Source organism: Cetorhinus maximus, chromosome 7 (assembly GCF_964194155.1).
Source record: "Cetorhinus maximus chromosome 7, sCetMax3.hap1.1, whole genome shotgun sequence".
NCBI classification, from domain to species: Eukaryota; Metazoa; Chordata; class Chondrichthyes; order Lamniformes; family Cetorhinidae; genus Cetorhinus; species Cetorhinus maximus.
Genome location: NC_135885.1, coordinates 95,185,254 through 95,257,342, shown reverse-complemented (window position 1 = coordinate 95,257,342; position 72,089 = coordinate 95,185,254).

Here is a 72,089-nt window from a genome sequence, read left to right as displayed (position 1 = left end):
CACTGAGAAGAAGGTGAAAGGTATTTACGCTTGAGAAAATGACATCAGTCTCTGCTATTGAAATGAGTAGACTCCGAGGGCAGAATCATCCAGTCTCATTGGCAGCAGGCATCATGGCGGGTGTGAGTGAACAATATGGCAAGAAAGCCAAAAATCGGTTTTACGCCATCATGAAACCAAGTTGTGGTTGTCCGCTTGACCTGTCAATGGCAAGACCCTTTTCCCACCCACTGGAGAAATCCTGGGCTGCAAGCACTGAGAACTGTGTGCATGGCTGCAGCTTAGATATGGCACCCGGAGTGAGGAAACAGTGAGGTAACGGTGTGGCAGGTGATTCAGAGGTTGGCCACCAGCAGGATGTCGTGTTACCTGTGGCTGCATAATTAATGAGCCAGGAAGTGGATGTTACAGTGTGAAAACCCACCCACTAGCGCACTTAGTGCAAATCTGGGATGATTCCGCCCTGAGACTCCCAAAGTCCCAGAAAGGTGTTGTTGGTATCGGGTTGTAAACAGTTGTGGTGTAAACTGTGCCCTTACTTCTAAGATGAAATGGAGTCGGGATCAAGAGCAGCTAATTAGCACTTCTACCTAGATACAAGGACAATGTGTTTCCCATTGCCATGGGGAAGAGGGCAGAGGAAGCCATTTTTGCTTCCCTACAAATCAGTGATATTCGCAGACAGATAGCAGTTCTATGTGGTCAGCAGAGAGGAAAAGTTGCTGGACTTTGTGAGCTTCTACAGCTGGATAAATGAGGGAAATGGTCTCCAGTCAAAGAGACTCATTCTGCAGCCCTCAACGATTCCAGGAATTGTTTTCTGGCCTGGCCAAGGGGGTAGAAGAATAATTGGAACAGTCTTTACCACTGTCATTGGTTTAAGAGACTCTCCAAAAACTGAGGAAAGCACCTAGAGGCGGCCACTCAAATTCACTACTTGGCAAAACAGGGATACAGGAACCCATTAAAAGCTGGGAGAAACTGAACTGTTTGTTCAAAGGACTATAATTCCATGGAGAGTGTGATGGGGATAAACTTACAAGAGGGAAGTCACTTTCTGTAGTTTAATGTATAAATTTCCTACAAAAAGGAAATAGCATTTAGACAGTAGTTTTTTTTTAGTCATTTGTTTACAGTAAGTTTTAAAATGTGAAATCTTGCCGTGCCACTCTTTCAGCTCATAACTGAAAGTTTGAACACCTTTTTAAAAGTTACCGATCTCAAATTCGTGACAGATGATGGAAAATAACGATCCATTAACTTCCTCCAACGTCAGTAACATGGTTGCCAGCTCCAGTGGGGACCCCTTGCCAATGCAAAAGGTATGGACACCTGGAATCATCTATTTTTCATTTGCTTTGAGCCTTAGAACTGAGCATTTTCCAGGGACATAGTAGGTTGAGAATTAGCCCCAAACTGCCTTACACTGTAGACATATGGAAGCAATGTTAATTGTAGTAGTCTTAAAGGAATGCTCTTTCAGTCACCATTGGTGATAGGAATATAGGAATCACTGGACAAAAAAGGTTTCACCTTTTACTATTCCGATAGTGGCATGATACAATATAATTGAGTTGTTGACTAATTGTAACAATCAATCTCTATCAATTAGTCAACATCAAATCCAAGGTCACAGGAAAACCCCAATGCTAGAGAGCTTTGGGAACCATAGATTCAAAGTCGCCTGACAAACATGCTGCGCTTTTCATGTTGGTGCTAAATTACTACCTCTGGTAAGTTTGTGGTATGCCTGAACCAAAAGGTTTGTTGTTAGATAATTAAGATTAAATGGTCCCCTAAGTTTCTGATGAATTTTCCTACGCAAAATCGAGGTTGCCAAAACAATAGTTTTCCCTCATCTGCGTCTGCATCCCACTGAAGAAGGCAAACTCAATTACAGCAGAGATATCTGAGCTCTTGTAAAAGACCCTGACAACAGAGGATAGTCGCACATGAGAGATGGACACTTTTATCTTCTACAGCTGCCAAGCTTTCTTTTGGAGGCAATGCTATTTATTTTTTGCAACACCTATATTAAATGGTGAATCACAGACACTTTGAATTCAGTCTGCAATCCCTCAGGATATGGTTGAAGAAGAAATCTTTTAAAAAAACAAAATCACAATAAAACATCTACCTGGCTCATTCAAATTCCTCAAGGAATCCTGTAGTTTTTTTCTTATTCATTCATTTATGGGATGTGGGCACTGCTGGCTGGGCCAGTATTTATTGCCCAACTCTAATTACCCTTGAGAAGGTGGTGGTGAGCTGCCTTGTGAAATGCTGCAGTCCATGTGGTGTAGGTACACCCACAGTGCTATTCGGGAGGAAGTTCCAGGATTATTCCCACTGATTCCAGTTTTGCCAGGGCTCCTTGATGTCACACCCGGTCAAATGCTGCCTTGATATCAAGGTCAGTTACTCTCACCTCACCTTGGGAGTTCAGCTCTTTACGCCATGTTTGAACCAAGGCTGTAATGAGGTCAGGAGCTGAGTGGTCCTGGTGGAACCCAAACTGAGCATCAGTGAGCAGGTTATTGCTAAGCAAGTGCCGCTTAATAGCAATGTTGACAACTCCTTCGGTCACTTTACTGATGATCACAAGTAGACTGATGAGCCCAGATGTTCCCAGATATCCCCTTTAATTCAATAAGAATAGTATTAATTCGCTCATTGATTAGTATAGATTTCCTAGGTTATGGGACTGTGTATACCTCTGATCACATTGCAGAACGTTTCACACTGGAGAGGATACAAAGCAGATTTATGAGGATTGTTACGATCCCCCTAGAGGCCAATAATTTTTCAAAAAGAAAGGATTCCCCAACTGTGTCAATGGAAAGAAAACTACTGGACAAGATTTTACTTCTTAAAACTTCTATGGTAACTAAACAACTAAAGTCAACATAATTCAAGCATTAATTAATAGGAGAAGAATATTTTAAACAGAGAAGTAAATTCCACTTTAAACAGTTGATACAACAAAGATATACCTCATGGAGTTACAGCACTTGCATTACTTCCCACACAAATGTGGCACCATTTGCAAATACTAAAGACTTGTGCTCCAGAACTTGCCGCGCCCCTAGCCAAGCTGTTCCAATACAGCAACAACACTGGCATCTATCAAGCAATGTGGAAAATTGCCCAGGTATGTCCTGTCCTCAAAAAGCAGGATAAATCAAACCAGCCAATTCCCACCCATCAGTCTACTCTCAATCATCAGCATAGTTAAAGCAGGTTTCATCAACTGTGCTATCACGTGGCACTTACTCAGCAATAACCTGCTCACTGATGCCCAGTTTAGGGTCCGTTAGGCCCACTCAGCTCCTGACATCATTACAGCCTTGGTTCAAACATGGACAAAAGCCCTGAACTCGAAAGGTGAGATGAAAGTGACTGCCCTTGATATCAAGGCAGCATTTGACTGACAATGGCATTAAGGGGCCCTAGCAAAACTGGAGAAGGGAGAAAATCTCCACTGGTTAGAGTCATACCTAGCACAAAGGAAGATGGTTGTGGTTATTTGCGGTCAATCTTCTCAGTCCCAGGACATTACTGCAGGAGTTCCTCAGGGTAGTGTCTTAGGACCAGCCATCTTCAACTGCTTCATCAATGACCTTCCTTCCATCATATGGTCAGAAGTGGAGATGTTTGTGCAATGTTCAGCACCGTTCATGACTCCTCAGATGCCGAAGCAGTCTGTATCAATATGCAGCAAGACCCGGACAACATTCAGGCTAGGGTTGATAAATGACAAGTAACTTTCATGCCACACATGTGCCAGGCAATGCTATCTCAAACAAAAGACAATCCAACCATATTACCTTGACATTAAATGACTTCGCCATCACTAAATCCCCCACCATCATCATCCTGTGGGTTACCATTGACTAGGAAGTGAACTGGAGCAGCCATATAAACATTATGGCTACAAGAACAGGTCAGAGGTTGGAAATTCTGTGGTGAGTAACTCACCTCCTGACTCCCTAAGGCCTGTCCACCATCTACAAGGAGCAAGTTTGAAATGTTGTGAAATAATCCTTACTTGCCTGGATACGTGCAGCTCCAACAACACTCAAGAAGCTTGCAAGCAGCCCATTTGATTGGCACCCATTCCACCACCTTCACCATTCATTCCCTCCACCACCAATACACAGTAGCAGCAGTGTGTACAATTTACAAGACACACTGCAGCAACTCACCAAGGCTCCTTCAACAGCACCTTCCATACCTGTGACCTTTACCACCTAGAAGGACAAGGGTATCAGATGCATGGGAACATCACCACTTGCAAGTTCCCCACCAAGCCAAACACCAGCCTGACTTGGAACTATATCGCCATTCCTTCACTGTCGCTGGGTTAAAATCCTGGACCTTCTCTCCTAACAGCACTGTGGGTGTACCTACACCACATGGATTGCAGAGGTTCAAGAAGACAGCTTGCCACCACCTTCTCAAGAGCAATTAGGCATGGGCAATAATTCTGGCCTAGTCAGTGATATCTATATCCCCTGGAAGAATAAAAAAAACTCACAGTTTTTCCAACTTGACCTCCTCAATGTATGATCTCAATCCTGATCCAATCATTTCTGCCCTTGAGTCATATTCACCAACGGTAGTATTCCATCCAAAGTTCCCTGACATGGTTACCACTGACAAGGAAAGACGCACCCTCTCTCACACAGCTCACAACAGTCCTGATAGCTCAGAATCCACAAAGACCCCCTTCGCCGATGCCTTTAAAAGGTCTTATGGGCTCTGGTAAAATTGAAACAGCAGTAATGAATCTTGTCCAAACCACAATTGCTTGACCTTCCAGTCTTCAGCTCTCTGTCCTTTCTAACACAGAGAGTAACACAGTTTCTGCTCTATTCTCAGAGACCTGCTTCACCACAAAGATTTGTTGAATTCTGCCAAACAGAAAACTGTTTCATTCAGAGAGAACCTTGCTTGTATTTCTCACACAAAATTTCACTGTGTTCTCAACTGCCAAACAGAAAGCAAACCCCACTGTAATTAGCTTTTTCTTCACTTTTTCCTTCTTAGCTGTTCATCCCCATGGTAACCTCAGTTCACATGGCCATTTCTTGGAACCTAATGATATCATAGTCAGGAAACCAATTGTCCATCTTTCAGAATACTCTCCAGTTCACCCTGGTCTTAAAGGGGACAATGCATAAACAGAAAATACATGCTTTTTCCAAAGCACATGGGTCATCACCGGATGTTGTCAGGGTGAGAATATTTTAGCTATGAGGAAAGATTGGATGGGCTGTTTTCTTTTGATTGGAGATGTCATTGAGGTATATAAAATTATGAGGAGCCTATAGAGTGAATAGAATGTACCTATTTCCTTTAGCAACAGGGGGAATAATTTTAATAACCGGGGGAATAATTTTAAAGTAATTCATAAAAGTATTAGAGTGGAACTGTGGAGAACTGTTTTCATCCAGAGGTTAATTGGGGGTTGGAAATCACTGCCTGAAAAGGTTATAGAGGCAGAAATCCTCATTGCATTTAAAAAAAACTTGAAAATACACTTGAAATGCATAACCCATAAGGCTATGGACCAAGAGTTGGAAAGTGAAATTAGGCTGGATAGCTATATTTCGGTCAGCACAGACATGATGGGCTGAATGGCCTCTTCCTGTGATGTACATTTCTATGATGCCTCATAAGGTAATTTAAAATGCTGTTTAAACTATGTCATTTATTTATAAGCAATAAGTATCCGCTGCACTGCTTCTTTGAAGCCTTCTGCTTTGTAGCTGGCTGACAAGCTGACTTCACAATTCAAGCATTGTTTATATCTCATTCTCCACCTGCAGTAGTTTCTCTCCAACTGAAGAGTTTGTTATTATTGGCCTTTAACAAGATCATAACACACCCTTAACAGCTGATTTTACTTCCTCACTAGTTTGCAGTGAAGCTCTGAACAGATTTCAAAGAAAGGGTTCAAATGGACAAAAAGTCAGTCATGTTTTCAACTTATCTTATTGCTTTGTTGGCACCCATAAACTTATTTCTCAAAGGGGGATATGTCTCTAAAGGACAGATTCAGTGAGACTGCTCTCCTGAGTGTAACTCATAGTTTATTCCTGGTGAAGTTCCAATTTTGCTTCAATGAATTTGCCAGTAAATCTTTTCTAAAACATCCATATTCTGTCACAATCAATGGAAGCTATTCTGTAATAGCAGTGTTTGAATAGATTTAATGTTGTTGCATTATAATATATATAATGTTATGCATTTCATCTGGTAATTGTCACACATTAGTAAAATACTTCTAAAGAAATCATTCTTTCACAACGTGGCACAGTCAAGTCTAGATAAGCCCATACCTAATCCGATTATAATACAGAGCCAGGCGGAGAATTCAATTGTACCACTTCTTGCACATTTCCACTTTATCAGCATCCTAACCCATGGATAATATGTGCATATAGAAATCTCAAGACAAGTACAAAATGTTTCACAGACATCAGTTTGTATGGCACTCATCACATCCAATATGGCCAATCTGACGCAACTATTTTCAGAGACAAATTTAACAATCTGAACACTTTAGATTCAAAATAACTGCAAATGCAAAATAAAAACAAAAAATATTGAACATACAGAACTGACCTGCTAATAATTGGGAAGGGAAATGTTAGGTTAATATTTCAGGTTTATGAAAGCAGGAACCTGATGATAGGGGGTGGTGTGGTGGTATTGTCACTGGACTGGTAATCCAGAGACCCAAGGTAATGCTCTGGGGACCAGGGTTCAAATCCCACAACAGTGGATGGTGAAATTTGAATTCAATAAAAATCTGGAATTAAAAGTCTAAAACCATTGTCAATTGTTGTAAAAACCCATCTGGTTCACTAATGCCCCTCTAGGGAAGGAAATCTGTCATCCTTGTCTGGCCTGGCCTATGTGTGAATCCAGACCCACAGCAATGTGGCAAGCCATTCAGATATTTTTAAAAAACTGCTACAAAGGAACCAGACAGGCCACCTGTCATTGACTGAGGCACAAAGGCAATTGCAGCCATGTCAACCCTGCAAAGCCCTCCATACTAACATCTGGGGGCTAGTGCCAAAATTAGGAGAGCTGTCTCACAGACTAGTCAAGCAAAAGCCTGATCATAGTCATCCTCACAGAATCATATCTTGCAGATAACATCCCAGACATCACCATCCCTGGGTATGTCCTGTCCCACTGGCAGGACAAACCCAGCAGAGGTGGTGGCACAATGGTATACAGCCGGGAGAGAGTTTTGCTAGTAGTCCTCAACATTGACTCTGGACCCCATGCAGTTACATGTCATCAGATCAAACAGAGGCAAGGGAACCTCCTGCTGATTACCATGTACTGCCCTCCCTCAGCTGATGAATCTGTTTTCCTCCATGTTGACCATTGCTTGGAGGAAGCACTGAGTGTGCCAAGGGTGCAGAATGTACTCTGGGTGGGGGACTTAAATGCCTATCACCAAGAGTGGCTCGGTAGCACCACGACTGACTGAGTTGGCCAAGTCCTAAATGACATAGCTGCTAGGCTGGGTCTGCAGCAGGTGGTGAGGGAAAAACCTACTTGACCTCATCCTCACCAACCTGCCTGTTGTAGATGCTTCTGTCCATGACAGTATTGGTAAGAGTGACCACTGCATGGTCATTGTGGGGACGAAGTGCTGCCTTCACATTGAGGACATCCTCCATCATGATAGGTGCCAATACCACTGTGCTAAATGGGATAGGTTTCGAACAGATCTAGCAACTCAAGACTTGGCATCTGTGAAGTGCTGTGGGCCAGCAGCAGCAATGTACTTGAACACAATCTGTAACCCCATGGCCCGGCATATCCCCCCTCTACCATTACCATCAAGCCAGGGGATCAACTCTGGTTCAATGAAGACTGCAGGAGGGCATGCCAGGAGCAGCACAAGGCATACCTAAAAATGAGGTATCAACCTGGTGAAGCTATAACACAGGACTACTTGCGTGCCAAACTGCGCAAGCGATAGGGGGAGCTAAGTGATCCCATAACTGACGGATCAGATCTAAGCTCTGTAGTCCTGCCCTATCCAGTCATGAATGGTGGTGGACAATTAAACAACTCACTGGAGGAGGAGGCTCCACAAATATCCCCATCCTCAATGATGGAGGAGCCCAGCACAGCAGTGCAAAAGGTAAAGCTAAAGCATTCGCAACAATATTCAGCCAGAAGTGCCGAGTGGATGATCCATCTCTGCCTCCTCTGGAGGTCCCCAGCATCACAGATGCCAGTCTTCAGCCAATTCAATTCGCTCCATCTGATATCAAGAAATTGCTGAAGGCACTGGATACCGCAAAGGCTATGGGCCCTGACAATATTCCGACAATAGTACTGAAGTCTTGTGCTCCAGAACTTGCCATGCCTCTAGCTAAGCAGTTCCAGTACAGCTACAACACTGGCATCTACCCGGCTATGTGGAAAATTGCCCAGGTATGTTCTGTACACAAAAAGCAGGACAAATCCAACCCGGCCAATTATTGCCCCATCGGTCTACTCTCCATCATCAGTAAAGTATTGGAGGGGGCCATCAACAGTGCTATCAAGTGGCATTACTTAGCAATAACCTGCATACTGATGCCCAGTTTGGGTTCCGCCAGGGCCACTCAGCTCCTGACCTCAATACAGCCTTGGTCCAAACATGGACAAAAGAGTTGAACTCCCGAAGTGAGGTAAGAGTGACTGCCCTTGACATCAAGGCAGCATTTGACCGAGTGTGGCATCAATGAGCCCTAGCAAAAGTGGAGGCAATGGGAACCGGGGGAAAACTCTCCACTGGTTGGAGTCGTACCTAGCGCAAAGGAAGATGGTTGTGGTTGTTGGAGGTCAGTCATCTCAACTCCAGGACATCACTGCAGGAGTTCCTCAGGGTAGTGTCCTCGACACAACCATCTTCAGCTGCTTCATCAATGACTATCCTTCCATCATAAGGTCAGAAATGGAGATGTTCGCTGATGATTGCACAATGGTTATCACCATTCAGACTCCTTAGATACTGAAGCAGTCCATGTCCAAATGTAGCAAAACCTGGACAGGCTTGGGGTGACAAGTGGCAAGTAACATTCGCGCCACACAAGTGTCAGGCAATGACCATCTCCAACAAGAGAGAATCAAACCATTGCCCCTTGTTGTTCAATGGTATTACCATCAATGATTCCCCCACTATCAACATCCTGGGGGTTACCATTGACCAGAAAATGAACTGGGCTAACCATATAAATACTGTGGCTACAAGACCTGGTCAGAGGCTAGGAATCATGAGATGAGTAACTCACCTCCTGACTCTCCAAAGCCTGTCCACCATCTACAAGGCACAAGACAGGAGTGTGATGGAATACTCCCCATTGTCTGGATGAGTGCAGCTCCCACAACACTGAAGAACCTGGACACCATCCAGGACAAAACGGCCTGCTCGATTGGCACCACATCCACAAACATTCCCTCCCTCCACCACCGATGCATAGTAGCAGTAGTGTGTACCATCTACAAGACGCACTGTAGGAATTCACCAAGGTTCCTTAGACAGCACCTTTCAAACCCTTTGATCTACCATCTAGAAGGACAAGGGCTGTAGATAGATGGGAACACCACCACCTAGAAGTTCCCCTCTAAGTCACTCACCATCCTGACTTGGAAATATATTGCCGATCCTTCACTGTTGCTGGGTCAAAATCCTGGAACCCCCTTCCTAAGCACTGTGGGTCCACATGGACTGCAGCAATTCAAGAAGGCAGATCACCACCACCTTCTCAAGGGCAACTAGGGATGAGCAATAAATGCTGGTCCAGCCAGTGAAGCCCACATCCCGTGACTGAATAAAAAATAAGGTCCCTCCATTGATCTAATGAAAAGGAAGAGAGAAGGGAAAGAACAGTAGGCAAAGGAGACCAGACAAGTACTTAAATACCAGAGAGCAATGGAGATGCTGCATTTGCAGGGATTGTCATGGAAGAAGTCTTGGAAGGTACAGCCGGGATTGAAGTTAATGGAAGAATGAATGAGAGTTGCAAAGGAAACACATGTCCACATGTTCTACACCCTTATGCAGAGTTGGAGTCAGTCTTTTGGTGTGAGACAGGGCCTTTACTATGACTGCAGGAACCCAATGCATTGAAGTGCATCAATTTTTTAGAGGCCTACAAAATTACCATCTCACTGTGGATGGTGACTTCGTACAGGGGAGGACTGGTGCTCTCATATTATTTATTATTATGCAGAGAGAGTAGCCATCTTCAAGAAGAAATGTAAATGTGAGAACAAAGGAATTGGAAGAAGATATGCTCATGCTCTGTGCTTATCATTTGCAACAGGATGACTTAACATATGAATCATATCTTTGATGTTAGACAAGGGCCATTTGGTGGCCCTAATTAGAAAGGAAGCTCTTCTCACAGATAACCCTAGAGGAAAAGAAGCAAGAATCACTAAAGCACTGCAAATTTAATTAAATAAACCTTGATGCAGGTAACTATAGAACATCTAAGCTGAACAAAATTCCATTGTTCAGCAATGTGAGAATTGGAACTTAGGCATCTTCCCTACAGAAGACAAGACCTTGCCTGACTAGGGTGGCAGATCATAGTCAGCAACAAATGAAGCATTAAAGGGCAGTCTCATCTGCAGATGTTAGTCAAACAAAGGTGAAATCAAAGGAAGAGTGACTCAAACATAGTGGGCATTAATTGGATAGTCACCAAAAATATGTGCGGATTCACATGGTGCATTGAGAAATCATCTACTGCTTCCAAAGCCGCATGACTGCTGTATGCTGCCCATGCTAATCGCATCAGCAGAGGGCCCATGTTTGTGCAAGATGAGCACCACTTACAGCTCATGTAAAAAACAAAAGTGCTGGAAATACCTAGTGGTTCTGGCAGCATTTGTGGTGAGAAAAACAGAGCTAATGGGCTGGATTTTCGCAGAGTCGGGGAAATTCCACAGACTTTTAAAAATGGCAGCGATTACCCGATTCCAGGATTCCCAACCCCATTCCCGGTGTTTCCAATTTTCACCAGGGCCTTTTAAGCATGCAGACTTGTTCAGGTGGTGAGCCACACCCTGTATTCCCATACTGGCTGGCACCATTGTGGGGATAGGAATGTCCTAGTCCTTCACAATTTTCATGGAGTCGGGCAGCTTTTCAAAGAGACATAGTTCACATCACCTCGGAGGTTTCATTAACCATAGCCTGCATGAGAAAACCTTTTCAAAGGTAAGTTCAAAAGTCCCTCCTCATGCCCCCATGCCAAGGAATACTCTCATCCACCCCATTTGGCCTTCAGGGCCTCCATGCCAAGGTATGCTCCCATCTGCCCACACCCCATTCCACACCCCACTCCCATGCCCACTCACCTATTATATATTGTATAGAGCCAATGGACACTAAAGTGACAGTAGGATGTGTAAAAAAAGTTTTTTAAAATAATCATTAATTGATAACTTTCCACTTTCTGAAAAAAGCTCCTTTTTACTATAGGTGAACAAAAGTGTCAATCATCCAGGCCCTTTAAAGTATCAGTAGCAGAAGCTCCAAGTACTTGAATCCTCTTTATCTTGTGCAAATAAACATTAACAACATAGATCAGAGAGCCAGAGCTGTCAGTCTAAGGGGAGGCATAGTGGTATTGTCACTGGACTAGTATTCCAGAGACCCAGGGTAATTCTCTGGGGATCTGGGTTCAAATCCCATCATAGCAGATGGTGAAATTTGAATTCAATAAAATCTGGAATTGAGAGTTTGTAATTACCACTTTAGAGAAGGAAATCTCTGCTGTCCTTACCCGGTCTGGCTTACATGTGACTCCAGACCCACCAGCAATGTGGTGGACTCTTAAATGCCCTCTGAACAAGTCAGAGACTGAACAAGCCCTTGCCAGTGATGCCCACATTCAATGATTAAAAGAAAGTCAAGCTCAAACTAATGGGCTTCTGAGCTCTCAGATGTATTACCTGGCTTCATTATGTATTCTTGGCCGAGACTGAGCTCAGGCATCCATGAGAGTACTCCACTACTTAAAACCAGCACCAGCCTACATCCCTTAAAAGGGAAATACATTCTGATTGTAGATGGTGCTGGAACTGTTTCTGGAAGAATTTCTTAGCAGGAAGAAGAGTGGATTATGACACAACTGGGGAGAGTACATGCCCCAAAGTTACATTGGGCACCTTACTGTAAGCAGTGAAGATGGAAGAGGAGATATGGGATCTATCCAAAAGTTCAACATACACCAGCTAAAATTTGTGAAAGCAAAGGAACCAGATGGGCATGGAAGAAAATGCCAGGAGGAAAATGCCCAAGGACCTGGATGCACTGCCTCAAAAGGTTGAATGACCTGTCATGTGTGGCCAAGTTCAATGGATTCATTTTCAAATGCCATATCTCACCACCCGCACCACTAACCTCAGACAATATTCAACGCATTACACCACCTTCACTCACCTACCGATAATCTCTAACAATCACAACTCATATCTAATATTGTTTCACCCCACCCTCTTCTGCAAGCCTCACACCCACATCTCACAAGTTGCACAGCTGCCAACAATTCACCATGACAGCCACGTCACCAAAGCACATTGCACAACGCTCACTGACACACTTCTGTCTCTCTTGCAGGACAAATTTGTGCATAAACAGAGGCAGCAGGGGCTAACTGTCAGGGGGCAGGCATGGGTGCATGGAGGAGATGGTGCTCACCAACTTTGGAGTGGCCGTCGCTGTGGTCTGCAGTGGGGCTAAAAACATCAAAAATGACAGTATGCTCAAACTTCTCACATCCCACTAACCTCTTATCGTACAATCTCATCTTATTTACAAACTGCAGATGGTGTAAGTCTATCCCACTTTTCCCCCTCTTTCATCTCCACGGACCCTACCACTGTGGCTTTCTCCTTTCAGACAGCAAAGAACTAAAACCTGGTCAGGCAGTGCTAGAAGGAAAGGGGATGGAAGACAGGAAGGCAGTGATGAAGAAAAAACACCATCACTCACTCTCGCACTTGCAGCCACCAGCTCAGATACTGACACTGTGCATATTTTAGAGGACAGCATAGTGGCAGAAGCTGCATTGGGGAGATACCGGCAACAAGCAAGTTGCAGCTGTGGCAGGGTGCAATGGTTAGTCCAGGTGCCAGCTTGCTGAAGGGCTAGGTCATACATGAGTTCTGCTGCAGAGGACTCAGATGAGGACTTTAATGAGGCGGCCTGCAGAAGAAAGCTGATGGAAATGAACAATGAAGTGTTTGGTGCAGTGGCAGGCCTGAGAGAAAGCCTGCGGTCACTGTCAAAGAACAAAGGGATGGCTGGCACCAGCTTGGTTTTATGCTAAATTTGGAGCCCACCCTTTTTAGTGCGGAAGTGGTGGCCAACTCCAGTAGCACACTTGTGGACATAACCATGATGTAGCATGTGGTGGCCGCTGTCCCAGCTCTCACTATAGCACAAGCCAAAGCCATTCAACATATGGGTGCTGCTGTGGAAACTCAGGCTTCTGTAATGCAAGGTAACCTTGCCTCCTTGGAAGCTCTCTCATTCAAAGCTTTCATAATAGCTTTGGATACCAGTGTTCATGGGGGCTTCGGGGCCATCACTGTAGCCTAGCCCTCTGTCCTCCAGCAGATTACTCAGATTGATGAGATACCACCCTGGGCAATGGTGCCGTGAAGCATGAATCTAATCTCCTTTCGCAGGATGAAAGCAAGCGTCCTCTCAACGCTGCTACACCAACCTTACTGTTGCCTGTCAGCCATCCCACCCAAACTGCTGCTGCCTGTGCCAAGGTGCTGTAGCCTGAAGCCAGGCTGTTAAACACCATAGTTGGACACCATAGTCCATATCACCCTCCAAGGCCAAATGCAGTCTCCCCACTGAAAGTCAGCAACTTTCCACTAGCCATTCAACAGCCACTTGGATAGCGCTGTTTAGGAGGACTGAGACGGGAAAAGAGATACAAATGACAGGCACTAAGGGAACGCACAACAGTGATTAGTTGAATTTTGTTTGGAATATTGGATGGTTTGATTTATAAATTGGGTTTGGAATAAATGTTTTGTGATGGCTTTTATTTCAGCATTGTGGCCAACAGGATGCTGTGATGCTCAGTAACAGAGGGAATGTAAGCTGTGCGACTGTTGGTGAATGGGGAATTGGGGTTGTGCTTACTGGTATCAAATTCAGTTGAGTCAATCATAAACACCCCAGCAGAAAGGGGCTGTTAGGTTTGCCTCCTCTCTTCCCCTGACATCTCCTTTTTGTTCCTGTTGCTCAGCTGGTTGTCGTTTAGTTGGCAGCAAGGACTGTAGCTCTTGATGGCGAGGCTGTGCAGCATGCAGCAGACCAGGTGTTATGAGGCTCCTCCAGAGCAGACCATGCATCAAAGTTTGTTTACGCACCTCAATGGTCTGGTCTTCTCTATCACATTTCATTCGGCAGCGTGACTTTCATTATAAGCATGCTGCTTACATACGTGTGGGTTGTCTACCTGAGTCATGAATCAAACGGTTGCCAGAAAGCTCTTGTTCCCTAGCAGCTGCTCTTTGGTTTGTCGTGGTGGTTCAAATGCTGATGGTGTATGTGCAAAATGAAAGCATCATGGCTACTGCATCATTGACCTGCATGATACGCCGGAAGGAATTCCTTTTGATTGTGGAATATCTCAGGCTTTACTTGCAAGACTGATGAACTGATGTGCATGCAATCCCCACAACCCACAAAACCACATGCTCACTCCAGCTGCTTCTCTCTGGCAAGAGAGAATGAAATTTATTTAGCTCTCTTGGAATCCAAAGCCTCAGTGACCTTATGTAACAGGAGAAGGCAAACTAGGAGACATTACAAATATCACTAGATCCAGTCTCTAAAGCTTCTGGTCATGGTCATCTTCACAGTCACTGACAATTATGTTGTGGTTTGTCTTGTGGCCTAATTTATACTGGGGAGATTCCCCTCTACTCATAAGTAAGTCTGGTCAGACGCAGGTAGGTTACTTCAAAGCTACTTTATGAACACCATATACATGATAAGCTACATCTCTCTTGAGTACAGACTATTGCATCTGCTTTACCAAGTCTCTAGCACATGACTGCTGATGTTACTGTAATGTCATGATACAAATCGCTATCTCATTACCATAATTATTACGCCATTATACTACACTTCCTCCAAATACAATGTCAACTTCTTTAATAACAATGTTAAACTATTTCTTAAACTATTTACATCACTTGTTCCAGCTTCTGTAACTTCCCCTACTGTTACAGATTCTATCTAACTCCTACTCCTAGCTCTTCCTCTGCCCCCCACCAAGTCATTGTAATAAAGGATTCAGCCTCCCACAGTGTTTTCGGCCCTCTGGGAGGACGCCGCTGATACATATGGGCACTTGTTTTTTCCCTGGAAAACAACAACATCTGCAAAGTGGGACAGCAGCTTTCCAGGACTCCTGGCAATTAGACTGTGATCTCCATGATAGCTGAACTGTAAGGATTATAGAACCATTTTGACGAAAGATTAATCCAAGAGAGAAGACCGAAGGACATCAATCGATACTTGCACTCTCTTGAGCAGAAGAATTGACTAGCATTCGCTCAGGAAACTTTTGCTCCCTCTCAGCACACTGGGGAAAGACCTGAGAAGATGAAGTATCTTCAGCTCTAATGAAGAATTCCGCAGCTGTATCATTCACTGCTGCATTGAGGATGGAAAAGGTATTCAATATCTGAGATTCAAACACATTCGGATGACGAGAAGAAGAACAACAAAATTCCTGCAGACATTGCAGCAACTGAAGAAGATATGACTTCCCGACAACTTGTATTGTAGACTCTGGAAACTAATTTCACTTTCTGGAAGTAGTGGTAACATTGCCACATTTTCTTCAGGGCTGCTTGGTTGTAGGCAATGGGGTGACTGTGTGAGCATAAGAAGATAAGACAACACCATTTTCAGTTACTGCCTAGTGCCCACCTTCCATCTCAGTGCCCCATCTCCTTGAGCAAGGTTTACCAGCAGACATTCTTTGGATCAGGGAATGGGAAACACTGGAAGTCACTAATAAGCCTCTTGTGACAAACCCCACCTGTCAAATGACAGGCTTTGATCTACCAAGACAGGAGTGGTCCTTGCTAAACAGGTTCAGTCAGGGTCCCTGTGTGGCCAGCTTCCACCACTGGGGTCCCAATACAAACCCTTTGTGGAGAGATATAAACAATGCTGTACATTACCAAAGAGTGATCCCTCAACAGAGTGAGTGGTGGACTAATCACCTTAAATTCAACTAATGAGGAGGCGATCGCTTGGCTCCGGGGATTTGCATTCGCTAAATAAAATAAAACCATTTTCAGCAACGGAATAAATCTCCAGAACTAAATCTAGGCAGAATTCTTGTATAGGACTGTTCAGCCATGGAAGCGCTGAAGATTTGGCTTCTACTTCTGTGCTGAAGGACAACTTTAATGGAAAGAAGATTTTCTGATGAGATTGAAGTATGAACGTCAACCAGCTTTCAGCCAAGCTAAAAGGCTTTACCAATGCCCTGGCAGAGCGATCCTCTATGGAATCAAACACTTTATTCTTCCTGGGCAACTTTCTTTGATCAACCAGATATATAATGCATCTCATTGGTGGGTTCAGTGGGACAATGGTATGAATTCTGCTTTTCGACAGCAAGCACAGCTGACTCCTCAAAAAAAAAACAACAGAGTTCATATGCTTCAGCGGTAGGTTGAAATATTATAACCATCTCTAGGACCTCATCTTCCAACAGGTGACTCAGTCCTACGGTGGCTTCTTTCTCATAGCTTTCTTCAGGAAAGAGCAAACCTAGATTCAGAAGGTCTTCTTGCGGCTGATCACTGTTTGCTGCAGTGCCATCTGTGCCCTCACCTTCCGGCTTATCTTCAACAAGACCCAAGAGATCCATAATCTCAATCACCTCCTGGGGTCTAGTGGATGGTGTCTCTATGAGGGAGGATGAAACACCACTCAATGAATAAATCTCATCAGCAGCTGTTGAATGAAAAGTCATCTGTTTCACACTCAACTCTGGAAATTCATCCATGAAAGGCATCCAGTCATCCTGCTGTGAGTCATCATCAGCCTTTTCCAGAATGCCCAGTTGCACACATATATCTCCACTTATTAAAGATATGCTTTTACTGTAGGCTGTGTAGAAGGTCTGAACAATCGGTTACCCCTTGTGCCGAAGAGTGCTAACTAACTGACCTTTTACTGGATGATTTATACCACCTGGTCTTAGCAATTTAATGTTTGATGGCAGGATGAATACTGTTTTAAGCCATTCCAGATGAACAGCTAGTATTGTAACACCAGATCCAGTGTCAATTTTGAAGTCAGTGTTAAAGCCTTTAGCTGCCACAGTGACTGACCAAAAGTCATGTCCAGGACTCTTTACTTCTGCTAGGAGCTCTGTAATTTCATGGCTTTCATTACTTCCAATTTCTTGAATTTCCTGCATTTCATAGATGTTCTCTTGCCTTCTCCCTTTATTGAAGTTGCCAGATTTACAGAGCTGCTTTGAAGTGTCCTGCCTTTCTGCATTGGAAACATTCTGTACCCATTGCTGGGCAATCTTGTGCTGCTTCTTTGCGCCACAGCATAAGCATCTCAAGATGGCTGCTGTAGGGTTTCCCACCCTTTCACCCATTTTAGTAGGCTTTTGAGTGGGCACGGCAGCCGCTCTTGGGTTTATTCATCTAATGGAGTCATCCAATGCCTCAGCGTCTCAGCGGATTATAGCCCAATTTAACTCCCTAAATTCAGCCTGCCTAGCATATTGAACCCACTTGATTGAGTGCGAGGTTGTCTTTTGTCTGTAAAAAATCTGACAGCTTTTTGTCTCAAACTCCTATGACAATGCAGTCATGATTCAATTCATCTTTAAATGCACCATACCCGCAAGAACCAGCTAGCCAGTAGAGGTCAGTAAGAAACAATTTGCTGGATTCCCCTAGTCTTTGGGGTCTCCGATTGAATCACAATTGCTTGACTATGAGGTTTTGTTTTGGACTCCGATATGCATCAAATGCTTTTAGGCCACTTTCAAAGTCTGCGAAAGTCTTGTTTACCGTCTATCTCAAGAGGACATGGTCGGTGACAGGTCCTACAGTGTAGAGGAATGAACTAATCTAGTGCTTCCGCTCTTTGCTGTGTAAACCTGATGCTGCTCGATTATGGAAGTGATTATTCCATAATTCCAATGTTGGCCTCTCTGTGGACACTTGAGATGTTTGAACGGCCATGGAAGGGGGACTGCTCGACTGGTGCTGACATCGCTACTGATTCTCAGTGTACCTCTCACCAAGGTAGATTTTCAAGTTTTTACTACAAACAAGTCTTCTTCCACTTTCTGGCCGCGAGTGCCCTGTCAATGGCACCAAATCATTGTTAAATTGGTGCCACCACTGCTGATACCATGCTTTGTGGTTTGTCTCATGGCCCAATCCATACTGAGAAGGTTTCACCTATTCATGAGTAACTCTGGTCTGATTCAAGTAGGTTTCTTCAAAACTACCTTATTAACACTATATACATGATAAGCTACAAGATAAGTACGTCTTGTGAGTACAGACTGTTCCATCTGCTCTTCCGAGTCTCCAGCTCATTACAACTGATGTCCCTATTACATCATGATACACACCACTATTTCAGTACGATAATTATTAACTACAGCAATGTCACCCTTGCCCTGCTCTGGGGCTGTATTGTGGCTGCAATATGTGGCAAATTTCACTGAGGACCTGCTTATGGAAGTACAAATGCACGACACACTGTTCCTCGTTGAAGTGCAAGTAGAAGGATTGCTTCTTGAACACTCTGTGTGGATATGGTCTCCTTCTGAGAGACCTTCTTCTCCTACGCCAATGTCACTAGTGACTGAATTACCAAAGGGAGCCCACATCCTAATTCGTAGAGTTCCCAATGCAGATTAACAATAGATGATATAATGCAAATTGAGCTGAGAGCACTGATTAAGTATTATGATGGTACAATGCGAAGAATTGTAACTCAGGCAAGGTAAGGGAGAGGGTGATGAGGGCGGAGGTGCGGAGAGACCTGGTAGCACATAAAAATCTGGAAGCCTGGCTTTCCCCACATGATGTGGAGTTTGTGTGAGTCATTCATCATTAACAGGCTGCCTGCCTAGTATTCAGTCCATTTGACAGTCCTGGCGTCCAGTCAGGTGGGGAACATTCTGGCAAACACCGCAAGAGCTGATAGATCCCGAAACTTGGAGGGATTATCCAATCTCAAGGATGCGGGGTCTGATTCCTGACCCCAGGAAAGTTGTCCGATTCGGGAGGGATTTCCCATTCCTCATGCTCAGTCTGGTCCACGACTCCAGGAGATGTAGGTGGCCTGATCCAAGGGAGGATACAGTTCTAGGGGGGGAGGGGGGTGGTCCCATGTTGGATTGGGTTGGGTGGGGATTTCCAATCTCTGTGAGACGGTTTATATGGGTTGGAGAAATAATATTGGGGGAGCTTGAGGGGCTGAGAGGATGCTTATTAATACATTTAAACTGCCAACTCACCCCCTGACAGCAGGTTGACTGCATGGCCCTGTCCCACGTCAGTAAAACTCAGCATTCAGTGAGTTGGAGCTGGCTTCCTGACACATTTCCATGTTTTTTGCCATTTATACCCCTTCCCGCTCACCCATGTTAAAATTTCCACTGATTTATCAGGGGCATAGTGTCATTACAGCACAGAAAGAGTCCATTTGCCCCATTGACTCCATGCTAGCTCTCCGTAGATCAAACTAGACAGTTCTATTCTCCCACTCCATCCCCATAACCCTGAAATTTTATTTCCCTCAAGTTTTTTTTTATTCATTCTCGGGATATTGGCTTCGCAGACTGGGCCAACTTTTATTGCCCATCCCTAGTTGCCCTTGAGAAGGTGGTGGTGAGCTGCCTGTTTGAACCACTGCAGTCCATATGGTATAGGTACACCCACAGTGCTGCTAGGAATGGAGTTCCAGCATTTTGACCTGGCAACAGTGAAGGAACGGCTATGTATTTCCAAGACAGGATGGTGAGTGACGTGGAAGGGAACTTTCAGGTGGTGGTGTTCCATCTATCTGCAGCCCTTGGCCTTCTAGATGGTAGTGGTCGAAGGTTTGGAAGGTGCTGTTGAAGGAGCCTTGGTGAATTCATGCAGTGCCTCTTGTAGATGGTACACACTGTTGCTACTGTGCGTCAGTGGTGGAGGGAGTGAATATTTGTGGATGTGGTGCCAAGCAAGTAGGCTGCTTTGTCCTGGATGGTGTCAAGCTTCTTGAATATTGTGGGAGCTGCACTCATCCAGGCAAGTGGGGAGTATTCCATCACACTCCTGACTTGTGCCTTGTAGATGGTGGACAGGCTTTGGGGAGTCAGGAGGTGAGTTACTCGTCACATGATTCCTAGCCTCTGACCTGCTCTTGTAACCACGGTATTTATATGGCTAGTCCAGTTCAGTTTCTGGTCAATGGTAACTTCCAGGATGTTGATAGTGGAGGATTCAGCAATGGTAAGGGGTGATGGTTAGCTTCTCTCTTGTTGGAGATGGTCATAGCCTGACATGTGTGGCATGAATGTTACTTGGCACTTGTCAGCCCAAGCCTGGATATTGTCCAGGTTTTGCCGCATTTGGACATGGACTGCTTCAGTATCTGAGGAGTTGCAAATGGTGCTGAACATTGTGCAATCATCAGTGAACATCCACACTTCTGACCTTGCGATGGAAGGAAGGTCATTGATGAAGCAGTTGAAGCTGGTTGGGCTGAGTACACTACCCTGAGGATCTCCTGCAGTGATGTCCTGGAGCTGAGACGACTGACCTCCAATAAGCACAGCCTTTTTCCTTTGTGCTAGGTATGACTTCAACCAGTGGAGAGTTTCCCCCCTGATTTCCATTGACTCCAGTTTTGCTAGGGCTCCTTGATGCTACATTTGGTCAAATGCTGCCTTGATATCAAGGGCAGTCACTCTCACCTCACCTCGGGAGTTCAGCTCTTTGGTCCATGCTTGAACCAAGGCTGTAATGAGGTCAGGAGCTGATTGGCCATGGCGGAACCCAAACTGGGCATCAGTGAGCAGGTTATTGCTAAGTAAGTGCCACTTGATAGCACTGTTGATGATCCCCTTCCATTACTGATGATTGAGAGTAGACTGATGGGGTGTTAATTGGCTGGGTTGGATTTGTGTACAGGACATACCTGGGCAGTTTTACACATTTCTGGATAGACGCCAGTGTTGTAGCTGTACTGGAACAGTTTGGCTAGGGGCAAAAGTCCTGGCGCACAAGTCTTCTGTACTATTGTCGGAATATTGTCAGGGCCCATAGCCTTTGCAGTATCTCGTGCCTTCAGCCATTTCTTGATATCACGTGGAGTGAATCGAATTGGCTGAAGACTGGTATCTGTGATGCTGAGGACCTCTGGAGGAGGCCAAGATGGATCATCCACTTGGCACTTCAACTGAAGGTTGTTGCGAATGCTTCAGCCTTATCTTTTCCACTAATGTGCTGGACTCCCCCATCATTGAGGATGGGGATATTTGTGGAGCCTCCTCCTCCATTGAGTTGTTTAATTGTCCACCACCATTCACGACTGGATGTGGCAGGACTGCAGAGCTTAGACCTGATCCATTGGTTGTGGGATCACTTAGCTCTGTCTATCACTTGCTGCCTATGCTTTTTGGCATGCAAGTAATCCTGCGTTATAGCTTCACCAGGTTGGCACCTCATTTTTTTAGGTATGCCTGGTGCTGCTCCTGGCATGCCCTCCTGCACTCTTCATTGAACCAGGATTGATCTGCTGGCTTGATGGTAATGGTAGAGTGGGGGATATGCCAGGCCATGAGGTTACAGATTGTGTTCGAGTACAATTCTGCTGCTGCTGATGGCCCACAGTGCCTCATGGATGCCGAGTCTTGAGTTGCTAGAACTGTTTGAAATCTTTCCCATTTGGCACGGTGGTAGTGCCTCACAACACGATGGAGGGTATCCTCAATGTGAAGGTGGGACTTCGCCTGAACAACAACTGTGTGGTGGTCATTTCTACCGATACTGTCATGGACAGTGCCTATCTGATTTTCTTTCATAATCATTAATCATCTCCCGTCTACCACCCCTGTAGCGACAGTGAGTTCCAAGTCATTATCACTTGCTGCGTAAAAATGTAGTTGCTCACATTTTGCGTGTATCTCTTGCCCAAAAGCTTAATCTATGTTCGTTAGTCATTAGACCATCAGCAAATGGGAATAGTTTTTCTTTGACTACCTTATCTAAACCTGTCATAATCTTGTACAACTCCATCAAATCTCCCCTCAACCTCCTTTACTCCAAGGAGAACAACCCCAGCTTCTCCAGCCCAACCGTATAGCTAAAATCCCTCATCCCTGGAACCAATCTGGTCAATTTCCTCTTCACCCTCTCAGGGACTCTCACATCCTCCCTGAAGTGTGGTGACCAGAATTGGATGTAATACCCTAGTTGTTGCCTAACCAGAGTTTTAAGAAGTTCAGCATAACTTCACTGCTTTTGTTTTATTTATTTGTCCAAAAAATGTGGGAGTCACTGGCTAGGCCAGCATTTATTGCTCATTCCTAATTGTCCTTGAGAAGGCGGTGGTGAGCCGCCTGCTTGAAGTCCATGTGGTGTAGGTACACCCACAGTGCTGTTCGGAAGGGAGTTCCATGATTTCCCAGTGAAGGAATGGCGATATAGCTCCAAGTTAGGATAGTGTGTAGCTTGAGGGAAACTTACAAGTGGTGGTGTCCCATGCAGCTGCTGCCCTTGTCCTTCTAAATGTTGCTGCAATGCACCTTGTAGATGAGTACATACTGCTGTCATTGTGCATCGGTAGAGGAGGGAGTGAATGTTTAATGTGGTGGATGGGGTGGCAATCAAGCGGGCAGCTTTGTCCTGAATGGTGCCGAGCTACTTGAGTGTTGTTGGAGCTGCATTCCTCCAGGCAATTGGAGAATATTCCATCACACTCCTGATTTGTACTTTACAGATGGTGGACAGGCTTTGGGGAATCAAGAGGTGAGTTAATTGCCGTAGAATTCCCAGCCTCTGGCCTGCTCTTGTAGCCACAGTATTTATATGGCTGGTCCAGCTCAGTTTTTGTTCAATGGTAACCCCCAGGATGTAGGTAGTTGGAATTCAGCAATGGTAATGGCATTGAATATCAAGGGGAGATAACTAGATTCTCTTGTTGAAGTTGGTCATTGCCTGGCACTTGTATGGCACAAATGTTACTTGCCACTTATCAGCCCAAGCCTGAATGTAGGTCTTGCTGCATATAGATACGGATTGCTTCAGTATCTGAAAAGTCACAAATGGCACTGAACATTGTGCAATCATCAGCAAACATCCCCACTCCTGACCTTATGATGGAGGGAAGGTCATTGATGTGGTATCTGGAGAAGATTGGGCCTAGGCTTATATACTCAATACCACTATATATGAAGCCCAAATGTTATGGCCTAAAATTATTGAACTTACCATTGAGCCCAGAAGGCTGGTGAGTGCCGAGTTGAAAAATGAGACACTGTTCATCGAGTTACCGTTGAACTTCATTGGAGCACTGTAGCAGGTCAAGGACAGAAAAATCAGAGTGGGAGCAAGGCAGAGAATTGAAATGACAAGCATCAGGAAGCTCGGGGTCATACTTATAGACAGAAAAGAGGTGTTCCACAAAGTAATCACCCAGTCTGTGTTTGGTCTTCCCAATGAAGATAAGACTACATCATGAGCAGTGAATACACGATGCTAAATTGAAAGTAGTACAAGTAAATCACTGTTTCATTTGGGAGGGATGTTTAGGGCCTTTTTCAGTGGGAAGGGAGGAGTTAAAAGGGGAGTTGTTGCATCTCATGTCCTTGCATGGAGAGGTGCCCTAGAATTTTACAATTTTAGATTATAACCTCTGTCCCCATTTTGTTTTGTGTATTTTTTTTGCTAATTCGGTACTTTCCTCTTGCTTCTTTCTTAATCCCTTTACTTTGCATTTGGATGGCTGCAATCTCACTATTCACACCCCATCAAAATGTATCATTTGTTTCTTTATTTGTCCCATTACCACTGCCTTTGCTGTTTATAGCATGAATCCTTTTGCCATTTAATCTGTCCTGCTTTCTACCCTATCATAGACATTCCCTTTCGCTCTTCTTCCCTCCACCCCACTTTCGCTTGCTCAAAACCTATTACATTTCTATCTTTCCTCACTTCTGATGAAAGTTTTCAGGCCTGAAACTAGCTGTTTTACTCCGACCAAATGCTGCCTGACCTGCTGAGTATTTTTAGCATTTTCCGTTTTCATTTTAGATTTCCAGCATTTGCGGGATTTTGCTTTTATAACAAAAACTTGCATTTATATAGCACCTTGAACATAGTAAAACATTCCAAGGCAATTCACAGGAGCCTTATTAAACAAAATTTGACATCGAGCCACATAAATATATATTAGGTTAGATGACCAAAAGTATGGCCAAAGAGGTAATATTAAGGATCATCTTAAAGGGGGAAAGAGGGGTACAGAGGGACAAAGGTTTAGGGAGGGAATGCCTGAGCTCAGGGCCCAGGTGGCTGACAATGCTCAAAATTGGGGGTGCTCAAGAGGCCAAAATTGAAAGAATACAGATATCACAGAGGGCTGTCGATCAGAAGGAGATTATAGAGGTAGGGAGGGACGAGGCCATGGAGGGATTTGAAAACAAGGATGAAAATTTAAAATTGAAGTGTTGTTTAACCTGGGGCCATTGCAAGTATAAATTAGGAGATGGGCAGCAGAGTTTTGATGACCTTAATTTTATGAAGGGCCGGAATAGGCAGAAAGACAATGTTTGAAAAATAAAAAGTTCTATTGGTTTGTTTACCTATTGGAAAGAATTTTTTCAAATGTTTCCAATGACAGAAACAGGCTCTCAACACTGCCTGAGAAAAAGCGTCAATACTTCAATATTTGGTGGTGATGGAGGAAAAGGCAACTTAGCTGGAAACAAAGGAAGAACTTGCATTTACATATCACAATCTCTGGATGTCCCAAAACACTCTACAGTCGATTAACTATTTTTGAACAATAATTACAGTTGTAATATCAGAAACATGGTAGTCAATTTGCACACAACAAGCAGCAATATGAAACTGAACAGATAATCTTTCTTAGTAATGTTGCTTGTGCAATAAATATTGGCAAGACACTGGGGAAAACTTCCATACCCTTTTCAAATTAATGGTTTGGGGTCGTCTAGAGGCACCTGAGTCTGAAGATATGGTCTCTGTTTAGAGTTATAGAACAATTATGGCAAAGAATGGGGTCATTCAGCTCATCAAGTCCATGCTGGCTCTCTTTAGAGTAAACCAGTCAGTCTAATTCCTGCACTCCATCCCCATAGCCCTACAAATTTACTTCCCACAAGCATCTATCCAATTTCCATTTGAAATTGATGATTGTCTTTGCTTCCACCACCCTCATGGGCAGAGGGTTCCAGGTCATTACCATTCACTGCGTAAAATAAGTTCTTCCTCACAACCCCCTTGTATATCTTGCCCAAAAGCTTAAATTTATGTCCCCTAGTCCTAGTATCATCAGCTAATGGAAATAGCTTTCCTTTGTCTACCTTTTCTAAACCTGTCATAATATTATATTCTTCTATAAGAACTCCCTTCAATCTCCTTTGATCCAAGGAGAACAACTCCAGCTTCTCCAAGTCAACCTTGTAGCTAAATTCCCTTATCTATGGAACCATTCTGATGTATTTCCTCTGCACCCTCGCATGGACCTTCACATTTTTCCGAAAGCGTGGCGATAAAAATTGGGTGCATTATTATATTTGTGGCCTAACCAGAGCTTTATACAGGTTCAACATAACCTCCTTGCTTTTGTACTTAATACCTTTATTTCTGAAGCCCAAAATCCCATATGCTTTTCTAACTACTTTCTTAATATGTCTTGGCCCTTCAAAGATCTATAGACAAGAACCCCCTAGGTCCCTCTGTCCCTGCACTCTCTTTAGAGTTGGTAAGTATATGTTCCCTCCAACAATCCCTTCTGCCAAAATGCATCACCTCCCACTTCTCTGTAATAAATTCCATTTGACACTTGTTTGCCCATTCTGTTAGCCTATATATGTCCTGTTGTATTCGATTGGTATCATCCTCACTGTTTGCCACACCTCCAAGTTGACAAATTCTAAAATTTTACTCTGTATTCCAATATGCAAGTCATTTGTATAGATCAAAAACAGCAGTGGTTCGAGCACTGACCCTTGGGGAACACTGCTGCCTACCATGCTCCAGTTTAAAAAAGCAGCCATTTACCATGACTCACTGTTTTATCGCAGCTTACGCTGGCTCTACTAATCAGTGAGCCTCAATTTTGGTGTCCAGCCATTTATGTGGTACTTTGTCAAATGCTTTCTTAAACATAGAAACATAGAAAATAGAAGCAGGAGTAGGCCATTCGGCCCTTCGAGCCTGCTCCGCCATTCATTATGATCCTGGCTGATCATCCAACTCAATAGCCTGCTCCTCTTTCTCCCCATATCCTTTGACTCCATTCACCCCAAGAGCTATATCTAACTCCTTCTTGAAAACATACAATGTTTTGGCCTCAACTACTTTCTGCGGTAGTGAATTCCACAGGCTCACCACTCTCTGGGTGAAGAGATTTCTCCTCATCTCAGTCCTAAATGGTCTACCCTCTATCCTCAGACTGTGACCCCTGGTTCTGGACTCCCCCACCATCGGGAACGCCCTTCCCACACCTACCCTGTCTAGTCCTGTTAGAATTTTATAGGTTTCTATGAGATACCCGCTCATTCTTCTGAACTCCAGCGAATATAATCCTAACCAACTCAATCTCTCCTCATATGTCAGTCCCGCCATCCCAGGAATCAGTCTGATAAACTTTCACTGCACTCCCTCTATAGCAAGAACATGCTTCCTCAGATAAGGAGACCAAAACTGCACACAATATTCCAGGTGTGGTCTCACCAAGGCCCTGTATAATTACAGCAAGACATCCCTGCTCCTGTACTCGAACCCTCTGGCTATGAAAGCCAACATACCATTTGTCTTCTTTACCACCTGCTACACCTGAATGCTTACCTTCAACGACTTGTGTACAAGGACGCCCAGGTCTCGTTGCACATTCCCCTCTCTCAATTTATGGCCATTCAGATAATAATCTGCCTTCCTTATTTTGCTACCAAAGTGGATAACCTCACATTTATCCACATTATATTGCATCTGCCATGCATTTTCCCACTCACTCAGCTTGTCCAAATCACACTGAAGCATCTCTGCATCCTCCTCACAGCTCACCCTCCCACCCAGCTTTGTGCCATCTGCAAATTTGGAGATATTACATTTAGCTCCCTCATCTAAATCATTAATATATATTGTGAATAGTTGGGGTCCCAGCACCAATCCCTGTGGTACCCCATGAGTCACTGACGGCCATTCGAAAAAAGACCCATTTATTCCTACACTTTGTTTCCTGTCTGCCAACCAGTTTTCTATACATCTCAATACACTACCCCCAATCCCATGAGCTTTAATTTTACATGCTAATCTCTTATGCGGGACTTTGTCGAAAACCTCCTGAAAGTCCAAATAAACCACATTCATTGGCTCCCCCTCATCAACTCTACTAGTTACATCCTCAAAAAATTCCAGTAGATTTGTCAAGCATGATATCCCTTTCATAAATCCATGCTGACTCTGTCCAATTCTGCTACTGTTTTCCATTAAATTTTATAATGGACTCTACAATTTTCCCCACAACCGACGCCAGGCTGACTGGTCTATAATTCTCTGTTTTCTCTCTACCTCCCTTTTTAAATAGTGGGGTTACATTAGCTACCCACCAATCTGTAGGAACTGTTCCAGAGTCTATAGAATCTCGGAAGATGACCACCAATGCATCCACTATTTCTAGGGCCACTTCCTCAAGTACTCTGGGATGTAGATTATCAGGCCCTGGGGATTTATTGGCCTTCAATCCCATCAATTTCTCCAACACCATTTCCCTACTAATACTGATTTCTTTCAGTTGCTCCCTCTCACTAAACCCTGTGTTCTGCAACATTTCTGGTATGTTTTTTGAGTCCTCCTTTGTGAAGACAGAACCAAAGTATATATTTAGTTGATCAGCCATTTCTTTGTTCCCCAATATAAATCCCCCTGTTTCTGACTGTAAGGGACCTATATTTGTCTTCACCAATCTTTTTCTCTTCACATACCTATAGAAACTTTTACAGTCAGTTTTTATGTTCCCCGCAAGCTGACTCTCATATTGTATTTTCCCCTTCTTAATCAATCCCTTGGTCCTCCTTTGCTGAATTCTAAACTGCTCCCAATCCTCGGGTCTGTTGTTTTTTCTGGCCAATTTGTATGCCTCTTCCTTGGATCTAATACTATCTCTAATTTCCCTTGTAAGCCATGGTCTGGCCACCTTTCCTATTGTATTTTTGCGCCAGACAGGAATAAACAATTGTTGCAGTTCACCCATGTGCTCTTGGAATGTTTGCCATTGTCTATCCACCATCATCCCTTTAAGTAACGTTTCCCAATCCATCATAGCCAACTCACGCCTCATACCAGCGTAGCTTCCTTTATTAAGATTCGGGGCCCTAGTCTCAGAATCAACTACGTCACTCTCCATCTTGATGAAGAATTTTATCATATTATGGTCGCTCATCCCTCAAGGGGCCTCGCACAACTAGATTGTCAATTATTACTTTCTCATTACACAATACCCAGTCTAGGATGGCCTGTTCCCTAGTTGGTTCCTCAACGTATTGATCCAGAAAACCATCCTGTTTACACTCCAGGAATTCCCCCTCTACGGTATTGTTACTAATTTGATTTGCCCAATCTATATGCAGATTAAAGTCACCCATAATTACAGATGTTTCTTTATTGCACGTGTCCCTAATTTCCTGTTCAATGCCATTCCCAACATCACCACTACAGTTTGGGGGTCTATATATAATCCCCACTAATATTTTTTGCCTCTTAGTGTTTCTCAGCTCTACCCATACAGGTTTCACATCGTCGGAGCTAATATCTTTCCTCACTATTGCATTAATTTCCTCTTTAACCAGCAATACAACTCCACCGCCTTTTCCTTTTTGTCTGTCCTTCCTAAATACTGAATACCCTTGGGTGTTCAGTTCCCATCCCTGGACACCCTGCAGCCATGTCTCCATAATCCCGATTATGTCATACCTGTTTACATCTATTTGCGCAGTTAATTCATCCACTTTATTGCGAATGCACCTCGCGTTAAGGCACAAAGCCTTAAGGCTTGTCTTTTTAACATTACTTGTCCAGTTCCCACTATTTTTCACTGAGGCCCTGTTTGATTCTTGCCCTTGATTTCTCTGACTATCACTTTTCTTATTCCTCCTTCTGTCTTTTGTTCTTGTCCTTGATTCCCCCTCCTCTGACTCCTTGCATAGGTTCCCATCCCCCTGCCATTTTAGTTTAAACCATCCCCAACCACTCTAGCAAATATTCCCCCTAGGACATCAGTCCCGGTCCTGCCCAGGTGTAACCCATCCAGTTTGTACTGGTACCACCTCCCCCAGAACTGGTCCCAATGTCCCAGGAATCTGAAAACCTCCCCCTCACACCATCTCTTCAGCCATGTAATCATCCGATATATCCTGCTATTTTTACTCTGACTAGCATGTGGCACTTGTAGTAATCCTGAGATCATTACCTTTGAGGTCCTACTTTTCAACTTACTTCCTAACTCCCTATATTCTGCTTTTAGGACCTCATCCCTTTTTTTACCTATGTCATTTGTATCAATGTGTACCACGACCACTGGCTGTTCACCCTCCCCCTTCAAAATGTCCTGTAGCCGCTGTGAGACATCCTTGACCCTAGCACCAGGGAGGCAATATACATCCTGGGGCCTTGTTTGCAACCACAGAAACACCTATCTATTCCTCTTACAATTGAATCCCCTATAATTAATGCATTCCCACACTTTTTACTCTTCCCCTGTGCAGCAGAGCCAACCATGGTGCAACAAATTTGGCTGTTGCTGCTTTCCCCTGAGAAGCCATTCCCCCCAACTATATCCAAAGCGGTATATCTGTTTTGCAGGGGAATAGCCACAGGAGATTCCTGCACTGTCTGCCTAGTCCTCTTGCTCTGCCTGGTGGTCACCCATTCCCTTCCTGCCTGTGGACTCTTAGCCTGGGATGTGACCACCTCTCTATATGTGCTATCCACGATACTCTCCACCTCGCGGATGTTCCACAGTGTCCCCAGCCGCCGCTCCAGCTCCAAAATCTGGGCTTCTGGGCTTCCAGGAGCTGCAGCTGGAGACACTTCCTGCACACACGCTGGTCCCGCGCACTGGGAATGTTCCCGGCTTCCCACATAGAGCAGGAGGAGCACACCATGGCTTTGAGCTCTCCTGCTATGACTTACCCCTTTAAATTACACCTTTTGGAAGATACTTAATATCAAATAAGATCAATTACTCTAGGGCCCTTCTTCCCTGCTCCTCGGAGTTACAAAATATAGCCCTTACAAATGATGAACCACAAAATAAGACCTTAAAAACTATAAGCAATAAATGTAGTAAATACTTGCCCGACCGTACTCACAGTACTCAAAGGATCACCTCATTCCCTCCTCACCAAACTCACTCAGTCACCTCTGCTCTCTCAGCTTCTCTTCAACTGCCGGCTCCTCTCGCGCTCCTTTTCAACTATTGGCTCCTCTCGCACTTCTTTTCCACATAGACAATCTCCATTGAATTCCTTTCACCAACTTTCTCTGTACTTCACCAAAAAAATTTAATTTTATTAGTCAAGCCTGATCTGCCTTTTACAAATCCATTCTGACTCTCCTTAGCTAACTCAAATCTCCCCATGTGCCTGTTAATATTTTCCCTGATTACTATTTCTAAAACCTTGCCCACCATTGATGTTAAACTGACTGGCCTGTATATGTTAGGAATGTCCTTACTCTGTTTCTTGAATAAGAGTGTCACATTTGACACTTTCCAAATCTCGGGTCGATAGGAAAATTATCGCAAGGTCTTCCGCTATCTCCACCACGATTTCCCTTAGCAATATGGGATACAAGTCATTAGGACCAGATGACTTATCCACTCTGAGCATATCCAGCCTTTCCAGTACATTATGCTTATTAATTTCCACCCCATCTATTACCTCCACTGTCCACACTTGCACCGATATTTTATCAGCATCCTCTTCCTTAGAAAGCGCTGAAACAAAGTACTCATGAAGTATTCTAGTCTTGTCCTGTGCCTCTAAGCATCTATTGCCTTCTTTGTTCCCTTGCAGACACTTGGTCCACTTGGGCCACTTCATTCCCCAGCACCAGATCCCGCAATGCCTCCTTCCTTGTTGGACTAAGAAAATACTGATCGAGGAAGTTCTCCTGAACATATTTCAGATATGCTACCCCCTCCTTTCCTTTTATTCTAACACTATCCTCCCAATATCATTACTCCATTGTTCTTGCACATCCCTGTGATTTCCCAGTAGATTTGTTCCTCTAACTCTCTCTCACTATTTGGAGGCTTTTGAACACACCCAGTAGCATGATCATCCTTTTTTTTTGGTTCTCAACTCTAACCAAATGGATTCTCTTCTTGTCCCCTCAAGGACATCCGTTATTTCCAATGCTACAATGCCTTCCCTAATCAGCAATGCCACTGCAACTCTCTTTTTTTCCTTCCTTATCTTTTCTGCACACTTTGCATCTCTAAATATTAAGCACCCAATCCTCACTATTTTTAAGCAATGTTTCCATTTTTGCCACTACATCATATACCCAGTGGGCTACTTGTGTTTGTACTTCACCTACCTTATTCACCATACTTTGTGCATTACTTATGTGCATTCTCAACCTGTTTGATGTCAGATGGTACCTTTTGCAATGCAGCATTTCCTCAGTACTGTATTGAAATATCAGCCTCAAGTCTCTGGACTTGAACTCACAACCTCTGATTCAGAGGCCAGAGTGCAACTGTTGACCAAAAGGTTTCAGCTGGATCATATGTAAGCTCTACATATGAACTTGTAAATGTGTCCAGCTCACAGCTGGCTGTAAGATAATGAAGTTCTCTTTAAAGTCCTGTAGCTGTACAGCAACACCATCTCTCCCACGCGCCACTCCTCCCCCCCACCCCTCCCCATGGTTATTGCCTTCATTCTTGCAGTTAACAAAGGGGTTGAACAGAAGGTTCGTGAAAATCTGATTTAACCCATTTCAGCTCAGTGAATCGACTGTGCAAGGGCACATATTCTCATCCATCAAACCAACTTAATGTCCATAGAGAGCATTATGCAGACATGTTCATTACAGATACAGGATAATTCATCAGTCACGTCACCTTTAATTCCACTGACTATAATTCCTATTATGTAACCTTGCTATTGCTCTGTGTATGATTAGAAATGCAGGCATTAGAGGAAATATATGTAAGAATAATGATATAAGAAAATGTATTATGTTCAGGTCAGGTTGGCTTGCTGAGTCATCAGTGATGGGAATTATCTCCCAGCTATCAAGCATGTTCCCGAAAATCCCCAATCTGCTGCTCCAGCCATAGATCTCTACTGGTGGAAAATTGTGAGTAATGGGCCCATGATTATCCACTGTGTGCTCAAGGTGTGTGAGGGACTTTGACAAGTGTGAAGACTTGGAAAATCTACCCCTCTATGTATATTTTGTGATCTTGTCCTCAGCTAAGCCACAAATTTCTCATCCTGTGAGTATGCGCCTAAAGTTGCAAACCCTGTCAAAACCTCCTAATAAATGGATCACTGATTGGGACTTCCTGATTAGTGCTTATTGTAATTTGCTTTTCTGGTGGATTTTTCTACCTTGGCTTTAAAGATATCTGCTCAATATTGTTGAAACCTTTGTTTCTTGTAAAGATCAGAAGGCTCTTTTTTGATTGCTAATGTGTTAAGCTGTAACAAGTGTCAGCCTTGGCTCAGTGGTAGCCCTCTCACATCTAAGTCAAGCGTTCAAGTCCTACTTAAGAGATATGAACAAGCCATCTAGGCTGACAAATCAGTGCAGGACTAAATGAGTGCTACATTGTCAGATGTGCTGTCTTTTGGACCAAGACCCTGCCTTCCCTCTCAGATCCCACCACAGTTTTCAAAGAAGAGTAGTGGAGTTCTATTAAAATGTAACCTACAATCAACACCTAGTTCTGATTAAAAACAAATAATTGCTGGAAATGCTCAGCAGGTCAGGTAGCACCTGTGGAGAGAGAAACTGAGTTAATGTTTCAGGTTAATGACCTTTCATCAGAAATGGGAAAAGCACAAAATGTAATAGCTTTTAAGTAGGTCATATTGAGGAGGGTGGAAAAGAACAAAAGGGAAAGTTTATGTTAGGACAGAAGGCAGGAGACATTAAATCACAAATAATTGGTTATGCAGAGCCAAAGGGAATGGGAATGGGAAAAGTAAAGAAACGAACGATGTGTCCAGAGGAGGTGTAAATGGCAGGATAATGAACAGCTGGCATATGAAAGCAAAAATCAAGAGAAAAACAAGATTAAGACTGAAAATGCAAAGAAAAGGAAAAAACATGGGGGTAGAGATTAGGGAATGAAATTGTTGAACTCAGTGCTGATTTCAGAAGGCTGTAACGTGCCTAATTGGAAGGTGAGGTGCTGTTTGTTGAGTTTGCATTGAGAACACTGCAGCAGACCAAGGACCGAGAGGTTAACATGGTAGTACAGTGGAGAATTAAAATAGCAGGCCACTAGAAGATTGGTGTCATACTTTTTTTATTCTTTCATGGGGTGTGGAAATCATTGGCAAGCACAACATTTGTCCCCTATCCTTAAATGCCCTTGAGAAGTGGTGATGAACCACCTTCTTAAACCACTGCAGTCCACCTTGTGCAGGTACATCCGCAGTGCTGTTTAGGAAGGGAGTTCCAGGATTTTGATCCATTGACAGTGAAAGAATGGCGATATAGTTCCAAGTCAGGATGATGTGTGGCTTGGAAGGGAACTTGCAGGTGGTGGATGCATCTGCTGCCATTGTCCTTCTAAATGGTAGAAGTCATGGGTTTGGAAGGTGCTGTCAAAGAAGGCTTGGTGAATTGCTATGGTGCATCATGTATATGGTACACAATGCAGCCACTGTGCGTCGGTGGTGGAGGGAGTAAATGTTTAAGGTGGTGGATTGGGTGCCGATCAAGCTTTGTCCTTTGTCCACTTCAAGCTCACCCCACTGCCAGTGCACTACATATTTTCTCCTCCAGAACCACTGTCAATAATTAAGTTAACCGAGGAAGAAATACTGGTTCACCTTCCGTGCATTTATAATTCAAGTAAAGAGTAGGCATTGCCTTAATTTAATACCAAGCAAGTCACAATAGTTCATTTCCTTTAATGGCTGCTGGTTCATTGTAAGAATAAGATAGAGAGAGTATGGTAGCCGAGCAACAGGAGTAGCTATGGGCAACAGAAGGAGTTTAAAGGAACATATTGCAAGTAGGAGATAATTCTAAAGTGGACAATGACTTGCTGGAAAAGGGGAGTTGGAGTTTAAGACATATTGAAAAAATGACAAAATTAGAGACATTGGGCACACCTATGAGAATGAAGGAAAATACTTGCATTTATATAGCATCTTTCACTACTTTTGAATACCCGAAGTGTCTTACAGATAATGAAATACATTTGAAGTGTCACCACTTTGCAAATGTAGGAAATGCAGCAGCCAATTTGTGCACAGCAATACCCGCAAACAGCAATGAGATAATGTCCAGATAATCTGTTTATTGTGATGTTAGTTGAGGGATAAATATTGATCAGGGTAACAGGAGGAATGCACCTAATCTTCACCAAAATTGTGAAATGGGATCTTTTATCTCAGTTCCAGGGATGAGGTACTTCAGTTATGAAGATGGACGGGAGAAGTTGGATTGTTTTCCCTGGAGAAAAGCAGGCTGAGAGGGGCTTTGATAGAGATATACAAAACCATGAGTGCCAGTCTGGATAGAGTAGATCGGGAGAAATTGTTCCCACTGGTGAAAGGTTCGAGAACGAGAGGACACAGATTTCAGGTAATTTGCAAAAGAAGAAAAAGTGTTATGAGAAAAAACATTTTCATGCCGTAAGTGGTTAAGGTCAGGAATGCACTGCCTCAGAGTGTTGTGCAGGCAGGTTCAATGGATGTATTCAAAAGGGAATTTGACTGTTATTTGAAAAGGAATAATGTGTAGGGCTATAGGGAGAAGGCAGGAGAACGGCACTAAGTAAATTGCTTATTTGGAGAGCCTGTGCAAACATGATGGGCTGAATGGCCTCCTTCTGTGCTATAAAAATCCTGTGAAATTCTGTGAAAATTCTGTTATGCCAACCTGTGAGGGCAGATGGGGTCTTGGTATAATATTTCATCTGAAAGACGATACATCTACTGAGTACTCTCTCATCCTAACTCAGGTTTCTGCAGTTGACCTTGAACCCACAGCTTCTGACTCAGGCATGAGAGCGCTACCACTGAGCCATGGTTGAAACCATGAAGACAAGAAGAGGAAAACTCAAAGGCTTACATGGGAGATCTCAGTGATAGAGTGAGGGCGATCCCAGAAGCATGGAATGATGGGGGATCATTTTAAATGTTGGACAGTGAGAGGACGAAATCACTATCAAAGAGTGAGGTAGAGAGGCTGGAGAATGAATAGGAGGAAATTTCAGTGAGAGAGGTAGCAATGGGGGAACTTGAAGCCATGGAGTAAACAGGAAAGGAGTTTGGAGATGGAGGAACATGGGAGAGATGGATTTAGGAAAGAGACCATGAACAAACAGGAGAACAGAGGCATAAATGGTGAAACATGTGAGGTGGGCAGAAATTAAATTGGTGGTAGTGGATCAGTTGCCCATTATACACCCTGTCCGATTTTCCTTTTCATTGACTTCATTGGAACAGGAGAGTGGTTGGGTTGATGGCCATTTTCGAACCTCCACCAAAAGTAAAACGACATAGAAAAAGGCAGAAAGTACCTGTATGGACAGCAGAGGGGATCCTAGAGACAAGATAGCTGGCTGGAGAAGCAACTGAATCGTGGGGGGTGGTGAACTAAGTGACATAGAACAGGAAAGGATAACCCTGGAAATGCAGACATCAGAAAGGCAGAGGTAGGAAGGAGAAATATTGGAGACAGAGTCGAAGGATGGGATCTTGGAGTTGGAATGGATCAGAGACTTCCAAACTGAAAGAACCAGGAAGATGAGAAGGCAGAGAAGACAGCAATGCGTGAGACATGGAGGAAGATACGTGCCATAAGCAGAGAATGGAGGTATTTTATGACCACAGGCTAATTAGTGTTTTGCAGCCTTGGATTGGGGTGAGGGAAAATGGCTTCCTTGACAGAGCCCCCAAAATATTCTAAGGTCAGCGCTTTTTATTTCCACGCAGAAAATCACAAGTTTCAGCACAAATGTTTTTTACTTTTACTATGAAAGCTTCTATTTTCTGTTCTCCAGAAATCATATTATTCCTTTTATACCAAATGGTGATGTCATACTGTTTCCTGCTGCTTACTAAAGCACTTTGGGAAGCTGTAAGTATTATCAGGAGAGAGCTTTTTCAATTAAGAGATTAATAAAAACAGCCTTCCACTGGTGATTAAACAGAAGGTGCAGTCTCTGTTCACTAATGGATCTCCTGTACTCTGATGAAAGAATAAAAGCAAACATTCACATAGAGCTAGGTTTCCATGCAATATCAGCCAGCAGCATGTTTGGTGACTGCTGACGATCGTTTCAACTGGAATCGGTAAATGGCAAACATGCTCTTCAAAACTTTGTTTTACTCTGAAGAGGAAATGATAAAAATTATAAGCAGTAGGAATTAAATAGTGGAGGTGCATTCTGTGGAGGAAACAAGTTACTTAGAGGTTGGAGTTTCCCTTTGAGTATTTATTGAAGCATTGGCTAATGACTTGGGTTGAATTAATTTCCCTTACCTCCACATGGTTGACTATAGAAGCAATTAAAATGAACATGATATCCATTATTAATTATTTACTGTCCTGGATGAGCTTAAAGATGTCATAAAATTATTTCAAGCAGAAATGAGACTCCTCCCCTGATTTTTAGGGCAGCATAAGTGTTTTGGTGTAACTCCACAAATAGTATTACTATAAGTGCAATACAATGATATTAAAAGACCAATGGGTACGGGACAGCTAATTACCTTGGGTTAAAAACATAGGCTGGAATCTTCCAGGTTCATAAAAATCTCAGACCCAACCCTACGGTGCCCCCCCCCCTCCAGTGCAGCCTTCCAGGAGGTGGACAATTAACAGACAGCCCCAGCATTCGCTGCCCAATTAGGGATGGCGGGTGGGTTCTGGAGATGGGAGCTGGAAGTCAGATGGCTCAATTAAAGGTCACCTGGCAACCTGAACTGTGCCTGCAGGCAGAATGCCTCTGTGAAATGTAATGTATGAGATAGAGGATCAGGATGGAAGGGCAGCCTCAAGATTTAATGGTGTCACCATGGGGATCATGGTGGAGACAGTGAGGGCCTGTTTTGTTTCCAGAGAGCAGGAGGAGGAGGCCAGCCCCATAAGAAAGTAGGCATGCTGGACGTGACGTAGGAGGTGTCTAGCTGCAAGTGCAGTGAAGAGGACATGTGGTGGAAGTGATTCATTGACTTGCTAAGGTCTGGGAAAGTGAGAGCTGTGAAATCCACAGTTGGCTCACTTGAAGGATTAAAAAGAGTAGCTGGTATCTGCACTGCAATGTTTCAATGCAAACAGGTCCAATCAATACAGAGCCTTGTGTGACTGGGTCCCCTCCATGTCCAATCAAAGAGTTTCTGCCACAGCCACTCATGGAAGATGTTAGAAAACACTTTCAGACAAATGTTCTGAGAAGCATTACATGGAGCAAGGTCTTCTCAGGTGCAGATGGAAGCCCCCTCATTCATGATATTCTTTGCACTTCACCTTGCAGGAGAAGAGATCACAATGCCTGGGGAAGGGTAGTCACCAAGGATGAAGTGCCTAATTCCCAGTCCTGATGCTTATGGAAGAGGAGGCTCTGGAGACCAGCAGGGTTTCACAGGGCATGCAGCGATTGAGGGTGTGATGGGGCTAGAGAAGGGGTGGAAGCCTAATATTTGCAACATACCACTGACCTGGAGCAGCTAGCTCATCTTTGTTTTTGTATCCATATGCTCTCAGTTGAAAACTAGCTAGAAGTGTGTAGAAGTAGCCATTGAGAGAGGTGAGCTTCACTAATCGATGTCTTCTCTAAACTGCAGGACAAATGTCAGAGGAAAAGCAGCAGGAGGCAGCAGAGGAGGCAGTGCACACCTCAGAAGGTGTGCTGCACTTTGAGTGCACAATGTCATAGGGGTCAAGAGCACCTTCAATCAGCCCAGATACAGGCACCTTGGCGGGTTGCAGTCACATGTAGAATGGTTGGCACAAGGCGAGGAGCATTTCATACATAAACAGTGTTATAATCCCCATGGGGAAACTGTAAACCAAAATAAATTTACTGAATGATCCCCAAATGAAGAAATGACCATAAGGTTCCACTTTTTGGAGCTTTTACTTTGAAATGGATCAGAACCAACACAAATTACACATGAATTAATAGGCAAATGATACTTAAAATAAAAAGGCAAATTTCACTTTAAATAGTTTATATAACAAAAATACATCCTACATAACTACTTGTATGCTTGTAGTTCCCCCTCAGTATATATGGTATTATGTAGCTACACAGTTCCACAGTACGGTGCTCTTAATTCATGCAGGGTAGGTCAGGAATTCTATCTCACGACACCTTTCACTCCCGAGTTTCATGGGTATGATTATCATCAGCAAGGCACACTTCTACAAACCCTTTCTCCCTCAGTTCACAACAGTCTTGATCGTGTAGCTTTCCAGAATTCCTTTCCAACTGACCAACTAATAATACCCTAGGTCACAGTTTGGCTGCTTCTGGTGGAACACCCAGCTCTTTAGCATCTTTGAGCTACTCACACAGCCTTCCAGGTTTTGGATGTTTTTAACCCGCTCACACAGTGCTTCCAAAAGTTCCTGCATCTATGTGCTGATTACCTTCTGCCTCTGGCTCTCTTTCTTTGTCTGACTACACAGCTTCTGTATCTTGACTTGCTCCTTGTTGGTACTGTTTCTAGGTCAAATGTCGCCAAGTCACATGCACCAGTATTTCTTTTTATTCAAGAAAATTACTATTGATCCCTTTACTATTGATGCAAACTTTTAAAAGTCGTTTTCAAATGTTGTTAAAAACAATTATAGATTCCCTAGACATTTTAAATAAATTATAAATTTTGCTTACTGTACTGCTTCTGGGTCAAAAGTCATTAGAAAATATACACCACTGAAGCCTGGAAGGAACTGGGATGCATAAAAATTCAGGGCAACACTCACCTTCACTGCGACAGACACTGGATATCCAGCTGCTCTTTGAGGCTGGAGATCCTCATCCAAGAAGGCTCATATGTCCAGCACAGCCAGCTGCAAGTTGTGCAGGCTTTGGTGGCACTGCTACTCTATTAGATTAAGGAAGCTGAACGTTAACCAGTGCGTATCCAATGGTGACACTGGGCCTTCTTCTGACTCCTGCCCCTTGGCCACTGCCTCTGTAGTGCTCCCCTACCTGTGGCTGGAAGTGTTGCTCACCCTGCTGTTCTCCTCTGTGGTCTGCCCGACCACTGAATAAGTCGACTCTATGTCAGGGTGCACCCTTCAAGACACTGGTCTGTGCAGCCCAGTTGCCTTGGCAGCTTATGATGGCACAATGCCAGCCAAAGTCAGCACCCCAACACTTGATATATCATCTCAGAATGAAAATGTCTCTATGCCAGGTGCCTGACTATGGAAAGGATCATCCTTGCTGCCTTTCTCCTTTATACTGCTGATTGGCATTGTCAATAGACAATGGCTTCTCACTATGCAGCTGCCTCGGCTGAGTTGCCCAGGTGCTTGCACAGTATGGGGCCTGTGTGGCATTCACTGAATTTCATTGAATTGCAAAAACAGGGGCTAATTGCCATTTTAAATAACTCAATTGGCTACCACTGCTGCCAGGCATGTAGCCATTGTCACTGGGAACTTGCCTCTGAGATAAACACAGGAAAGTGACAACACATTGGGATGTTGACCCAACAACACAGTGTTCTAAATTTCCACACCCCAATCTCCACCAACACCCAAGGGTCCAAAGCCACCTCCATGAGAAGGGAAATATACAGCCACAGAGTCAAGGCAATTCATAGAAACTGGTCATATTAGGAAAAAATCAGCAAAAATGTGTTCTCAGCAGGGACTTGACGTGAGTATGGAGCTTTGGAATCATCAATTTAGCATTGTCCATTCTCCAACAGCTGTCCTATGAGTGTGACTCCAAGCTGCGAGTGCAGATCGGTGAATTAATTCTCGATTCTCATGCCAATAGAATGATAGGTGAGAGCTTATTCTATCCAGCAATGTGGCACAGTCTACGTTCATACTTCTCAAGCAGTTACAAAGTTGCTTAATTGCCTGTTCCTCTGAGCAGACCATGGATGCAGCTGAGGAAATCAGATTGCTCAGTGAGCGACTGCTCCAAACATTCAATGCCATTCAATGGGGAGGAAGGCAAGGGTAAGAGTAAGGGAAGTTTTTGTCTAGCACCTGTCATTAGCTCTGGATGTACCAATTTGCACACAGCAAGGTTCCACAGGCAGCAATAGGATAATGACCAAATGTTCTGCTTTAGTGGTGTTGATTGAGGTGTGGATATTAAGCCAAGGCACCAGGTTCCTCTGCTCCTCTTTGAAATATTACTATAGGATCTTATACATTCATCTGAGAGAGCAGACATGGCCTTGGTTTATTGTCAATGGTTCAGAACTGTACTGACATACCAGCCGAAATTATATGCTCACAACTTTAAAGTAGAATTTGAAGCTACAACCTTTGCACCAAGAGGAAAGGATAGCAAGCCAAGCAGAAGTATTGCAGCTCTTACCAGGCATCGTATGTGCAAATTTCAATTTGATAGTTTAAGGTGCTGCAGTAATTATCATTATATCCATACTGGCACAGATAATAACTGTACAAGAATGTCAGAATGACAGTGGTGCTTTTGGAAAGGTGAACATTTGCAGAGTAATATAGGAAAATGAATCCAACATTACTCAAGTCTTGGTATACTGAGCTTGCCAACAGCATCTACCGATATCACTACTGAAGTAAATATTTGGTGAACAGTAGTAAGGTCCATATTGTGAAAACCCAAAAACCTTTGACTAAAAGATACTGACCTTCATTAACATAGAGACTGAGGAAGGAACTATGTGTGAAAGGAAAAGACATGGCCTAGATTATGAGAAGATGCATAAATGATAATGGTGCAGTCAATAATACCCTGATCTTTGAGAAAAGACCAGACAGATGCCAATCTGCTTTTGCTCTTGCTGTCTGAAGTTCATGTTAAACCTGATGAACTGGTATAGCTTCCACAAAATACATTCTGATTGCAGCAATTTGCTGCAGAGCAGCTCATTCTAATCAAGTTTCTGGTAGGTGTCTGAAAGTCAATGGTGACTGATATTGGCTTCCAGTTAAGCAAAATCTCAATTTTAAAATTCTAATCCTTTTTTCAAATCCTGCCTTGACCTCACCCTGCCCCTGACTTTGTAATCTCCTCCAATCCTACAACCGTCTGAGATAGCTGCACCCTTCTAATTCTGGTATCTTGAACAACCCCAATTTCAATTGCTCTACCATTGTTGAATGTGTCTTTAGCTCCCTGGGCTGTAAGCTCTGTAATTCTCTCCCTAAACCTCTCTGCCTCTCGACCTCTTTTTCTTCCTTTACAATTATTCTTAAAACATACCTCTTTGAACTAGCTTTTTGCTATCTGCCCTAATAACTTCATATGTAGCTTGCTGCCAAATTTTGTTTTATAATCCGCCTGTGAAGCACTTTGGATGGTTTATAACTTTAAAGGTGCTATATAAATGCAAGTTTTTGTCAATTGTGAGATAGAAATTTTGAGCATAAGTTGTCTTGACTTCCTTTGACATTGCCCCCTATTTGACATTGCTATTGATACTTCCTTTCATTGCCCTTATTAACTGGAGCTGCAGATCATTCCATACTAATTGATACAACTTTGGTGACAGCATCTTGTCTCAGCCAGTGTCTAAACAGACACTGTTTCTCACTGAATTGTAGAACTTTTCCTTGTGGAGGAGTTGGCAGGAAAACTGATATGCCAATATGTTCTTTATATCTCCACCATCTGTTCTTCCATTACATTATAGTCTACAGTTGGTCCTACTGCTGCTAGTAGTTATGCAGAAGAAACAAAATACCAGTTTGCAAAATCATCAACTCGAGCTGTGAAATAATATTTGCTATAATCAGAAGTGCTATGAGAACATGCTGAAGTGCAGGTGATTCTAAGTTTTAAGGGTCTATTGTCCAAAACAAAAATCATTGCACTGAGAATAAATTAATTTAAGAATCTGACAGTTGTTTGGCGAGTGCACAGCTGAGGCATAATGAGCGATGGCATCAAGTGACTTTACTCGCTGACTTTGTGAATCAGTAGGACTGATTTTACAAATAGGTGCAATGGGAAGTTGGATTCCTGGGAATGCAAATTGTGAAATGGCAGTTGTGATCCTTGCAATTTTCAGTACTTTAATTATTTTACAGTAAATTGTGTGGAGTGTGTACACAATTTCTTAATGTGGGCAGCCAGCAGATGAGCTTCCAGCTGGGAGTGCAATTTTACAAAACAACTTTGTAGAACTTGGTAAAAATAATTTGTGAAATAAGATAATGATGAGTTATTTGGTGATTTAGAATGTGCGAATTCCCAGTGTGCTACATATATGTCTTACAATACTGATAGTATACATTTGTTCTGAAAAAAAAAACACTAGCATTTCAGGTACTTCACATGGATCCGTAGCTCTATTGAGTTAGTTGGGGTTTTAGTACAGAGACCATTAGTAAAAATGAGAACTATGCATGAGAGCGGAGATTCAGTTTGCAATGGCAAGAGGATGATGCCAAGCACCCCTCCAACCACATCCACACTACTTGAGACAGCATGACTCTCCAATACTTGAAAGCACACTTGCCGGTATAGTTAAAGTGAAGAGGTTTAAGCAAAGCGTTATTGGTTTGGAATGACAATTTCACTCTTTAATTTTACAAGCAGAAGAAAATATACCCCTTGGATCTTCACTTCCAATATGAAGTAGTTAACAAGCTTTAATAAGTAGTTAATAGGGTTTGCTTTTTTCTTTTTTCATTTACATATCATTTCCTGAATGGGGAGAAATCAACTTTAGATATTAGTGAAGTGGCTTGAGGGAATTTACAAAAATTAACAGAGTTCCTTACCAATTTACAGAGTGTGCCAGAAGAAAAATATAGGCTGAGGTTTGGCACAGTTTGACACTAAAATGGGTTTAATGGCAAGACTGCATCAGTGAATATCATGCAAAGAGTAATATTATTAAAAAAAAATTAAAGGCTCTTTCGCTGAATGTCCAAAACATTCATAACAGGATAAATGAACTAGCAGCACAAATAGAGATAAATGATTTAGATATAATCACCATTACAGGGACATGGGGCAGAATTTTCCTGTTGGTGTGCGGGGGCGGGACACGCACGCCGAAGCATAAAATGATGCGCGGTGACGTTGGGCGAGCATCCCGATGTCACCACACGCCATTGTAATATTTCATTGGGCGGGTGTGCAATGATATCCGATCCCATTAATTAACGGGCCACCTAAGGCTCTTGAGGCGCCAAACGACGGTGATTTTTCAGTGCCCCTGCAATCTTCGAGTCAGCGCACGGATGCAATGGCCAGGTGGGTAGGACACATTTGTATAAACCTCATCCACGGGCAGGATAAGAGGGCTCAGTGGGGTCGTGAGTGTACTTTGTCAAATATTGATTTTTCAAAGTTACTGATACTTGACTGTGTGATCTGCAATACTTCAAAACGCGTACCAGCTGCTTGGTCTAGACGCACAACCTTCAGATCAGCACTCTGCAGTGAAGAATCTTTTTTGGGCCTGTAGGGTACAGGAAGCCTTCCCTTAGCCTGGGAATGGGAGTTGAACTCTCCACTGGAGGAACCTCCTCTGAGGAGGAAGGGAGGGCTAGAAGGGGGAGGAGGCCAGGAGTGCACATTCAGCCTCCAGGGGAGCCACATTTGGAAGGTCAGACACAGGCACAAGGGGCGCAGGGCCAAGAGGTAGTCCAAAGCAGAAGGGGTTGCAGAAGAAGCCACTATCCAGCTGCCAGGGTATATAGGCAGCGAAGCAGCTACCTCAATACGTCTGAGGTGCAGTGCCGAAGGAGGCTCCATCTCTCAAGGGAGACAGTCAACAAATGTGTCAGATGATTGGGCCTGAGATCTCAGCTAACTGTGTGAGTGGACACCCCATGAACTTTAGTGGCTCTAAAGGTCACAGCTGCCCTCAACTTCTATGCCTCTGGCTCCTTCCAGAGGTCAGCATGTGAACTTTACAGTATCTCCCAATCAGCTGTCCACACTTGTGTCAAGCAGGTTACAGATGCTCTGTTCAGGCGTGCATTGACCATCCATTACTGTTGGGATGAGGCAAGTCAGACACAGCGAGCCAGAGGCTTCGCAGCAATTGCTGGCTTCCCCCGTGTCCAGGGTGCTATAGACTGTACACATGTGGCCATCAAGGCACCAGCGGGTGAGCCCGGTGCCTTTGTCAACAGGAAGGGCTTCCACTCCATGAACGTGCAGATAGTGTGTGATCACAGGATGCAGATTCTACAAGTCTGTGCAAGGTACCCAGGCAGCTCCCATGACGCCTACATCCTCAGACACTCCCAGGTGCCGGGACTCTTCAGTGCTCCAGCCCGGCTGGATGGATGGCAGCTGGATGACAAGGGCTATCCCCTCAGAAGGTGGGTCATGACGCCTCTCCGCCATCCAGGAACAGAAGCTGAGCAGCGTTACAATAGGAGCCACGCCTCCACAAGAGCTGTGATGGAGAGAACATCGGCCTTCTCAAAATTCACTTCCGATGCCTGGACCGTTCAGGGGGCGCACTCCAGTACGCCCCAAATCGTGTGTCGCTGATAGTGGTTGCATGCTGTGCTCTCCACAATCTTGCGCTGGAAAGGGGCAACGCTGCGGACAAAGAAGGTGTAGACGCAGTGGCTACGGCTGCACGATGAGCTCAGCAGTGAGTCCGAGAATGAGCACACACAGGGAAATGCTGAGGGGTTAGACGCTGACCCGGGCATACTCCAGGGAGGCAGGGACACCCAGGAGGCTTTAATCCAATGAACCTTCAGCTGGCACACCACACATGGACCACCAGGACAAGCCTGGGCTATAGGCTCCATACTCGATTACTGAGTGCTAAATATGCTTGGTTAGGAACATTAACTAAGGGCCTTGTTAATAAAGCTGAATGTCCCACAAATCACTCATAACCATCCACCTGCAGAAGAAAAGAGGCACCCTCAGCCATGGTGACATGTCTGAATTTAATATTATAACAAAAGGAACTTAAGAAAACAAAATGACAAATGTGTTAAACATCACACCAACTCATAAAGACCTCATTGTGGGCCAACACAAAAGCACCAGTGATAAACCCGTGTCGTGCCGAAGGTGCCTTTTCGTTACGTTTTCGGGTGCTATGTCTTGGTGCTGCCCCCTTGCTGGGAGTGGCATCTGAGACAGCCTGCTCACTCTGCTGTCCTGTTGGCCTCGATGACCTTGGTGGCCGTCCTCTGGCCCGTGGAGCCTGTGCTGGACCCGCCTGGGAGGGAGCTGCCAGTTCCACAGCTGGCATCTCCCCAGTCAACGCAGCCTCATCGGATGCAACGGTCACTGGCAGAGGGGCGGAGGAGCTGCTGCCCTCATCCGGACCGCCCTGAGAGGAGACCGCTGAGACAAAAGGCAGCTGCTGCACCATCGTGAGGTTGCTTCGGACCTTTCTGCTCACCGTGGATGGATGGGCACCGAGCTGGGAAACTTGGTGCCCAGACCACCTCCCACACTGGTACTGACCAGCTGAGGTCAATGCCGATGTGAGGGTTTGCTGGTCCGAGCGCATCCCCAGGAAGCCCTGATGGGTCTCCTGGAGGAGCCTCTCCACGAGAGTCGCCGCTCTCTCCATGGAGGACGCATGGCGCTCGGCCATGAGGCTTATTGCATTGGCGATGGTCTGCGTAGACTCCTTCACCACGGACACCAAGCCAAACATAGCCTCGTGTATCTCCACCAGATGCTCCCGCGTACCCGGCCACATTTCCTGCTTTTGCTGTGTCGCAGGCGACTCCAGAGGCACATCATCAGGCACCGACTGAGCATGTGCCTGGTCCCCTGTAGTCCTCTGACTACTGGCGCCATGGGCACTCTCTGTCTCTGCCAGCTCCTCCAGCGACTGTGAAGTGCCCTCACCACTGTGTTCCGGGACACTAACCGATGTTCCAATTTCCACCGAGGTGCCAGTATCTGCGCTGGTGCCTGCCTGGCAGAGATGATATGATGCTGGTGAGATTTCAGGGTCCTCAGGTATGAGAGGGGGCCTCTGCTGCTCATCCTCCCAGCCCTGCTCCACTGATGCTGGAAAGAAGAACAAGAAGATTGGATCAGTTAACGTGGAGACAATGTCAATGTGCATCCCTGTCCCCTGAATCATTGTGCACTCTTCCTTCCATAAGCAATGGTCAAGCCATGTTGCAAACTTCAATCACTGAACATTCAGCACTTCCATGGCTGTTGGGAATAAAATGGTGACCTCAGTGCTATGCAAACATACCTGCCTGTGGCACCCCAGCCTCACCGACACCGGTGGGCCTGGGTGCATGGCGCCTCTCCAGGTCTAGGGCCTCCTGCTCGAAGCAGCTGAGAATTGCCACATGGGCCAGCTCTCTGCCGGTCCTCACCTGCTCAGCGGCATCATGTACATTCTTTTCCTGTAAAGGAGAGAAGAGCATTGATTATTGCTACTTGTACCTGGATTCTCTTCGCGCACGGCCCACCCCAACCAGAGTGGGACATATCAGGGCTCCAGTGTCTCCTCACCCCGCTGTTGCTGAACACTCTCACAAAGATGCTAGGCCTGTCCACACCGCCACCCCCCTCCTCCCCCTTAGCAAAATGCTGCCTACATCACGTTTGGCATCACACGGTCTAACCTTCCATAGCAAGGAGGCGCAAGCACATGGAGTGCAGAGGGCAGCAGATCGATCGGCGCCAACGGCATCTTGAAGCTCCCCTCCAGCATGTCATCACCCTGACTTTGACTAGTCCTGGGGTTCCAGCACTGCGTCTAGGTGCAGCTCCTCCAGGTTGCCCCCAAAACAGTAATGTGGGTCTCAGTTTACCACATGCTGTAGGTGCTCTTCACCACCTTATCAGGCTGACCTCGGCATGGGCAATATCTGCTGGCCCACCCAGCGAAGGACACATGCCGTCAATGATTCAATGCAGTCACTACACTCAGGCTTGGTGGGGGCGGGACGAGCGTGTGGCGCCAGGGGGGGAAAGCCTGCCTGTTGGGTTAAGTGACCAATGCCAACATGGTACTCACCCTTCCCAAGCGCAACAGGTCATTGAAGCGCTTGCGACACTGGATCCAGGTGTGTGGCACCACATTGCAGGAGCTCACCACCTCCGCCACCTCCTCCCAGGCACGTTTGGTCATGCGGGGGAGGCTCCTCCTCCCGTCTTGGAGTACGAGGACCACCTGCCGTGCTGCCACCTCCTTGAGGAGGGCAGCAAGGCAATCGTCAGAAAAACGAGGGGCACAGTGCCCCCCTGACCTATCCTCCTCCCTGGCCTGCTCAGCAGCAGTGCTCTGGAGAGCCCCTCCACTGGCCGTGATGCACAGCCTTTGAAAGGCTGCAGCAGCTTTTTAAAACAGGCCGCAGGGTCGCCATTGGACCCGATGGTCATTGCAGTCCCACTGCTGCCCGCCCACTCCCGTTGTCCTCGGGAGCCACGATTCACACTGGGCAGGCCTTAATTAGCCCGCCCGCGTAAAATGGCGGCGCGGACCCGATCGCAGGCGGCGATCGGGTCCGCGCCCGCCCGCCCGACAGACAGAAAATTCTGCACATGGTTACAAGGTGACGAAGGTCGGGAAATAAATATTCCAGGCTACACAACATTTTGAAAGCAGACAGACTGGAAAAGGAGGAGGAGTAGCCCTGATATTTAAGAATGCCACGAGGACAGTAGCGATAACAGATTTTGGCTCAGAAGAGCAGGAAGTAGAATAGATGGGGATTAGGAATGTAAAGGGTCAGAAAACCCTGGTGGAAGTAGTTGATTAGGCTCCCTTATAGTAGTTATACCATTAGACAGAGAATCAAGCCAATCAGATCTTAAACTCCCTCCCCCCATCCCCACCCCGTTTCTTCCCCCTCCCTTTTGTTTTTTTTTCAATAATTTATATAGATTTTTCTTTTCCCACCTATTTCCATTATTTTTAAATCTACAACTGTAATACCTTGTCAGCCTTTCCACCCCACCCCCACTAGAGCTGTACCTTGAGTGTCCTGCCATCCATTCTTAATTAGCACATTTTCTTAGATAATATCACCACCTTCAACACCCCTTTGTTCCTTTTGTCTGTGACATCTTTTAATTATCTGCTCCTATCACTGCTTGCTTGTCCCTACAACCACCCCACCCTCAACTTCTCTCCCCTCCCCCCCCACCTTAAACCAGCTTATATTTCACCCCTGTCCTAACTATACTCAGTTCTGCTGAAGGGTCATGAAGGAATAATTGGAGTATGTAACAAAGGCGATGTAAAAATTTTGGGGGACTTTGAACTTCATGTAGACTGAACAAATAGAATTGGCAAATCTGTCTAAAAAATGCATTTATAGAATGCTGCTGTGACATTTCTTGGAAAACACTTTTTAGAACCAACGTGGGGTCAAACCTTTTTTTAGATCTAGTATTATGCATTGAGAAAGGTTTGATTCATAATCTCATAGTAAAAGATGGAAGATAACATTTATGGGCCTTCCCTACAGCGGGCAATCCCAGACTGCAGAAAACAGCTTATTTGACAATTTTCTTTCCCATTTCAGTCGTCAAGGCAGCTGAACCTCACTGCAAATTTCCTCCCACCTCTTGATGCATTGCCCCAGTTATGTCATAAAGGGCATTGGCCCTTTCCAACCATATGAAATGTCCCTGACCCAGGAATTTGGGCTCGGATCAGGAGCACCATTCATTGGTGGCCAAGTCATTCTGCCCAATCCAAGGTCCAGGCCAATATAGTTGGCAACTATTTCTAGAAAATACATCACTTTGAGATTAATCAAGAACAATGAAGTAGGCTAAGGATGGGGAAGAGATTAAAGCCTTTATTAAAGAGGTGTGTGAAAACTAGACTATTGAAATTCCTAGAGTGTATGAATGCAAAAGACTCAAGAGATCAGCAAAAAGAATGGAAAATATCAGGTCATTAACCCAGAACATCAGCAAGTTGAGTTTATGTTGAGTCCAGCGGTGGATAGGGCCCCATCTGTTCCACTCCAGGCCCATGACATTACAAGGAGGTGGGCTTAGCAGGATGGTTTACCCTGTTGGAATTCCTGAAGAAAAGAGCTCTCCTGTGCCTAAGTACACAGAATACCAGCCTCCAGGTTTGCAAAGGAGCACAAGTGGGGTCATCTGTTATGTTGAGACCTGAATCTCAGCCCGGAGGCCTCATATAAACACTGGCACCCTCAGGCAAAATGGCTCTTCTTTTAAAGGGAAACACATTCAAGTTATTTGAAAGCAGCTCAACTCCTCTGAGTAGCTAGGCTGCATCACATCTTCTTCCCTCTCTAGTGGGTGTCCAAATTGTGCCTATAGCTGTCACAGGTACCCAATGGCAACATTCATATTGACTGCTATGTCAGAAGCATAACTCAGCAATGGAGCAGGGCTGAGATCTTTTGTACCTTGTATATATTTGCACTGTACTCAAACACGTTACTTTTCTTCTCCTGCATTATGTGCTAGGAGCATGTCTCCATTGTAAAAGCTGCTCAATTTGATTCAAATTCTAATACTATAAATCTAATAGGGAAGATTTTTTGTGATATCGTACATGTGCCATTTGTTGTCCAGTAGACAGGAATTTGTACTTCTGTTGTAAATTTGGATTTTGGTGAATTCTATACTGCTTTGATTCATTCAATCTTTGGTTACTTGGACAGCAACACATCAATTTAGCTAATTAATAGGAGACAGAATCCATCAAATGTTGATTTTCGTTACAATAATTCAGATATCTGCCAGAGGCTATCTAGTATAAAAAACACAAAGGCATGAGAGAAAATTGATGTATTTCTATTGAACTATTATATTTACAATACAACAATTACAACACTGCAATATTTGGAAAGAGCAGGCTTTTAAAAAATAATGGCTATGGCAAATTTTTTTTGTGCTAATCAGCCCATAAAGGAAGGCAAGAGCCACAATTTAACACAGCGTAATGTAGTGTTAGGATCAGGTGAGGAGGGGTTGAATGACTCCTCTCTTTTCTTTCTTCTCGTTTGATCACAACAGGTTTTCTTTAAAACATACTTACTTATCAATTTTTTTTCATTTAGGCCAGCATTCATTGTTAATCTCTAATTGCCCTTGAGAAGGTGGTGATGAGCTGCCTTCTTGAAACGCTGCAGTCCATGTGATGTAGGTAGACCCGCAGTGTTGTAGGGAGAGAGTTCCAGGATTTTGGACCAGTGACAGTGAAGAAACGGCAATATATTTCCAAGTCAGCATGGTGAGTGGCTCAGACAAGAAGTTGCAGCTGGTGATGTTCCCATGTGCCTGCTGTCCTTGTTCTTCTAAATGGTAGCGGTTGTGGGTTTGTAAGATGGTGTCTAAGGAGCCCTGGTGACTTTCTGCAGTGTATCTTGTAGATGGTACACACTGCTGTTACTGTGGTGGAACGGGTGAATGTTTGTGGATGTGGTGCTAATCAAGCAGGGTGCTTTATCCTGGATGGTGTCAAGTTTCTTGAGCATTGTTGGAGCTGCACTCATCCATGTAAATGGACAGTATTCCATCACACTCCTGACTTGTGCCTTGTAGATGGTGGACAGGCTTTGGGGAGTCAGGAGGTGCGTTACTTGCCGCAGGATTCCTATCCTCTGACCTGCTCTTGTAGCTACAGTATTTATATGGCTAGTCCAGTTCAGCTTCTGGTTAATGTTAACACCCAGGATGTTGGTAGTGGGGAATTCAGTGATGGTAATGCAATTGAATGTCAAGGGCAATGGTTAGATTCTGTCTTGTCGGAGATGGTCATTGCCTGGCACTTGTGTGGCATGAATGTTATATGCAACTTTCCAGCCCAAGCCTTGATGTTGTCCAGGTCATGCGGCATTTGGACATAGACTGCTTCTGAGGAGTTATGAATGGTGCTGAACATTGTGCAATCATCAGCGAACATCCCCATTTCTAAAATTATGATCGAAGGAATGTCATTAATAAAGCAGCTGAAGATGATTGTGCCTAGGGCAGTACCCTGAGGAACTCCTGTAGTGCTGTCTTGGAACTGAGATAATTGACTCCAACAACCACCAACCAAAACCATCTTCCCTTGTGCTAGGTATGACTCCAACCAGTGGAGAGTTTTCCTCCTGACTCCCATTGATTCCAATTTTCCTAGGGCTTCTTGATGCCACACTCGGTCAAATTCTGCCTTGAAATCAAGGGCAGTCACTCTCACCTCACCTCTGGAGTTCAGCTCCTTTGTCCATGTTTGAACCAAGGCTGTAATGAGGTCAGGAGCTGAGTGGCCCTGGCAGAACCCAAACTGAGCGTCAGTGAGCAGGTTATTGCAAAGTACGTGTCGTTTGAAAGCACTGTTGATAAACCCTTTCATCACTTCACTGACGATTGAGTATAGACTGGTGGGGCAGTAATGTCCTGCTTTTTGTGTACAGGACATACTTAGGCAATTTTCCATATTTGTGGAGCCACCTGCCACATCCAGTTGTGAATGGTGGATTGCAGAGCTTAGATCTGATATGTTGGTTGTGGAATCGTCTCTCGCTTGCCGCTTATGCTGCATGGCCCATAAATAGTCCTGTGTTGTATCTTCACCAGGTTGACACCTCATTTTTAGGTATGTCTGGTGCTGCTCCTGGCATGCCGTCATGCACTCTTCATTGAACCAGGATTGAACCCCTGGCTTGGTGGCAATGGTAGAGTGGGGGATATGCCAGGCCATGAAATTACAGATTGTGGTTGAGTACAATTCCGCTTTTGCTGATGGCCCACAGTGCTTCATGGTTGGTCAATTTTGAGTTGCTAGATCTGTTCAAAATCTATCCCATTTTGTACGGTGGTCGTGCCACAAAACATCTCCACAAGGACTGTGTGGTGGTCACTCCTACCGATACAGTCATGGACAGATAAATCTGCTGCAGGCAGGTTGGTGAGGATGAAGCCATGTACGTTTTACCTCTCGTTGTTTCCCTCACACCTGCCACAGTCCCAGTCTAGCAGTTATATCCTTTAGGACTTGACCAGCTTGGTCAGTAGTGGTGCTAACAAGCCGCTCTTGGTGGTGGACAATGAAGTCCCCCACCCAGAGTACATTCTGCACCCTTACCACCCTCAATGCTTCCTCCAAGTGGTGTTCAACATAGAGTACTGATTCATCAGCTGAGTGAGGGACGGTACATGGTAAACAGCATTTGCCTGCCCATGTTTGACCTGATGCCATGGGGTCCAGGGGTGATGTTGAAGACTCCAAGGGCAACTCCCCTCCCTGTATACCACCCTGCTGCTACCTCTCTTGGGTCTGTCCTGACGGTCGGACAGCACATACCCAGGGCTGGTGGTGTCTGGGACATAGTCTGTAAGGTATGATATGTCAGTCTGTGAGACAGCTCTCCCAATTTTGGCACAAGACCCCCAGGTCTCTGGATTATCAGCCCAGTGACAATACCACTATGCCACCCTGCCCTGTAGAGAGTATTTAACTGTTTATGTGCTATGACATTAAAAGACATAGACAGGTTTTCTTGAGTTTCTTAAGAACAAAAGAGGATTTATTTTTTGTACTTAACCAGTCTAAGAAAAATAATAAAAATGCTCCAACTTTTACACATCTCAATTTTATTACACTTGCAAATAGATTACAAAGTATGGAGGATGGATTAAATAACTTAAAGTCTAGTAAAACTAAAGGGTTATAGGGCTGCTAAAGGTTCATGACACAGTTGGTGTCAGGCTGAAGCCAGTAGTCCTGCTGCTTTCACTCAGTGGTTGACAGCAAGGTTGTTTAAAGCTGTAGCTGAACGATTTATCTGTTCTTCTGGACGCAACGTTGAGTTGTGTTCTTTTTTAAAATGTCTGTCTGCAGAACCTGGATAGTCAAATTCAGCAGACAGGTTTCAATGAGAGAAAGAGAGAGAGATTAAACACACAAAGGGTTTGCTTGTCATATGACTTTCTCTCTCCAACTGCTCAGTGATACAAATATGGTCATGGCTTGTGTGTTCTCGTTACCTTGATTAGATCATGGCTAGGATTTCCTCTCTCAGCGATGGGCCTAATGTCCAAGTGATGGTGGCTTAATGCTTTGTCTCCACCTGGTTGAGTACCCAGGTGTTTACCTGGATGCTTTGCTAATGGGATAGAAGATGGCCCCCATTAATCTCTTTCAAGGAAATTGTTCCTGGTGTGACTATTCAGACAGGTTGTCTCCATCTCAATAGTTTTGGAATATTGAAGGTTCAGTGATGCAAATGCACAACCATCTTTCACTAGGACCCCAAGTCACTGGAACGTGGCTTTAAATCAATTAGGGGTTTCCAGCCAGTAAATTCAAAAATAATTTTCTGATATAAAGCATGGTTTCACAACAATAGACAAGACAAATGATTCTCATGGTTCTTTATTTTTTCCATCAGGTATCTAACATGCACAGAGATCCTTCACTATGCTTAAGAGTGGCCAGATTAAATTACTGAGAAATCATGAAACTAGGGTTCTTCTCCATCTGATTATCGATAAATTCTGTGCCTGGGATCTCCATGATGCTTCATGTCTCCTGGAAAACCGCTTGTGCAGGAGGTGCTTCCAGTTGCTCAGACTCAAATTCAGGGTTTCTTAACTTGAGGACTGGCTGGAGTCACTTGGGGCAAAAGGAGGCTCAGGATTTCAATCCAGGCCTCGCACATAACACCAAGATACTCCACCTCACCCTCACACACCTATCAAATCCCAGCCTCACACCCACTTCTTATTTTCACCACATATCTCCAGCTATTCAACAATAGTATGCACATCACCCAAATACAGTGCAACACTGACATTCTTCCCTCTCTCATACAAGACATGGTGATGGATAATAGAAGGGAGAAGAGTGGATCCAGTATGGGACTAGGATGCCTGAATCTCCTAAGCCCTATAGAGGAGATGGCTGAATATTGAAAGTACAGAGCAGATCTGAAAAAAGGTGAAGAAGGGAAAAAATAAAAAAAAGGAAAATAGAGAGTATGAGAATAGATTTGTAACTAACATAACCCAAAAGCCTTGTGGTAAAATGGTAGTCAACAGAAGGGTGGGACTAATTTGGGATCAAGAAGAAAATATTATTGAGGCAGCAGTGGGCATGACTGAAGTATTTAATGGGCACTTTGTATCTGTCTTCATGAGAGAAGAGATTACACCTATTGCAGCAGTAAAGGAGGAGATACAAGTGATACTGAATAGGATAAAATAGGTATAGAGCAGTTACTTCAAAGGTTGGCAATCCTTAAATAAAGTATGGTCCAGATGTGAGGGTAGAAACTGCGAGGGTTCTGGCCACAATCTTTCAATCCTCCTTGGATATGGGGTTGGTTCCAGAGGACTGGAGGATTGTAAATGTTTCCACTCCTGTTTAAAAAAAGGGAAGAGGGATAAACCCAGCAATTAAAGACAAGTCATCTGAACATCAATGGTGGGGGAACTTTCAGGGAAAATAATCCAGAATAAAATTAATTTCCATTTGAGATAATTTAGGCTAATAAATGAAAGTCAGCATAGATTTGTTAAAGCCAAATCGAGTTTGGCTAACCTGATCAAGCTCTTTGATGAAGTAGATAAGGAGAAACTGTTCCCAGGGCAGAAAGATTGATAAACAATTATTGCCCACTCATGGGTGACTTTCTGCCTTGGTGCAATTTTACAGCCAGCTGGAGAAGGTCAGGGTGGTTGGGAGGTGGGGGAATACTTGGCAGGGTAGCCGGAAAGAGAGGGTGCCTTCTCAAGCCCCTTTTTGCCGTCGGACCCCTCCCTCCACCCACCCCATCCAATCAGGTGCCCCCTATCCCCCTGACCTATGCACCCTGTGCCCACACCCCCTCCTTGGCCCTCCCAGAGCCTTCTGTCCTGGCTCCACCCGGAGTCACTCAGATTTACCTTGCATTCACTCCTGGCTCTTCTTTGATCCCACTCCTGGTAGCGCTGCTGATAGCAGACAAGTGGTGACCAATCAGATAGCTGGTAGCTCTGGGATGCGGGACTTCTTCTTAGATGGGGGTGGAAGGTCTACCTCAGCCCAATTAACATTTCTGAGAGCATTAAATGGCAGCAGAGCTGCCATAGGGAACAGGGGTGAGTTCTCTGCTGACCTTTTTAGCGATGGGATGGGAAACCTCACCACCCATTAAATGCTGCCTATTGAGGAACCTTATATTTACACAGAGTTGTTGTGATTTGGAAAGCACTACCTGAAATGGTGCTGGAAGCAAATTCATTTGTAACTTCTAAAGGGAATTGGATACATACTTGAAGGGAAAATATTTATAGGATTATGGAGAAGCAGTTGGAGAGTGGGACTAGTTGGATAACTCTAACGAAGATCTGACACAGGCAGAATGGGCCGAATGGTCTCCTGTACTGTATCATTTTATGATTCACATAACAATTTTCAACTTGATAAATGGTAATATTATAAAAGATCAGGTGGCAACCGTACTGTTACACTTATTAGGAGGAGTTTTGGGAAAAGACCCCTCTGGGCCACAAGATCAGTCTTAGAAGCATATCAGCTGTAATTCCGTTAGACATTTCTCCTGAACATTATCTTCAGCTGATTTTCTAAAGTTCTGAGAAGGCACAATGCAGTTCATAAGATTGTCTCTCACAGCAACTAGAAAAATGATTTTTTTTTAATTCATTCATGGGATGCAGACATCACTGGCTAGGCCAACATTTATTGCCCTTGTTCAGAGGGCATTTAAGAGTCAACCACATTGCTGTGGGTCTGGAGTCACAAGTAGGCCAGACCAGGTAAGGGTGGCAGAATTTAGGGAACCAGGTGGGCCTTTTTTATGACAATGGTTTTGTGGTCTTTATCAGACTTTTAATTCCAGATTTTTATTGAATTCAAATTTCACCATCTGCCATGGTGGGATTCGAACCTGGGTCTCCAGAGCATTACCCTGGGTCTCTGGGATACTAGTCCAGTGACAATACCACCACCTCCCCTTGATGCTGCAACAACTAAGCTCCATAGTCCTGTAACACAGCATGCAAAATATTTATAATTATTTCAACCTATGTAACATAGTCCTTTTCAGTTTATTAGTTGCTGAAAACCTTATCTGTACTTTTTTTTAACCTTCAGACTCAACTATGCCAGTTCTTTCCTGGTCAGAATCCCATCGTCCACTCTCCATAATCTGGAGCTTGGTCTAAAACCCTGCTGCCTATATTCTAACCATCCCCCTCATCCATCAATCCAGTGCTTGATGGCCTATTTTGACTGCCAATACTGCAACATTTCAATTTTAAAATTCTCATCATAAAATTCCCTCCTCCTTTAAAAGTCTCCCAAGTACTTTGACCTTAATACTTGCCTTAATATCTCCTTCATTGACTTGGTATCAATTTTTGTCTTATTATCCACCTGTGATGTGCCGTGGGATTTTTTCCTGCATTAACGTGTTATATAAATACAAATGGTTGTTGTCCCTGTCTACACATGGTTGAACCTGGTTGCAGTTTCCACAGGTGTAGTTAGCTTCTGACATTGGAATCTATGTGGAAAGCAATTGTCAATTCAAACTACATTTTATGAATACAAGGCACGGCACAGGAAATCATGGTAGAGAATATTAATGAGATTTGTTTGGTTCTCACTGGATTTGCCATCTTCATCACATATTTTGCTTGTGTTCTGTGTGGCAATGTTTAGAGAGTGTTTTCTGCACTGCAAATTTTAAAGGACAATTATGGATAGTAGAACTTAATCTGCCCAGGCCACATATTGCAGATCTGCATGAAGATGTAGAAGACGGCCAGCATTATGTGAGCCTCCATCAGTGTAACACTCTTGTCTCTGAGTCCAAAGGAGACTTGAACATAAAAACCTAGTCTGACACCCCAGTGCAGTACTGAGGGTGGGCTGTGTTTCAGATGATGTGCTAAGTTGAGGTCCTGCCTGTCCTCTCAGATGAATGTAAAACATACAACTGCACTATTCCAAAGAGAAGGGCTGTACCCCCATCTTCCACCCTGGCTAATATTTATCCTGTAACCAACATCACTAATAAACAGGTTATCTGGTCATTGTCATTATGTTACTCTTTCTGGGACCTTACTGTGAGCAAATTGGTTGCTGGGTTTCCGACAACATAAGTGACCACAATTCAAACTTTATTAATTGGCTGAGAAATGCTTTGAAATGTTCCTAGATCCGAGAAGGAGCTACATAAATTAAGTGTTTCTTCCTTTATTGCTTGGTACTTTGTATTGCATCACCTTTAAACAGTAGCAAAACATATCCAGATACTGAACTAAGTGCTGATATAGATATCTGTTGTAGACGTGAGACTCATTTCCTGTTGCCTGTTGTAAATGTGACATTCTTAAGCAACAGGATGCGTTGAGCTTTGTGTCAAAAGAATCCAATGTTTATACAGCGTGGTGTTAGAAACTTTATTAACTCACTGTGGCTCATTTTAAAACTATCAACTGCCATTTTTCATGTATAATTGGTACCATGGAAACATAACAGCTTCATGTCTTGTCTTTAACTATGGTCTGTGCACTGCTGCAATATGGGCAACCATCCAGAACAATGATAAAACACCTGCAGGTCCAATTACAATTAGGCCCATAAAACATATTATCCAAACTTCAAGATATCTGAACCACACAACACAATTTCCCAATTTATTTTGTTATTTGAGAAACAGCTCAGTAAGGGAGGGTTAAGAAAATGATCATTAACTGAAGAAGTCAAGTCAAGCGCATCAAAGTTAGCCTGGTACCCGAGAAGCTGGAACTGAGCTTTGAATATATTTGGGGATATTAATTATCACAGCCTAAAAGTTCAAATGTAGAGCGAATGTTGGAAAGTGTGTGGCAGTGATCAAAGAAAAGCAGAAACACAAGCAAGGAGCACCAATACAGCTTGGAGTTAGGAAGCTCAGAATGGCGGACAAGATTTCCTCCCTACATCATGTGTAATGATATTACAAATTCATTCACTCTGAATCTCTACAGGGTTTTCTTGAAGCGTCTGCCTTAGTTCAGAGCTTTTTTAGATATAAGTCCAAAATCAGAAACTTCAGCACATAATCTTGTATTGAGCCTGCTGCATTGGTACTGTCTTTCAGATGAGATGTTAAACTGAGGCTCAGTCTCCCCTCTCGTGATTGCAAAGGATTCCTCGGTGCTATTCAGAAAAAAGAGCACAGAAGTTCTCCCTGGTGTCCTGCCCAATGTGCATCCCTCAACCATTATTATTAAATAAAGCAGATTATCTGGTCATTTATCTCAATGCTGTTTGTAGGACCTTGCCATGTACAAATTGGCTGCCACAGTCCCTACATTACAACAGTGACTACATGTATAACAGTAATTCATTAACTCTAAAATGTTTTAGATGTCCCAAGCTTACAAAAGGTATTATATAAATGCAAGTTCTTTCTTTGATCTCCTGCCCTAACTTTGGTGGAAATCCTGAAGAAATAGATGCTTTTGGCCACTTACACAGTTTCTCTGTTGGTTCTGCTGACCTACTGCCAGGGAAGGAATTTAAGCTGGTAAGTGGGGTGGGGGGAAGGGGGAAGAGCTCAGCTGGAAAAGATTGTATTGATAACATTTCAAAAACAAACAAAAGGGAAGAGAGCAGCCTAGCAGTCAGAAATTGTGCCTTAGGCACTTACCTGTGGTAGGTTAAGGGCAAGCTAAAAGATGCAAAGTCATTAAAGCAGGACAGAGAAATAAGAATTGTGTGAAAAACATTACAACAGAAATACGGGTTCTGGTGTAAGGCCCAAATAAGCATTCCTTATACAAACGCAGGAACAAGCTGAATGAACTGCAGGTGCAAATTCAACTTGGAGGGTAAGACATAGTAGTCATTACTGAGGCATGGCTGTAAGATAGTCAGGACTGGGAATAGAATGTATCAGATTGTAATATCTGCAGGGAAAACAGGAAAATGGGAAAGTGGGCTTTGTGATTAAGGGTGTAATAACATCAATGTTAAGAAAGAATATGATGAAAAGTAAGCAGGCAGTGAGACTTTATAGGTAGAATTAAGAAATAGAAAAAGATTTAAGGCTGGTTTGGGAATCTAGGGGTGGGATTTGCCGGCCCTGCCCGCTGCCGGGATCGTCCGGTCAATCAAAAGAAAAATTAGAGCCAGGCAAGAGTAGAATTAGGAAACACTTGAAGGGTAGTGCAACTTTGGAACTGTCAAGTGATACTGGATCAGTTGTAAATCTTCAATCTGAGTGATTGATTTTTTTGCTATCTAAAAGGTGTTGAGGGATATGGGGCAAAGACAGGTATATGGTGTTAGGTTGCAGATCAGGCATAATCTTGTTGAATGATGCAAGAGGCTCAAGGGGCTAAATGGCCTACTCCTGTTACAATGTTCCTGTGGCCCTAATCCAATGGAAATTCTGGGTGATTAATTATGTATGAGCTTATGATTTTATTACACATGGCATGTAGAGGACTTCTTCTCAAAAGATTGGCAGCTTTGGAATTGACTGATGAATCTGTGATGTCAGGTTAAGTGTATATATGGAATTGAGCCTGAGATCTAGATTTTGAAAAGTATGGAAGATTTGGTCGAACCACATAAGATCAGAATCTGCCCTGAAAATACCATTTTTGTCCTTTCAAAGCCAGAGGGGAGTGCAAAAGAATCAGTTTCCAATCTAAACTGGACTGGACCGACCCCAAATCTTTAGAAAAATCTGAATTTGACTGTATTTTGGATTCTCTGGGATGCAATTCAACCTTGTTTTGTCAGTTTTCTGTGGGGAGAGCATGGGGTCACAGAAGTCCGATTTAGGAGGCCAGGCTTCCACATCCAACATTGGAAACACATCCAGCACCATATTGGTTCAATATGCCCAATAATTTTTACCCCTTTGTATCTGTTCCCCTTTAAACTGTGAATGTGCAGAGGGAAATTTCACATGGACACAATTGGTAAAATGTAAAAAAAAATTACTGCAAGAAAGAAACGTTTGCATCCATATAGCGTATTGCACAACCACAGAACATCCCAAAACAACCAATGAAATACTTCTGAAGTGTAGTCACTGCTTTAATGTAGAAAAAATAGCAAGAGATAGTGGGATGTTGCCAGTGGCAATGGGGAACTGATAACCATGGGAACATAAGAACATAAGAACTTAAGAAATAGGAGCAGGAATAGGCCATTCAGCCCCTCAAGCCTGCTCCACCATTCAATAAGATCATGGCTGATTTGCCCAAGCCTCAACTCCTCTTTTGTGCCAGCTTCTCATAGCCCTCAACTCCACGATATTTCAAAAATCTATCTATCTCCTCGTTAAATACTTTCAGTGGTCTAGCCTCCACAACTCTCTGGGGTAGAGAATTCCAGACTTTCACCACCCTCAGAGAAGAAATTCCTTTGCATCTCAGTTTTAAATCAATTCCCTTTATTCTGTAACTACGTTCCCTAGTTCGAGATTCCCCCACTAGTGGAAAGATCTTCTCAACATCTACCCTGTCAAGCCCCCTCAGAATCTTGTATGTTTCAATAACAACACCTCTCATTCCTCTAAACGCTAATGTGTTTAGCCATTCTTGATAAATCAACTCCTTCATCCCAAGAATCAGCCCAGTGAATCTCTTTTGAATTGCCTCCAATGCCAATATATCCTTCCTTAAATACGGGGACCAAAACTGTACATAGTACTCCAGGTGCAGCCTCTCCAACACCCTATACAGCTGTAACAAGAATTCCCTGTTTTCAAATTCCAGCCTCCTAGCAATACAGGCCAAAATTCTATTTGCCTTCTTAATTACCTCCTGTACCTGCATGCTAAATTTTTCTGTTTCATGCACAAGAACATCCAGGTCCCTCTGTGCTGCACTTTTTTGGAGTCTCTCTTCATTTAAATAATAGTCTTCCTACCAAAGTGCTTGACTTCATACTTTCCTACATTAAACTCTGTCTGCCAGGTTTTCACCCACTCACTCAACCTATCTATATCCCCTTGCAGATTCTTTATGTCCTCATCATAACATGCCCTCCCACCTATTTTTGTATCATCAGCAAATTTATATACATTACACTCTGACCCATCCTCCAAGTGATTAATATAGATAGTAAATAATTGAGGCCCTAGGACTGCTCCTTGCTGCACTGTACTAGTTACATCTTTCCAACCTGAAAAAGACTCCTTAATCCTGACTCTCTGTCTTCTGTCTGTTAACCAATCCTCAATCCATGCTAATACATTATCCCCAATACTGTGAGCTCCTATCTTACGCAATAGCCTTTTATGTGGCACCTAATTGAATGCCTTCTCGAAATCCAAATACCCTACATCTACCAGTTCCCCTTTATCAAATCTGCTTGTTATATCCTCAAAGAACTCTAGCATATTTGTCAACATGATCTCCCTTTCACAAAACCATGTTGGCTTTGTTTGATTCTGTTAAGCTTTTCTAAATGTTCTGTTATTTCTTCCTTAATAATGGACTCTAGCATTTTCCCAATGACAGATATAGGCATAACGTCATAGTCATATAGTGAATAGTCATATAGACAACGACACAGGCTGACTGGCCTATAGTTTCCTGCTTTTTATCTCCCTCCCTTTTTGAAGAGGGGCATCACATTCACGGTTTTCCAATCCGGTGGGATCATCCCGGAATCCAGTGAGTTCTAAAATATTTCGATCAATGCCTCCACTGTCTCTGAAGCCACTTCCTTTAAAACCCTACGATGCAGGCCATCAGGTCCTGGTGACTTGTCTGCCTTTAGCCCCATTAGTTTGTCAAATACTTTGGCCCTCATGATAGAGACTGTTACAAGATCTTTCCTCCCATTAGCTCCTTGCTCATCTGAAATCATTGGAATGTTTAGAGCGTCCTCTACCATGAAGACCGATGCAAAATATTGGTTTAAATTATCTGCCATTTCCCTGTTCCCCATTATCAATTCTCCAGTTGCATCCTCCAAGTGTCCCATGCTCACTTTAGCCACTCTCTTAGAAGCTCTTGCTGTTTGTTTTCATATTTCTTGCCAATTTACTTTCATAATCAATTTTCTCCCTCTTTATTAGCTTTTCAGTCATCCGCTGCTGGTTGCTAAAAAATTCCCAATTCTCTGGCCTACCAGATGCACTCTGATGTACCTGATGCACTCAACAAATTTGTCTTCCATGTTACTCCACCAATCTAATTTGTCCAGTAAATATGCAGATTAAAATCACCCATGACAATTGTAGTGCTCCTCTTACATGCCTCCATTATTTCCTGATTCATATTTTGTCCTACAGTGAGGCAACTCTTCGGGGGCCAATAGATGACTCCCACCCATGACTTCTTCCCCTTGCTACTCCTTATTTCCAGCCGAACTGATTCCACATCATGGTCTATTACACCTATATCACTACTCATCACCGCACTGATAACTTCCTTTATTAACAAAGCTACCCCACCTCCTTTTCCTTTATGCCTATTTTTCCAAAATGTCGAGTACCCTTGAATATTGAGTTCCCAGTCTTGGTCACCCTGCAACCATGTCTCTGTAATAGCTATCAATGTCATATTCATTTATTTCTATTTGTGCCTTCAACTCATCTATCTTGTTACAAATGCTGCATGTATTCAGATAAAGAGCCTTAAGCTTTGACTTTTTACCATTATTACTCACTCTGATTCTAATTCCACTCTTCTGCTTATATTTTCAGCCCCTTCCTTTCACACTTTGATTATCATTTGCCTCTTCACCAACCTGCACCTCTACTCTCTCGTTTCTTTTTGATTTTTTTAAACTTCCCTTCAGTTGAACCCTCCCTCCCCACTAATTAGTTTAAAGTCCTATCTACAACCCTAGTCATACGATTCACCAGGATACTGGTCCCAGCATGGTTCAAATGAAGCCTGTCCCAATAGAACAGCTCTCTCCTTCCCCAGTACTGGTGCCTGTAATCGGAAATCGGAACCCATTTCTCCCACACCAATCATTGATAGGAAGATAGGAGATTCTCAGGATGTGGACATTGCCAGTAATTATTACCTGTCTCTAGTTGCCCTGATGTAAGTGAATAGCTTGCTAGGCCACTTCAGGGGGCAGTTCAGGATCAGCCATATATATGAAACTATGCTACATATAAACCAGGCAAGGAAAGGATGGCAGGTTTCCTTCAATGTCAGCTTCATGGGCGGCTTTACTGAGGAAGTCCCCACTGCATATATTGGGCACATTGGCATCAACATGATTTGGCTGCTATACCTGGTGGCCAGTGTAACCAAAACTTTAGAAAATTAGTAATTTACAGACATGAGGCTCAACAAACTGGTAAGAAGGGTTCACAGCAGTCGCAGGGTTCCAGGGACCATTTGGTGGGATAGGGGGATGGTGACTGAAGGTTGCAGGGCTGCACTTTCCAAGGGCCTCCTGCAGCAGTTGAAGCTGCCTGATGTCTCCATCAGTTGCTCATACTGTTGGCAATTACAGGAGGTTGTGGAGAGTTTGGGCAGCATCAGTCGATGATGGGTATGTGAGATCAGGTCATTCGCCACCGCAATTTCTTGGTTCTATGTCTCTGTGGTTCTAACACCTGCCTGTTTATTCCGAAGTGCAATGCTGATTGGCTGCAGCTATATTTTCAAAAGCTGGCAAGCACTCAGCTGCGTAGAATGGCCAACGTACTTAACATGGTGATAACAAGTGTTTAGGGCCATTTTCCTGCTATAGGCAGCTGTCTGAGATAAGCAAGGGCAGTAAGTGATGGGGGCTGTAGCAGTGTTTTATTTATTGACTTTAAAAGCAATTAAGTTTAAATTCTCCAACTTTGTGATATTTAAACTCATATTCTCTAGATTATTAAACCAGGCTTCTGGATTACCAGTCTTGGAACATAACTACCACACTCCCGTAGCTATCTGGTGATTTATGTTGTTGAAAATCATCTCAGTTCCTTTATGGTAGTTGTGATTCCCTAGTGAAAGATGTCAGGGATGCAGCTGCATTTTCAATTACCTGGGAAGCAGATTCTGAATCTAAATTCCTTGTTTCCCTCGCTCAAGGAGAACACCAGGGAATTCAGAGACAGACTCTGCACTGGAAAGCAAAAGAACTGATTGCAGCAACTAATTGATTAGGAATTTTGGACACTGCAGTTACAGTGACAGGCACTCCCCACCATCACCAGGGTTATAAGATTAATCAATAACTAACTGATGAGCAAGTGTACTGATCTTAGGAGCCACAATTAACCATTTTCTGATGTATCTAAGTCAACTGTGATCAGGTGGGCAAATGAAAGGGAGCTACAAAGACTTTCAGATCAATCGTTCCAATTTTTCCTCTTGCCTCCAAAGGGAGCTCTGATCCAAAACATTATTCCTGCCTTTGTTCCTCACAGATGCTGATGGGCCTGTTGTCTATTTTCAGCATTTTATGTATTGATTTTAGATTGCAGTGTTTTTGTTTTAATTTGGAAATCTGGCATGTTGATAATCAGGAGCACAACCCTATTCTCAGCTTTTGAATCATACATTGCATGCTACTGCCCTTCTCCTTCAGTTTTTATGTTTTTTTCTTTTTTGTCTCCTCCTTCTCCTCCTTTCTGTTTTCTAAATTCCTGCAAGGGTGGTGGGAGCAGTGCTGGGGGTGCTGGGTACATTTCCTGCACATTAAACATGATGCCCAAGCTGCCTTGATATTGGGTGTCAATTCTCATTTCAGTGTAGCCAACAAAGAGACCAAGGTCAGTCAGCTGTTAGTGTTGCAATGACCTTAGATAAGTGAGTACTGCTCACTACCCACCACACCCAACCGCCCCCATCGAGAAGAAAAGTTGGCCAGAAACCGACTGCCTGGGACAATAACAGGAAGCTGGCAACCTGAGGGCCGGACTTCCACCCCTCAACAAGAGGAAGTCCCACCCTCGAGAACTGCCAACCACTTGGATTAGCTGGCAGTTCTTGCAGTCCCCAGAAGATCGAAGATGGGCACCATACCCGGGTAAGTGCCAGGCTTTTTGGAAAGGGAGGGATCAGGCGCCCTAAGGAAGGTGTCTTTTGGGGGAGGGAGGGGGGGGGCATGGTGTAGGTAGGGTGCAGGTTTGGATGCCAGGTGGGGAGACACAAAAGAGAAACATTAATCCCTTGGGAGAGGTGGCCCAGATGTGCACAGGGCATCCCCTAAAGGACATACCCCCTTTCCTTCCTGCTTTTTCACCAAATTTGTTATAAAAAAGCCTTCTCACTTTCACTCGCCTTCCACTGCCCAGCATATTATAGCAGTGGAGGCAGATTGAGGGCTTTAAGTTGGCAATAGTTGACCACTTAAAGGGCCTTAACAGGCCTAAGGGCAGGCAGGCTAGTAGGTGCCTTACCCACATCCGCTAATTATGGGGAATTGGGTCAGGGCTAGGCAGAAAGGAGGTGGGCTAGCCACCTAACATTTTTCAGGCCCCACCCAGGTGAAAACATGCCCAGCGGCATAAAATCTAGCCCAGTGGCACATTTCAGGCCACAATTGTTCACATGCTTACTGCCTACTATGCTGGAATCTTAGAAGTCTGAGTAGCGCCCAAAAAAAGAGAATTGTGTGGAACAATTTCAATATCATTGTCACTTTGGTGGTGATTCTCGAGTTTCATCCAAAAATGGACTCGGGGGGGCTGAATCTTAACTCCCAAAAATGGATAGTCAAAGGGTAAAATTCAACAAATCTGAAACAGGAACCCAGCCCTCCTTGAACCTGCTGACTTCTGGTTTTAATGGGATAAGGGGCAAGTGAGAAATGTGTTTGTAAGAGGCGTGTTTCTCATTTAAATGTGAAAATGAGGCTATGTGCCTTCATTTTGACAGTCATTATATTTTTAATTTATGGCAGCAAGGTTCTCAGGCCTTGGGAAATGCAACAAGTTAAGAGAGATGAGAAAGGCTGAATCAAAGAGGTTAAGTGCCCTTACAGCATTGCTTATGAGCTGGGAGAAGCAGGTTTACTTCATCCAGGCTCAACAAGCTAAACTCCACTCCTCCTCTTGCCCTGCAATCTGTCTGCTCTTCCTGCAAGCATTTTCTCCATCAACCACTATTGGATCCCTGTTAACCACCACCAGATACTTTCGTGCAATAAGATATAATTGCATTAGCAGTTCAGAGAAGGTTCAAACGACTCATTCCTGAGATGAAGGGCTTATCTAATGGAGAAGATTTTTCTTTCAAAGGATCATTCATATGTGGAATTCTCCTCCCCAGAAGGCAGTGGAGGCTGGGCCATTGAATTTATTCAAGGCAAAGTTAGGTTTTGGAAAGGCAAAGGAGGGGAGGGGTGTGTAAACAGGAAAGTGGAGTTGAGACTACAATCAGATCAGCCATGATCTTATTGAATGGCGGAGCAGGCTTGAAAGGCCAAATAGTCTACTCCTGCTCCTATGTTCCTATGATTGGGCCCCACAACCACCACTGAAATGACCTGGCCACCATTAGACACTCCCATCCATGATTGGAACCCCTTACTCCGCAGTCAAAGCCAAACCTGCATGCAGGTCTCCTTGTGATTTGTCATTCTCCTGCATTTGGGATCCATACATGATTGCCACACCTCGCGCCGGTGCAGTCACCCTTCGCCGCACGTCAAACCCCCCAACCAATCGGCTTTCCTAAAGCAGCCCTCTCCACCCTGTATAGATTGTGCTTTGGGCTGAAATGCAAGCCACAAAGTTGAATCTGCTGAAGTGAGGCACATGCCACGTTTCCATTGTGTAGGTGAGCTTACACCAGTACTGCACTTTGTGATGATCTTTGATCTGGAAGCTAGAGTAAAGAAACTTTATCATTTCTTTGAAATATCTGTGGAATCTAATTATTTTTTTTAACAACGTTTGAAAGGACATTTAAGAATTTGCATCAATTAAAGAAGGATCAATTATAATTTTCTTGATTAAGAAATACTGGTCCAAGTACCATGACAACTTTTGACCTGGAAGCAGTACCAACAGGAAGGAAATTGAGATACAGAAGCCATGTGGACAGAGACAAAGAACAGCTACTGCAGGGGGAGAACAGAGAAGACACATTTATAAGGAGCCATGTGTGTGATACAGTTAAGAGGGACAGAAAGCTGAAGATACAGTCAGGATGTGAGGCACAAGATACACCAGGAGATAGAAAAGGTGTGTAAGAAAGGCAAGGTTACAGTGATCATGGGGGATTTCAATATGCAGGTAGACTGGGAAAATCAGGTTGGTAGTGGATCCCAAGAAAAGGAATTTATGGAATGTCTACGAGATGGCTTTTTGGAGCAGCTTGTGGTGGAGCCCACTAGGGAACAGGCAATTCTAAATTTAATGATGTGTAATGAGGCAGATTTGATAAAAGAGCTTAAGGTGAAGGAACCCTTGGAAGGAAGTTACCATAATATGATAGAATTTACCCTGCAATTTGAGAGGAAAAAGCTGGAATCAGATGTAACAGTAACAGTTGAATAAAGGCAACTACAGAGGCATGAGGGAAGAGCTGGCCAGAATTGACTGGGAGATGAGCCTAACAGGAAAGACAGTGGAACAGCAATGGCAGGAGTTTCTGGGAGTAATTTGGGAGACGCAGCAAAAATTCATCTCTAGGAAGAAGAAGCATACTAAAGGGAGGACGAGGCAACAATGGCTGACAAGGGAAGTCAGGGACAGCATAAAAGCTAAAGAGAAAGCACACAATGCGGCGAAGAGCAGTTGGAAACCAGGGGATTGGGAAGCCTACAAAGACCAACAGAGGACAACTAAAAAAGAAATAAGGAGGGAGAAGATTAAATATGAGGGTAAACTAGCCAGTAATATAAAAGAAGATTGCAAGAGTTTTTTTTAGATATATAAAGGGTAAGAGAGAAGCAAAAGTGGACATTGGGCCGCTGGAAAATGACACTGGAGAAGTAGTAGTGGGGAACAAAGAAATTCGGAGGAACTGAATAAGTTCTTTGCGTCAGTCTTCACGGTGGAAGACACGAGTAACATCCCCAAAGTTCAAGAGAGTCGGGGGGCAGAGGTGAGTATGGTGGCCATTACCAGGGAGAAGGTGCTAGGAAAACTGAAAAGTCTGAAGGTGGATAAATCACCTGGACCAGATGGATTACACCCCAGAGTTCTGTAGGAGATAGCTGAAGAGATAGTGGAGACGTTAGTGGTGATCTTTCCGGAATCACTGGACACAGGGAGGGTCCCAGAGGACTGGAAAATCGCTAATGTAACCCCCCGTTTAAGAAGGGAGTGAGGCAAAAGAAGGGAAATTACAGGCCGATTAGCCTGACCTCGGTCGTTGGTAAGATTTTAGAGTCCATTATTAAGGATGAGATTTCAGAATACTTGGAAGTGCATTGTAAAATAGGGCAAAGTCAACATCAAGCAGAGGTCATGCCTGAAAAATCTGTTAGAATTCTTTGAGGAGGTAACAAGTAGGTTAGACAAAGGAGAGCCAATGGATGTTATCTATTTGGACTTCCAGAAGGCCTTTGACAAGGCGCCGCACAGGAGGCTGTTCAGTAAGATAAGAGCCCATGGTGTTAGAGGCAAGGTAATAGCATGGATAGAAGATTGGCTGTCTGGCAGGAGGCAGAGAGTGGGGGTAAGGGGGTCCTTCTCAGGATGGCGGCCGGTGACTAGTGGAGTTCTGCAGGGATCAGTGTTGGGACCACAACTTTTCACTTTATACATTAATGATCTAGATGAAGGAACTGAGGGCATCCTGGCTAAGTTTGCAGATGATACAAAGATAGGTGGAGAGACAGGTAATATTGAGGAGGCGGGGAGGCTGCAGAAGGATTTGGACAGGTTAGGAAAATGGGCAAAGAAGTGGCAGATAGAATACAACGTGGGCAAGTGTGAGGTCATGCACTTTGGTAGGAAGAATAGAGGCATAGACTATTTTCTAAATGGGGAGAGAATTCAGAAATCTGGAGTGCAAAGGGACTTCGGAGTCCTAATCCAGGATTCTCTTAAGGTTAACTTGCAGGTTGAGTCGGTAGTTAGGAAGGCAAATGCAATGTTGGCATTTATTTCGAGAGGACTAGAACATAAAAGCAGGGATGTGCTGCTGAGGCTTTATAAGGCTCTGATCAGGCCACATTTAGAATATTGTGAGCAATTTTGGGCCCCGTATCTCAGGAAGGACATTCTGGCCCTGGAGAGGGTCCAGAAGAGGTTCACGAGAACGATCCCAGGAATGAAAGGCTTAACATATGAGGAACGTTTGAGGACTCTGGGTCTATACTCAATGGAGCTTAGAAGGATGAGGGGGATCTGATTGAAACTTACAGAATACTGAAAGGCCTGGATAGAGTGGACGTGGGGAAGATGTTTCCATTAGCAGGAGAGACTAGGACCTGAGGGCACAGCCTCAGAGTAAAAGGGAAGACCTTTTAGAACAGAGATGAGGAGAAACTTCTTTAGCCAGAGAGTGGTGAATCTATGGAATTCATTGCCACAGAAGGCTGTGGAGGCCAGGTCACTGAGTGTATTTAAGACCGAGATAGATAGGTTCTTGATTGGTAAGGGGATCAAAGGTTACGGGGAGAAGGCGGGAGAATGGGGTTGAGAAACTTATCAGCAATGATTGAATGGCAGAGCAGACTTGATGGGCCGATTGGCCTAATTTCTGCTCCAATGTCTTATGGTCTTATGATCGCTGGGTCCAATGGCGACCCGGCGGACTGTTTTAAAAAAGCTGCTGCAGCCTTTCAAAGGCTGTTAAACATGGCCAGTGGAGGGGCTCCCCAAGGCACTGCTGGTGAACAGGCCAGGGAGGGGGGCAGGGAGCCACTGTGCCCCTTGTTTTTCGGACGATTGCCTTGCTGCCCTCCTCAAGGAGCTGGCAGCATGACAGGAGGTCCTTGTACCCCAGGACGGGAGGAGGAGGCCCCCCCCCCCCCACATGACCAAACATGCCTGGGAGGAGGTGGCGGAGGTAGTGAGCTGCCACGACATGGGGCAGCACACATGGATCCAGTGCCACACACATTTCAATTACCTCTTGTGCTCGGGAAGGGTGAGTACCATGTTGGCATTGGTCACTTAACCGAGCAGGTAGGCTTTACCCCCTGGCGGCCCCCCCCAACCAAGTCTGAGTGTAGTGACTGCATTGAATCATTGATGGCATGTGTCCTTCACTGGGTGGGTCAGCAGATATTGCCTAGTCCTAGGTCACCCTGAGGGGGTGGTGAATAGATGGGTTCTGCCCCCGCAGCATGTGATACACTGTGACCCACATAACTGTTTTGGGGGCAACCTGGAGGAGCTGCACATAGGCGCAGTGCTGGAACTCCAGGACATCTCAAATTCAGGGTGATGACATGTTGGGAGGGGAGCTTCAAATTGGCGTTGGCACCCATCGATTTGCTGCCTCTGCGCTCCACATGCTTGTGCCTCCTTGCTATGGAAGGTTAGGCAGTGTGGTGCCTAATGTGATGTAGGCAGCATTTGGCCAAGGCGGGTACGGGGGGGGTCACAGGCCTGGCAGCTTTGTGTGAGCGTTCAGCAGCTGCGGGGTGAGGAGGCTCTGGAGCCCTGTAATGTCCCACTCTAGTTGGGGTGGGCCATCTGCGAAGAAAATCCAGGTACAAATAGCACAAATCAATGCTCTTCTCTCCTTTTCAGGAGAAGAATGTACATAATGCTGCCAAGTGGGTGAGGACTGGTCGAGGTCGGCCCAGGTGGCGATGCTTAGCTGGTTCACGCAGGAGGCCCTAGGTCTGGAGAGGTGCCATGCGCCCAGGTCCATCGGTGTCAGTGAGGTTGGGGTGCCACAGGCAGGTATGTTTGCCCAGCACTGAGGTCACCATTGCTCTCCCAGCAGCCATGGCAATGCTGAATGTTCAGTGATTGAAGTTTGCAACATGGCTTGACCATTGCTTATGGAAGGATGAGCGTATAATGATCCGGGGGACAGGGATGCACATTGACATTGTCTTCATGTTAACTAATCAAGTATCCTTGTTCTTCCTTTCAGCATCAGCGGAGCAGGGCCGGGAGGAAGAGCAACAGAGGCCCCCTCTCACACCTGAGGGCCCGGAAGCCTCAGACTCACCAGTGTCACACCATCTCTGCCAGGCAGGCAGCAGCGCAGATACTAGCAGCTCAGTGGGAATTAGATCATCGGCTAATGCCCCGGGACACAGAGGTGAGGGCACTTCACAGTCGCTGGAGGAGCTGGCAGAGACAGAATGCCCATGGTGCCAGCAGTAGGAGGACTGCAGGAGAACATGCATATGCTCAGTCAGTGGCTGATGATGTGCCTCAGGAGTCGTCCGCGATGCAGCAAATGCAGGAAATGTGGCTGGGTGTGCAGGAGTATCTGGTGGAGATACATGAGGCTATGCTTGGCTTGGTGCCCATGGTGGAGGAATCTATGCGGACTATCGCCGATGCAATGAGCCTAAGGGCAGAGTGCCAAGCGTCCTCCATGGAGAGAGTGGCGACCCTCATGGGAGGCTCCTCCAGGAGACGAATCAAGGCATCCTGGGGATGCACTCGGA